At 32.3% G+C, this 72089-nt stretch overlaps 7 protein-coding genes and 1 pseudogene across 8 annotated transcripts in view; 3 read left to right on the top strand and 5 right to left on the bottom strand.

Annotated features, from left to right (window-relative positions):
- Positions 1–7632: 7632 nt before the first annotated feature.
- On the bottom strand, positions 7633–8908 carry LOC148550284 (uncharacterized; annotated as a pseudogene).
- Positions 8909–12344: 3436 nt separating this feature from the next.
- On the top strand, positions 12345–12920 carry LOC148550285 (uncharacterized). Its single transcript, XM_088494411.1, has one exon. The coding sequence runs from the start codon at positions 12345–12347 to the stop codon at positions 12918–12920; it is 576 nt and encodes a 191-aa protein (XP_088350537.1).
- A 5681-nt stretch (positions 12921–18601) lies between these two features.
- On the bottom strand, positions 18602–19927 carry LOC107609804 (MLP-like protein 43). Its single transcript, XM_021107242.2, has 2 exons — positions 19738–19927; positions 18602–18881 (listed from the first exon to the last, which is right to left on the bottom strand). The coding sequence occupies exons 1-2, from the start codon at positions 19922–19924 to the stop codon at positions 18610–18612; spliced, it is 459 nt and encodes a 152-aa protein (XP_020962901.2). The 5' UTR covers positions 19925–19927; the 3' UTR covers positions 18602–18609.
- A 2292-nt stretch (positions 19928–22219) lies between these two features.
- Positions 22220–25699, bottom strand: LOC107616646 (uncharacterized). 2 transcript variants are annotated; one of them, XM_088492748.1, is made up of 3 exons: positions 23906–25699; positions 22856–23812; positions 22220–22762 (listed from the first exon to the last, which is right to left on the bottom strand). In XM_088492748.1, the coding sequence occupies exons 1-3, from the start codon at positions 25697–25699 to the stop codon at positions 22463–22465; spliced, it is 3051 nt and encodes a 1016-aa protein (XP_088348874.1). In that variant the 3' UTR covers positions 22220–22462. The 2 variants fall into 2 exon arrangements, with proteins under 2 accessions (XP_088348874.1, XP_088348873.1); XM_088492747.1 differs by having other exon boundaries at positions 22220–22765.
- A 30043-nt stretch (positions 25700–55742) lies between these two features.
- Positions 55743–57293, top strand: LOC148550286 (uncharacterized). The gene has a single exon (XM_088492746.1). It carries the CDS (start codon positions 55743–55745, stop codon positions 57291–57293), a length of 1551 nt encoding a protein of 516 aa, XP_088348872.1.
- Positions 57294–57481: 188 nt separating this feature from the next.
- LOC148550287 (uncharacterized) lies at positions 57482–59261 on the top strand. The gene is made up of 3 exons (XM_088494412.1): positions 57482–58371; positions 58615–59110; positions 59211–59261. The coding sequence occupies exons 1-3, from the start codon at positions 57482–57484 to the stop codon at positions 59259–59261; spliced, it is 1437 nt and encodes a 478-aa protein (XP_088350538.1).
- Positions 59262–64858: 5597 nt separating this feature from the next.
- LOC107609860 (MLP-like protein 43) lies at positions 64859–66166 on the bottom strand. The gene is made up of 2 exons (XM_016311909.3): positions 65888–66166; positions 64859–65319 (listed from the first exon to the last, which is right to left on the bottom strand). The coding sequence occupies exons 1-2, from the start codon at positions 66078–66080 to the stop codon at positions 65048–65050; spliced, it is 465 nt and encodes a 154-aa protein (XP_016167395.1). The 5' UTR covers positions 66081–66166; the 3' UTR covers positions 64859–65047.
- A 2952-nt stretch (positions 66167–69118) lies between these two features.
- Positions 69119–72089, bottom strand: part of LOC110268444 (uncharacterized) — a 3477-nt gene continuing 506 nt past the window's right edge. Inside the window, exons 1-3 of the mRNA XM_088494413.1 lie at positions 70934–72089; positions 70726–70801; positions 69119–69393 (exon numbers count right to left, since the gene is read on the bottom strand). The exon at positions 70934–72089 is cut by the window's right edge and continues 506 nt beyond it. Coding sequence (XP_088350539.1) covers positions 69119–69393; positions 70726–70801; positions 70934–72089 — 1507 coding nt within the window. The remainder of the gene's footprint in view (positions 69394–70725; positions 70802–70933) is intronic.

Here is a 72089-nt window from a genome sequence, read left to right on the forward strand (position 1 = left end):
GGTTAATGTTCAAATTCGTTCCTGAAAGATCACGCGATCTTCATTTTCGTCCCCAAATAATTTTTTTAATTAAATTAGTCCCTGAAAGATAAGCTGTTAGTCATATTAGTTCTTCCGTCAATTGGATGATGACGTGTCACGTTAAGTGCCACGTGGCACGCCACGTGACAGGTCAGTGACACGTAGCCACTTGACACATAAAAAAAATTTTTATTAGTCAAAATAGTCCTTAAAAGTCCAAACATAAGTCATTTTCATCCCTCAAATTTTAAAAATTAGTCAAACTAGTCCTTATATAATTTTTTATAATATTAAATTTATAATATTTTTTTATACTATTAATTTTAATATTATTTTTTAATCCTTAATAAACAAAATTCTCTTTATATAAAATAATAAAAATAATTAAATTTTTATAAAGTTATTTTGTCATTTGTATTTTAAAATTTTATATTTTCAAATTGTAATTTTTTATGTGAATTTTTTTATTTAAATGAGTTTATCAAATTATTGTTGATTATATATTTAAAAATTTAATATTTTAAATTTTATTAAATAATATAGTAATTATTTTAAATTTTAAATTTTTTAAATTTTTTAAAATTATAACTTTTATTATTATTTAATTTATATAGTAAAACTCAATAATTGAAAAACTGGTTTATAGAATCACTTTTTGAATATTAATATTCTAATATAATTTTTTAAATATTTCATTTAAAAAAAAGAATTTTATTTTAATACGAAGCATATCTATTTATATAATGTACTAGTGCGAAGTAGCCTGTGTTATGCATAGGTATAATATTTCCTATTTTATTTTATCTAATTGATTTGTGAAATTAAAAAAAAAAATTATATAATCTATCTCAAACATATGAAACACACAAAAATTTATTATGATGTTTGCACGTATTACGCTTAAGAAGCAATTCGTTTATAATAATAATAATAATAATAATAATAATAATAATAATAATAATAATAATAATAATAATAATAATAATAATAATAATAATTAACCAACAAATTTTTAATATTTTGCAAAGTTTGAAATTGAAGCAAAATTTCTGGATCTTCTTGAATTTTGACTCTAAGTATCACTACCATTACATCCTATATATAAGTAATATCGTAATGAAAAAAAAAAGATGTAGTAGAAAAAAAATAGTGGTATAACTTTCTTTAGGTTAACATACATAAATTTTGATTTTGAGCATATAACTTTGTTTAGGTTAATAAATACATACATTTCAATTTTGAGTATATATATTTATATATATATTCCAGCGAAATGTAGTAATGTAAGAAAAATATTTTAGAATAAGAGAGATTTTGAGAAGAATTAAATGAGAGAGATAATTTTATGAAGAAAACATAAAAAAAATTATATAAAGACTGGTTTGACTAATTTTTAAAATTTGAGGGATGAAAATGACTTACGTCTGAACTTTCAAGGACTATTTTGACTAATAAAAAACTTTTTTATATGTCAAGTGACACGTGACATGCCACGTGTCACTGACCTGTCACGTGGCGTGTCACATCATCATGCCATGTGGCATTTAACGTGACACGTCATCATCCAATTGACGGAAGGACTAATTTGACTAACAGCTTATCTTTCAGGGACTAATTTGATTAAAAAAATCATTCGGGGACAAAAATGAAGATCGCATGATTTTTCAGGGACGAATTTGAACATTAACCTGTAAAAAAGGTAAGTCAAACTAGTAAAATCATATCTTATTATTTAAAAATGGGTTAATTTAGTTCTATTCAAATAACTAATAAATTAAATAAGTTCAAATCGAATAAGTACAAGTTAGCTCGTCTAACTATTTTTTGTTGTTTGGTATATTAAGTTTAAGGAATTTGTATTATGCACTTTGTTATAGATTTATTAACTATGTTTTAGGTTTTAGATAATTTATTATCAAAGCATATGAATGTATGGTATTTTTTATTTGTATGGATATTAATCGAAAAAATGACTAAAATTATGTAGTAATTAAAAAAAAAAAAGTGAGACAAAGGAATGTTCTTAACATACTCACTAGCCCTTTTTCATAAAATGATTTTCTGTTTAAACCATGTTAATCTTAACAAGCTAAGTGTTTTTAACACACCCATGAATAAGACTCTATCCATATAGACACATGAATTCAATGAAATACTCAGAATCAGGGACGGATATATTCACAAGTGAGTGGGGCAAATGTCTCCTGTAGAAATTGAAAAATTATTGAGGAGTACTCAATAAAAAAAATTAGTTGCCCTCACTCTCATTTCAATTTTGACCCCATCCTTCAAAATTAAAGTCCCCAAAGGACTAAGCCGTAACCCTTCTCCTTCTCCTCTTCTCAATTTTTGTCGCTTCTCAATTTTTGTCGTTGGACTAAGCCGTAACCCTTCTCCTTCTCCTCTTCTCAATTTTTGTCGCTTCTCAATTTTTGTCGTTGTTCTCCTTCTCCCCCTCGCGAAACTGCATAGCTCGCCGCCCTACCCACCTCTTAATCTATCCGTCACTACAATAAATATGGTCTTTAGCAACGCCAAATTTTGCAACGCCTTAAAATTGTTCTTTTAGATAGTTTTAAATAACCGTTTTTTGTAATGTTACTGTTGAATTCAATTTGTCATTATTTTATAGCAACAAATTAAAACTGTTCTCTTTAACTATTTTAAAGAACGGTTTTATAACCGTTACCATGAATTATTTTTAAGCAACGTTTTTTTTGTTGTTTAAATAATTGTACAAAGGACACGCATTAAAACCGTTGTCAAAATACTACACTTTAAAACCGTTCTACTAGATGGTCTTAGACAATGGTTTGTACAGTGTTGCAGTTAAAGTTCATTTTTTCATTACGCTATAATAACAAAATAAAATCGTTCTCTTTGACTATTTTAAAGAACGATTTTACAACCATTACAACAATTGTTTATGAAACAACTATTTTCTAATATTATTTAAATAATTATACAAATTAAACAATATTTTCAAAATATAATTTTTTTATTCTCATCTCTTTTAAAATTTATAAACCAAAACCAAAGAATATATATTTTTTGTAATTGTAGAAGCCTTTTGTTAAAATTATATTTTATTTAAATATTTAAAAAATTAAAATAAAATTTATGTTGATAGAGAGGTATAATTATTTTGATAGGTATTAATAATTTTTTTTAATTTATAAAAATAATTCATAAGAATATAAAATTGTATCAATTAATATGTATTTAAAAAATTATCTTTAAATCTTAGCCATATAACTCAAAAGGTCATTGCATTTATATTTTCTAAAATTTTAAAAAATAAAAACTATTTATATTTTATAGTTAATTGATTGGACAAATAATAGTGATATCATCATATATTTTAATGAATAAAATAAAAATATAAATATATGCATGTAATAAAAATTATTTGTATTTATTATTAAAATGAGTGAGTACTCACCCTTTTATTTGCTATTATTAAAAAGAGTGAGTACTCACTCTTTGATTTGCTATTTAATAATAAATACAAATAAAAAATTTATTATTTATGATATTATTTAAATAGTATATACCATTAATTATTTGTTTTGTAATTATTTTTTTAGATAAATATTAGTTTTACTATTTGTTTTCATATTTAATGTAAACCGTTATAGCCTCTAGCAGTTTACGCACGAAGCCCTATGCACATAAACCGTTACTGGTAGTAGCGGTTTATGACCAACCCCAAAGAAACATAAACCGCGACAGGCTCTAGCGGTTTCTGTGCTGCCACATTTGAACGTAATCCGCGATTGACAGCAGCTGATTATGTGTTTATGTAAACCCCTACTGGCAGTAACGGTTTCTATAGATATATAAAACAATGTATTTGTGTCTTCATTTTGAAAACAATGTAATTGCATAATTTTAAATGTGTAACAATTTATTTATGTAAATTGTCCTAATATAATTATAAAAATTATTATTATATTATGTATATTTTGCTTCACAGACAAAATTTTCTAAATTCATCATTGTTCAGAACAGAAGATGAGATTTAGCACTTGAATGCTGCTCCCTAGAGATGGTAATAGGACGGACGACCTGTCAGGAGCTTGCAGCCTGGTCTGTGTCTGGTCTGACCTGACCTGACCCGTTTAAAAGACACAGGCTCAAAACTTTATAAAAATCTTAATATATTAATATCTAGGATCATTAATTAATTTTATTGGCCTGTTAAAAGTTAAAACATAATTAAATATATAAATTATTTTTTATTATTAATACAATTATTAGATATTTTAAATTTATTATATTTTATTATAAATATTTTTATAAAAAAACTTTGTCAAATTTTTTTATAAACTATAAGCCAGATCAAACTAAATAACAGATCAGATTTAATATTTTTAAAAAAGTTTATAATAAATTACAGATCATCCAGACCAATTAACTATATAACAATATAACAAGACAAACCTATTAAAAGCGAAACTTGACATAGTCTGATCTGTTTCTATCCTTACGCACCGCCCTATGTACAAAAATATGATTGATGTGGCTTTCTTACGATGCAGAATCTAAAACAAATAAAATCACACGTGCTGGCCCCTCCTTGTTATGTATTATTATTATTATATTGCCATCTCAATTATAAATACCATAGAAAGATGATTAGATATGCATGTGTTGTGTACGACTATATATATATGAGGCTGTGGCTTTTCCCTTTTTTCAGTTTTTGTATACTATTTTCTTCGGAGTCAAATTACTGGGAAAAAAATTATGTGTTACTGTTTATTAATTTAAAATAACAAAATATAATTAAGTAAGATTATTAAATTAAATATGAGATCAAAATTAAATTTTAAATTTTTCAGTTTGAATTAGATCAATTCATTTGATTCTAAAATATTTTTTCAATGATATCAATCCTAAAATCAAAAACCTATTTAAACAAATTAAAAAAAATGCACACGTCCAACTTTCTTCATGAAATAATTGACATGACCACTTGGGCTCCTCAAAAATTAAGTCCTTTCAATCTTTTTTTCAAATAATATTATCAAGTACAATTATTTATCATATACTTTTAAATAAGATTAAAAAAATACTATTTACACACTAAAATCAGTCATTAAATTAGTCTATATATTTAGTTACAAATATATATGATTTAATTTATTTTTAATATTGTATTTTATATTTCAACGTATATTTTATCTTAATAATTGATTTTTATGACTAATTTTAGTATACACCTAGTATAATTGAAGAAAAAATATATAAGAAAAAATGTTGTATTATGAGAGATCATACTTGATAACAATTTTTTTAAGGATGTTACTGTTTGAATTTGATAAATTTCTTTGATTTTAAGTTTTTTAATAATATTGATCCTTAAAACAAAACAAAAAACATAAAACAAAAAACAAAAAAATGCAAACCCAAAACATGTCCAACTTTCTTCGTGAAAACTGACATGGCCACTTAGAGGGAATTGATGCTGGGGGTATGCAATGCGGCAGCCGGCAATGCCCAGAGGGATTTTTACTTATTAGGTCTCTTCTTTAATTCTTTTTGTGTGACGAGGATGATATGTAATTGCATTATTTTGTAAAAAAAAAAATATCCTATTTATTATAGAGACAAAGACAAAAGAAAAAGAAAATTCGCTTATTTTGGTAAATATTAAATATTAGCAAAAGAAAAACTAACAGAAAAGATTGGAAATTCATAAAAAACATTATTTTATAATTTGAGTCATTTTTTGTTGGAATTTTCTTGTTGTTTTTATAATTACTGTTGTCGCAAGCTTCTCACCTTCAAAGACTTCCAAATTTTTCGCATTCTATAAAGATACAAGAAAGACCATAGAAGATTGTCCTCTTTCAATACCTTTACTTGTCGTCGTAGCAAAAGTCTAAAGATACTTATAAGAAAAAATATTAAATTTAAATTAAAAAAATAAAATATTTATTATATTAAATTATGTGGTGAAAATAAATACAAGTTTGATTAAAAAAATCTTAACTAATATAAATATAGACTTTTACGAGCTCTGTTATTAGTTCTTAAATCTACATAGAATGTGATCGTATAATTTTTTTCTCTTCTCTCACTAAATTTAAGTAATTTCTTTATTTATAAGTATTTTCATACAAAAAAAGCTCATTTAATATATCTTCTTTTTAGATATGAAAGATCTATATCTTTATACTTAAATCTTTTATAAAGAGAAAAAAAAATACCCAAAAAAAATTCACAACAAAAAAATTATTGAATTTGAAAATCTAAAAATTAAAAGATTCAAAACAACAATGATGAAAAAAAAAAGGGAGATAGAAAGAGAGAGAAAATAAAAAAGAAAAGAGAAAGTGGGTAAAAGAAAGGAGAATGCAAAGTTTGAATGAAAAAAAGGAAAAATAGGGTTGAAGAAGAAGATAGAAAAGGAGATATGTTTTCAAGATTTTTTTCGGTATTCAGAGGTTTTGTTATAGGGGATTGTGAGTTTTGAGGTGGGTTACAGTGGATCTGAAATTTTTAATGGCGGAGAGAATTATTTCAGTGGGAGTTGGAATTAGTAAATCAGCTTTATGAGGTTCTACAATCAGTAAAACCAACAACTGAGAATGAGAATAGGGTGATATGAAAAATTGATAAACAAGGTATTTATTCAACTAACTCATTTGTACAGGTGTTGCAGACAGAAGTACTTCCAGAGAATATAACAAGTTATAGTTTCACTAATACAATTTGGAGAGGATTTTGTCCCACCAAAGGTTGAGCTATTTACATGGTTTGTGCTGGTTGGCAGAGTGAATACAAAAGAAAGATTGTAGATTATGTGTTATTAACGAAGATGATCAGGTTCAGATGTGTGTTTTATGTAATAAATCTGTTGAGACTAACTTTCACTTGTTCATTGGATGTAAGTTTACTTGACAAGTGTGGAATGCTTGGTTGTTCGCTCTGCGAAGGATGTGAGCTATCCCAGGTACTCTCAGGCAACACTTTGAAAGTTGGATGACTTTACCAGCGACCAAGGTAGAGAGAAAAAGATGGTTCATTGGCTTTTTTGCTGTCATTTAGACAATTTAGCTAGAAAGAAATGCGAGAATCTTCAACAATCAGGAATTAAGTGTGGTGGAAATTATTAACAGATCCTTTACAAACTCTGACGAGTGATTTGGTGGTGAATCATTTGGTTGTTGATGGTAATGCCGGAGATGACTCGAATTAATTTGTGCTATTGTAGAGTTTGTAACTAATTGCTTCTTTTTCTTGCTCCATCTTATTGTGTTGAGCTCATTTTACTTCAACAAAAAAAAATGCAGGTATATTGAACTTGATACGAAGCTAATAGATTTAATTAATTCCACACAACATTGATTTTGCATCTTCTCTAAAGCTTCAATGCCAATAATGAAGTTAAAAAGTATTTAAAAAGAAAATATGTGATCAGTTTGCTTCACTTTTACTCGATCGTTACAGTAAAAAAAATTACTTTAATTTAGTTTATCTTCTTTTGGGTAAATTCTTATATATCCATGTGCCATAAATATATAATTATGATGTGTATATTATTTATAAATCTTAATCAAATTATTAATAATTCTAAACAATATTTATTACTATAAACACATTACATCAATTTCGTAAATTACTAGTTATACATTTACAACTCGGTATACTCATTACTCAACAAGAAACCATAAACATACATCAAGAAGTTAATACCATTCCAATAAAGGACGAATGAGAAGATGATGAAGCAAAAATTAATGCATATCCATGATTGAACTAATTCAATTCACTATTTAAATAAACACACTTAATCTCAAGCCAAGCACAACATAAATGATTACTTAGAAGTAGATGATTTTTTTTTTCTTTAATTATATAATGGTTGGAGAGTTATACTACTAAGCCTTGAGAAGATGATCATTAACCTCTTTAGTACCCTTCTCGTAAAATTCTAAGTAGCCGTATGGAGTTTTAACATGCTCATTGATCTTCTCTTATATTATTAGTTACCTATGTGACAAGTCCAATGTTTGACCGAATCAGTGCAGTGCCAGTCATCACCTTCATGCAAGTTGGCTCCATGCACTCTTTCACAAATGTTTTGGATATTGTGGAATTCCTTTGCCAAAATGTGGAACAACTTTGAAGCTGGTACTTGGATCACAACTTCTACACTAATATTACCTGATATTGCCATGTTTGAAGCAAGAGATAATGTAGAGATAGAAATCACTAGATCTAGAATGAGAGGTTGTAAAACAAGTTCAAGCCTTATGGAGATTTATATAGAAAAATACTATATTGCCATATCAATCATTGATTGAAAAAATATTTTTAGCTATACGTAATTATTTATGTCATCTAGTTTAGTTTGTGATTCATAAATCAACTCAGTTTATCTGTAAAAATGGGTAAGTCAAGTTAGTAAAATTATATCTTATTATTTAAAAATAGGTCAATTTAATTCTGTTCAAATAACTAATAAATTAAATAAATTCAAATCGAATAAGTACGAGTTAACTCGTCTAACCATTTTTTGATGTTTGGTATATTAAGTTTAAGGAATTTATATTATGCGCTTTATTATAGATTTATTAACTATTTTTAGATTTTAGATAATTTATTATCAAAATAGAATGTATGATATTTTTTATTTGTATGGATATTAAGTAAAAAAATTGCTAAAATTATGTAATAATTAAAAAATAAAAAGAAACAAAAGTGAGACAAAGGAATGTTCTTAACATACTCACTAACCCTTTTTCATAAAATGATTTTCTGTTAAACCATGTTAATCTTAACAAGCTAAGTGTTCTTAACACACCCATTAATAAGACTCTATCCATATAAACACATGAATTCAATGAGATATTGAGAACAGAAGATGAGATTTAGCACTTACTGAATGCTGCTCCCCCACCCCTATCTACAAAAATATGATTGAAGACTTTCTTACGATGCAGAATCAAAAACAAATAAAATCACGCGTGCTGGTCCCTTGTTATGTATTATTATATGCCATCTCAATTATTGAATACATATCGTAGAAGGATTATTAGCTATATATGCATGTGTTGTGTACGACTATATATATGAGGCTGTGGCTTTTCCCGTTTTTCAGTTTTTGTATTACTATTTTCTTCAGAGTAAAATTACTGGAAAAAAAACGTGTTACTGTTTATTAATTTAAAATAACAAAATATAACTAAGTAATAAGATTATTAAATTAAATATGAGATCAAAATTAAATTTTAAATTTTTCAGTTTGAATTAGATCAATTCATTTGATTCTAAAATATTTTTTCAATGATATCAATCCTAAAATCAATAACCTATTTAAACAAATTAAAAAAAATGCACACTCAACATGTCCAATGCAACTTTCTTCATGAAATAATTGACATGGCCACTTGGGCTTCTCAGAAATTAAATCCTTTCAATCTTTTTTTCAAATAATATTATCAAGTGCAATTATTTATCATATACTTTTTAAATAAGATTAAAAAAAATACTATTTGCACATCACAATCAACTATTGAATTAGTTACCATGTATTTGGTATGATTTAATTTATTTTTATTGTAAATTTTATATTTTAACATGTATTTTATTGTAATAACTAATTTTTGTGGCTAATTTTAGTATACACCTAGTATAATTGAAAAAAAAAATATAAAAAAAGGTTGTATTGTGAGAGATCATACTTGATAACAAATTTTTTTTAAGGATGTTACTGTTTGAATTAGATAAATTTCTTTGATTTTAAGTTTTTTAATAATATTGATCCTTAAAACCAAAAATAAAAAGAAAAATGAAATAATAAAAACGCAAACTCAAAACATGTCCAACTTTCTTCGTGAAAACTGACATGGCCACTTAGAGGGAACTGATGTTGGGGCTATGCAATGCGGCAATGCCCAGAGGGATTATTAGGTCTCTTCATTTTGTGTTTTATTTTGGGCTTCGGTTCTCTTATGTGCCCAAAAATACATGCGAGGAAAAATACACGGTAAGATTATTATTATTATTATTATTATTATTATTATTTAATCTTTAGAGTTTATAGTTTATGGTTTTTTTTATTTCATTAGAAAAAATCTAAAAATACTTATAAGAGAAAATATTAAATCTAAATTTAAAAAAATAAGATATTTATTACATTAAAGTATGTATTAAAAATGAATACAAAGTTTGATTACAAAAAATCTTAACTAATAGAAATATAGACATTTGCGAGTTTTGTTAGTTCTTAAATCTACATAGAATGTGATTGTAAAATTTTTTCTCTTCTCTCACTAAACTCAAGTAGTTTCCTTATCTATAAGTATTTTCATAAAAAAAAAAGCTCCTTTAATGTTAGAGTTAGGCAACCTTTTCATCTAAAAGATCCGAGTTTGGAATTGGGAAGAGTACCAACATTTGGAGGGTGAATCTTTCACTATTTTTATGGATAATTTACTAGAAGATGTCTCGAAGAAAGAATTGTTTAATCTGTTTAAGTGGGCAGAGCGAATAAATGACATATATCTGTCTCGTAAAGAGAGGTATGAGAAAATTCATTTGTTTGCTTTCATATGGTATATTACGAAAGGAGGTTCATTGAAAGCAATAAATGAAATGAACCGAATGCGGCTGCAGACTAAAGAGATTTATGTGGGAGAGTCTAAGTATAAGAGGAATGTCGATCTCAAGGCGAAGCAGGATAAGAAGGATGCAGATAACAATAGCTCTTTCGCGGAAGGGCTCTTTGATGATCGTGGGAAAAATCATGTGCCCAGGTAGGATTGCTTGCAAAGCGTGCAGACAATAGGACCAGTAACAAAAGGAATATCTATTATTGAACACGACTACACCAAGGATGTTGAAGCACGTAATGAACCGATGAAGCTACATTGGGACATGGGCGGCGGAGATGATGACCCAGGGTTCATGGGAGGAAGATCAAGAGGAGGGCAGAATGGTCATTACCATTGCGGATTTAGATGAATAGCAGCACAGATTATTGAAATAGAAAATGAATAATTATAATTCGAAACGTAGTTCTAGTTTGTGCAGATTCTATGGGATCTCATTCAGGTAGTGATGAAGGAGTACGCTTACCCAGACGACACCAAGAGGAGCTTAATACGGGTAGGGGAGGATCGTCATTTTTTGTGGGAGAGGGGCATGGTTTCGGATGCAATGACGGTGCTGTTGCAGTGACATGCGACGGTGAGTACTTAGTCTTGCATCTCCATAAGGCTGTGTTGGTGGTCGTCGCAGGGGCATGTGACAGAGATACTTCCATATTGAGGAGGAGGAAGGTCGAAGGGTCTGACCTTTGTGCAGGGGATGTGGAGGGCGCGACTCAATATAGGGCCAATGGGACTGGTGGGGGAGAGGCAGTGAAGGGGCGAGAAGACCGACAAGCAGTGACGATGACTGTGTGGAGTTCCGGAGTACACTGGTGTGGTATGTAGTGAAGAACAAGAACCTCATGGAGTCACCGTTGAACCAATCTGCGCTGGGTTGGGGTCTGTCGGAGGTGCGGAAAATAATATAGCAACAAAAGAAACTGCGGTACGGATGCGGGCACATTTTAATGAGAAGATGACCATAATGCTCGTTGATGCTGGTACAGATGCTCACACAAATAGTGACTTGGAAGACTCTAGAAGTTCTGGAAAGGATGTAGGCAGTGAGCCGGATCTAAAAAAGCAAGGAGGAAGCTGGAAAGACGATTTGGTTGAAAACAGAGTGGCTTGGGATTTGGCAGTGGAATCAAGAGTTGTTCTTTATGACAAAGAAGAAGACATTATGGCTATTCTTCAAGCTCAGAATGAAGCGAATGCATAGAAAAGGAGTCAAGCAAAACAAAAGGAGAAAGCAAAAAGGAGTCGTCCTAAAAATCGAAATAGGGTGTGTAATACCGTGCTTAAATGATTTACAGTTGTTGGAATATGAGGGGTTTAAGGGGTTTCGGAAAGTTGGGAATGGTGAAAAATTTTCAGAGAAAAAATAAGGTAAACATGTTAGGATTGATAGAAACGAAGAAACAGGTAGTGACTAAGTTTAATGTAGTGCAAATTTGGAGAAATGATGCGGTGGGTTGGGAATTCGTGGGATCGGATAGTGCTTCTGGGAGTTTATTATTGATGTGGGATGACATGATGTTTATGTCAAGTAATTGTTATAAAGGAGAGAGATGGTTGTGTGTGGAAGGGGTGTTGACGAATAATAGTTTCAATTGTGCGTTTTGCTTGGTGTACGGTGCGCATGCCAGAGAGGACAAGCTGACTGTGTAGGAAGAGTTTAGTTTTATCTCTGGGTTATGTCAAGTCCCAATTTGTTACATGGGTGACTTTAATGAGGTTGTAATAGTGGATGAGAGGAAAGGAGCCAGTACATTAACAGCAGTAGTGGAAGATTTTAGAAGCTGGATACAGGATATGGAGCTGGTGGATTTAGAGTTGAATGACTATAAGTTTACTTGGTTCAGGGGCCAATCATGCAATCGCATTGATCGGGTGTTGGTTAGCGTGGAATGGGTTGAAGAGTTTCCTGAGACGCAACTTAAAGGTGGGCAAAGAGGTTTATCGGATTATTGTCCGTTGATTGTGGAGGATAGTAGAGTGCAATGGGGGCCAAGGCCGTTCCGAAGTTTGGATTCTTGGTTCACGCATGATGGTTTTCTCAGAATGGTAAAGGAGGACTGGAGAGGGCTAAGAGAGGTTTATTTTACTGAAAAGCTGAAGGCTTTAACGATACCTTTGAGAAGATGGCATAAGGAGAAGTTTGGTGATATTGAATTGAGGATAAACAAGCTGGAGGATGAAATCTGGAAAGTAGATGAGTTGGCTAGTGATGGATGCTATGATGCAACTATGGAGGCAAGGAGGAGGGCCCTTGTTAGCGTTTGCGAGAAATAGTATGTCAAGAAAGTAATTCATTAGAAGCAGATGTCAAGGTCTCGACATGCTAAGCACATGGATAAGAATACTAGATATTTCCATAATTTAGCCTCAACTAGAAGACGGAGCAATCGAATCGATGCCTTAGTGATAAATGGAAGGCTGGTGAGGAATCAAGCCAAGATCATCAAGCTTGCCATAAGAGATTTCTACAAGAACTTGTATCATCAGGAAGCGTCACTTTTGATAGGCTTCTGTGATGGGCTAGTTAATAAGATACAGGAAGAGGAGTCTGCAGAATTAGAAAGGATGCCTTCGGTTGAAGAAATAAAAGATGCAGCGTGGGATTGCGAGTCGTCTAAGGCGCCTTGGTGTGATGGCTACAATATGAACTTCATTAAGAAGTGTTGCGGAGAAATTGGGTTTGACTTCACTAAGGCTGTCATGGATTTCTTTCAGTCAACAGAGCTACAAAGAGATTCTAATATTACTTGGGTGGCGCTGGCTCCGAAGTTTGTTAGAGCTAGGGAGATCAAAGATCATCGGCCGATTAGCATGGTAGGATGTGTGTATTAGGTCATATCGAAGGTGCTAGTTCGGAGAATACGGAGGGTAATGCCAGGATTAGTAGGAGAGACGTAGAGTGCTTTTGTGAAGGGTAGGAAGATACATGATGTGGATTTGATTGCGTGTGAGACGGTGCAGTGGTTGAAGAAGAGTAAGAAGAGGTCAGAAATAATCAAGCTGGATTTCCAAAAAGCTTATGATAAAGTGAAGTGGACTTTTGTGGATATTGTACTTCAAAAGATGAGATTTGGGCAAAGATGGAGATGGTAGATTAAGGAATGTGTTTGCACAGCGTCGATGTCGGTTCTGATAAATGGGTTGCATTCTAAATCCTTTAAGATAGAACGAGGCTTAAGACAAGGTGGTCCTCTTTCTCCATTCCTATTTGTTCTTGTTGTTGATGTCCTTCATAGGATGGTAGGAGAGACAGTAAGGAATGGAAGGATTACTCCTCTGTTGATTGGTAAGAACAATATTGAGTTGTTCCACCTGCAATTTACGGATGATACCATACTGTTTTGCCCACAGGAAGAGGAGACTTTCAGGAACAACAAGCGGCTTCTGTAGTGTTTTGAGATGATGTCCGGTCTGAGTATTAACTTTGATAAATCTAACTTGATTCCGGTTAATTGTGAGTAAGAGTGGGTACAAAGGATGTGTAGAGTGTTGGGGTGCAAAGAAGCTTCGCTGCCAGTCAAACATCTTGCTATTTCTCTGGGAGCGAATCTGAGATTGGTCAAGACTTGGAAGCCAATAATTAACAAAGTAGAAGAGAAGCTCAGTTTGTAGAAAGCCAAAACGCTCAATAAAGCTGGTAAGCTAATCCTTATCAAATCTGTGCTGAACAGTCTTCCAGTTTGCTACCTCAGCTTATATATGATACCCAGAACAGTAGCAAAAAAGTTGATCTCCTTGTAGAGGAAGTTCCTGTGGAGTAGAGAGGATGACAAGCACGGGGTACCTTTGGTGAAGTGGGAAATTGTGCAAGCTCTAAAACGGCTAGGAGGGTTGGGAGTGGGTGATGCAGTTGTTCGAAATGTAGCATTATTATTTAAGTGGTGGTGGCAGTTCTCGAAAAAAGATTGTCCATTATGGAAGAAAATTGTGTGCTCTTGCAATGAGATGAACCCAAATATTTCACTCTCTGGTCAGCCTGTACCGAAAAGAGGAGGTCCATGGAGGGATGTTTGTCAGCTACAGATAAAAGATCAGCAGGTAAGGAATAAGATGGTCAGAGAGTTGTCTTTCGAGGTAAGGGATGGAAAAAGAATTCGATTATGGGAGGATAATTGGCTAGCCTGTGGTGTGCTGAAGGACATCTTTCCACGACTGGTCTCAGTTTCAAACCAAAGCGGATATGTAATTAGGGATTGTGAGTTTTGAGATGGGTTAGAGTGGATATGGAATTTTCAATGGGGAAGGAAACTATTCCAATGGGGGTTGGAATTAATTAGTGAATCAGCTTTATGGGGTGCTACAATCTGTCAATTTAGCATTTGAGAGAGAGGACAAGATAGTATGAAAATTTGATAGATCAGGTATTTATTCTACTAACTCCTTTGTGCAGGTTTTACAGGCTGAAACACTCCCAAAGAACATTTCCAATTATCGCTTCACTTGTTCCATTTGGAGGGGGTTGGTTCCACCAAGAGTGGAGATGTTCACCTAGTTTGTGTTAGTTGGCAGAGTCAATACTAAGGACAGATTAAGCAAATTTGGCATTGTTGGTCAAAATGATACTGATTGTGTGTTGTGTAAAAAAGATTTAGAGAATGTTTACCATTTATTCCTGGGTTGTGAGTTTACTTGGCAAGTGTGATGTGCTTGGTTGTTCGCTTATAAGAAACTATGGTCTGTTCCAAGAACAATTAAGCAACATTTTGAGAGTTGGACAAAGGCTCCTACTAAGAAGGATGAACGCAATAGATGGTTGATTGGTTTTTGTGCTATCATCTGGAATATTTGGCTGGAAAGAAATGACAGAATATTCAGGAATCAAGAAGCAAGTGTTGCGGAGGTTATCAACAAGTCAATTAGGAGCTATAAAGAGTGGATTGATTTTTATCTTTCTAATTGTTAATGATAATGCCTGAAATAACTACAGTTTAATTTTTTGCTTATTACCTAATAAGTTTGTACTTTTTAGCAGCTCCATCTTATTATGTTGAGTTTTTTGTTTCAAAAAAATAAAAACTCCTTGTATCTCTTTTTAGACGTGAAAGATTTTAGGTCTTTATACTTAAATCTTTTGTAAAGAAAAAATAAAATAAAACTCTACATCCAAACAAAATACTTAATTAAATCTAACCAAATTATTATAACAACTTTTCAAATCTGGTGCTTCTTTCTCCTTTTCCTCTACATATAATACCCAACCAACAATCATCATCATTCTTCAGATCTGTGTTTATTTTGTTCTTATACCTTGGTTTTAGATGCTTTATTCTCTTCTATAAAACTGATGGTGGAGTTTATGATTAACAGCACTACTAAACCCAGAAAATCTTGCCAATCCGGTGGCTCATTCTGCATATTCGTGGAGGAAATTAAACATGATTAGACAAGGCCAAATTAGGATATGTACGTTACGGAATGTAGTAGAGTACGCAAAACGTACCCTTCCAATTGCTAATGCAATGGCGGCCATGATGACAGCTAGTTCCATCACCCATAAAAGAGGGTTCCACCTTGAATGAGTTTGATGGATTGCCTTCTTTTCTTTCAATCTCTTTTGGCCTTCTTCATTGGTGAGTCCATCCTTGGTACAATTCAATTCTCGGAACACTTCTTCAACAGGAATCCGCTCCTGCACACACACACATTAATGATATAAATATCTAGAGAAACAAGAATGTTAGAGGAAGAAAGGAAAAGAACTAACAAGATCAACAGTCTCCTTCTTGATGTCTTCGAGGCTCGTCATCTAATTGTTTATTGCTTATTGCTTATTGGTTATTAAATTGAAAGTGAAAAGCAAAGAGGAGAGCAGAGAGTGAAGTTTTATTAGTGATCAAGAAAAAGACGAGCACATGAGATTATATATATAATAAGGGAAAACAAGTGAAAAATTATAATTAGCAGCTGAGAGTGATGATTGGATTAGTCACACACTTGGTGTCAATTGGTGCATGCATGATTTCAATTCTCTCTCCACAATCACACTAAAATCACTCATTCCCACTCATTCACTAACAAACTCCTCTGTCTCACTTTAATTAAAGAGCGAAGCAGCGGGATTCGACTAAATTTCCCCTCTCAAATTTTAGATTAAATTAAATTTTAAAAAAGTCTAGAGCCAACAACTTTATTAATTTTGGCTAGCATGTAACCAACAAAAAAAATAAATTATTGGATAAAATCTCATACTATTAAAATCATCTGATGGCTATTTGATGACTACAAATCACAAAAGTTGCTGCCCCTAATACTTTTCTTAAACTTTTATGTCAACCTAACTAATTGAGATTCACATCATGTACGAGATGGTATATAATAAATATTATATTGTTTAAAAGATAATTAAAATATATATAAATTAATATTAAATTTAATGTATTTTTATTTAAATTATTTTATAATACAAAAATTTTTAATATTATATAGAATTATACAAAATTACATTTATTTTTTTTTGTATTTATTTTAGTCAATAGACTAAGTTTTTGTCTATAACAAATATTTAAATTTGTTCATCATATTTTTAGAAGAAGAAAGAAGAAAAAAAAAAGAAGAAAAAGAATTTACGTGCGCAAATTTAAAAGAAGGAGGAGGAGGAGAAGGAACATCGTAAAAAAATTCATCACAAAAAAATTATTGAATTTGAAAATCTAAAAATTAGAAAAAAAAGAGATAGGAGGAGAGAGAAAATTGAAAAGAAAAGAGAAAGTGGGTATGAGAAAGGAAAATGCAAAGTTTGAAGGAAAAAAAAAAGAAAAAACAGGGCTGAAGAAGAAGATAGAAAAGGAAAAAGTATAAAAATAGAATTTATAGTTTAAAAAATATAGATTGTTGCATGTATAAGGTGGGATTTGAATTCTCAATATTAATTTAAATAAGTTAATGAACTAACCACTAAATCAACCTAATTTAATTTGTATAAAGTGAGATTTGAATTCTCAATATTTATTTAAATAAGTTAGTGAACTAACTACTAAACCAACCTAATTTAGTTAAAAGAAAGTGTTCTTTAACATATATATCTTTTCTCCAATTCATATGAGACATTTAGTTTTTTCTTGGCAAAAAATAAATGATTCTTATGTTATTTTCATTTGCTTTGTCTATGGGGTTTGTTAAAAAAATTTTTTTTCCCTTGTTGAGAGTAATAATGAACGTTCAAGTTCTTTAACACATCACTAAGTTGGGAATTTTTTTTTATTTTTGGAAATGCATGTATATTGAACTTGATACGAAGCGAACAGATTTAATTCCACACAACATTGATTTCCAATCTTCTAAAGCTTCAATGCCAATAATGAAGTTAAAAAGTATTAACAAGAAAATATGTGATCAGTTTGCTTCACTTTTACTCTATCGTTACAGTAAAATATATATATATATATACTTTAATTTAGTTTATTTTTTGGATAAATTCTTATATATCCATGCCATAAATATATAATTATGATGTGCATATTTATAAATCTTAATCAAATAATTAATAATTTTAAAGACACCACATCTAACTCAAAATCTTAATGTAATAAATTAATGAATTTCTCATCTTATAAACTTTTCATTCTTTTTGTTTTCTTTAATAAGAACTAACTTCGTGCACTCCTCACACTTGTAATATTAACAATTACTATAAACACATTACATCATTTACTAGTTCAAAAATGTTTGGTAATCAAAGAAAATCAGCCAAAAACAGCCATAATTTATCTTATTTAGCATTTATTAATTGTTGCGATAATTAATTAATGCTAAATAAGACAAATTCTGACTGTTTTTTTTTTTTTTTTTTTTTTTGTCTACCTAGCATTACCCATCATTTCAATAAAAATGAATGCATATCCATGATTGAACTAATTCAATTCATTATTTAGATAAACACACTTAACCTCAAGCCAAGCACAACATAAATGATTATTTAGAGGTAGATGTTTTTTTTTTTTTTTTTTTTGGTTGGAGAGCTATACTATGCCTTGAGAAGATGATCATTAACCTCTTTAGTACCCTTCTCGTAAAATTCTAAGTAGCCGTATGGAGTTTTAACATGCTCATTGATCTTCTCGAATTCAATGGTCCATTTAACACAAGCACACTCATTGTTTGTCTCAGTCACTTGAACATTGGTCTTAAAGAGTTTGTAGTTCTGACTGATATCTCCATCAAAGATAATGTATGAAATTGACTTCTTCTCCTCATCCATGGCTTCAATTTTCTCTTTACATGTAATTACCTTACCATCTATTATTTTACACAATCAATTAATTAATTAACATAAATAACCAAAGATAAAGGAATATCTTACTTCAAATATAAAATGGAATGATTAATGATATTCTTTTAGGATGTTTCATTATACTTAAAATAAATTATTTTTTTCTTTTTTAAGTTAAAAAAAAGATTTTTTTTAAAAAATAACAAAACTGAAAAAATGAAATTACACCCTGCGATTTCTATATTAAAAAAAAATTAAAAAAGCTGAAATCGGACCACCAATCTCTGTATTTCTTAAAAAATATACAAAACTCTTCTTTTATTTTCACTTTTTGTAAAATAGTCTCTATATTTTTGAAAAAAAAAAACACAAAAAGTGACAATATTTTTGAAAATAACATATTTTGGTCCCATATCAAAAAAAATTTTTCCTGAAAAAAGTGTGCTAGGTACTGAACTTAAATAAGATTGTAACCAAACTTTATCATTTTGGGTTGAAAAAAATTGTTTATATTTATAAGTATAGTTTGATTATTTTAAAATTATACAAATTTTATAAAATTGACTTTCTAAGTATCAAAATATTAAATAACATAATCAATAATATTTCATACAATTTTTAGTAATTTTACCGTACCAAATAAAATTATTGTCTTTATGGAATCTAAACAAGGAACTCATATTAAAATCACTTTTCAACTAAAAAAACTAGATATACATAATCTCACATATCAATTATATAAAAATATTATTATAAATATTCAGTTCATCAATCTTTTAGCATTCCTAAAGGATTTTTTTCATTTACAAGCTAACATATATATATATATATATATTACAAAAAAATATAATAATTTTTGTTAATCTAAAGCTTATTAGTTACCTATGTGACAAGTCCAATGTTTGACCGAATCAGTGCAGTGCCAGTCGTCACCTTCGTGCAAGTTGGCTCCATGCACTCTTTCACAAATGTTTTGGATATTGTGGAATTCCTTTGCCAAAATGTGGAAGAACTTTGAAGTTGGTATTTGGATCGCAAATTCAACACTAATTTTACCACATATTGCCATCTTTCAAGAAAAGCAAGTAATTAATATGAAGCAAGAGATGTAGATAGAGAGATCACTAGATCTAGAATAAGAGGATGGAGAATAAGTTGAAGACTTATGGAGACTTATATAGGAAAAGACGACTATATTGCAATATCAATGGTTGATTCCATGTGATAGAGTAAATCAATTAAACAGAATTCGTTAGCTTCAGTTAAGTGTGAATAGTTAGTTTGTGAGTATTGGCATTGCTGTTAGTTAGAGCTAGCACGTGGTTAGTTTTGTGATAACTAAATTAGTTAGCTGACAGCTGTAGCTCTCTCTGATTTAAATAGCTAGAGATGAGTACTGTTCATTACTTTTCCAATTTACCAATTCACAACACAAGAATCAGCTTCTCACTCTCTCTGTTCTCTCTACTTTCACATTCTCCTTTCTCTTTGTTCTTCTCGTGTATGGGCCTGATCCTTCACCATGGATAGAAAGATTATTATTAGTTATACGTCTTTTTAGGTATATAACTACTATGTGTATCTATTATTTTAATAATTTGATTTTTTAGAATAAGTAAATATTTATCCTAAAAATTTAAGCAATTAGGTAAAAATACTAAATAATGGTACATCTAACACGTGATACACTACAAGAAAATAAGCTTTCTGCCACATTTTAAAAGCATGTCGAAAAGTGCAAAAAAATGTGTCAATAGCTTTTTGCCACGTTTTTTGAGCTATCGACACGCTTTTGAAAGGGTCACATCTGCCAACGTGTCGGTTGCTCTATCGCCACGCTTTTGAAAGGGTCACATCTGCCAACGTGTCGGTTGCTCTATCGCCACGCTTTTGTGGATCTATCAGCACGTTTTTTCTCTTGGCATGCTTTTTTCTGTTGACACACTTTCATCTCTTGCCACTCTTACAAAAGCGTGCCCATAGACCACTTTTAGGCACGCTTTAAAAGCGTGACAAGAAAAAAGGATACCGACATGCCTTTTTTCTTGTAGTGATAATAATTTTTTTTTTGAATTTAGCTAGATATCATATATTTTTAGAACACATGATAAAATCATTATTAATAAAAATTAAAAAAAAAACTTTTAATAAATGTAAAACAAACTCATTAAAATTTTAAATTTTATATATTTTGAATAAAAAATTTAAATGTATGATCTTAATACATATTTTTAAGAGATACACAAAATAGCTAAATCTTTTTTTAGAGTCAACTTTTTTTCAAATATAAAAAAAAGGGTAAACTATTATTTTGGTCCCCTACGTTTGGGGTGAATTCTATTTTAGTCCCCAACGTTTAAACTGTTCTATTTAAATCCTAAAAAGATTTGATTTACATCAATCAAGTCCTTCCGTTAAATGGGTGTCAAATTATTGACGCCGTGTCCGACGTGGCAAAGTTGGCAGTTTGCCTGTAGTTAACAGTTGGAATTGGAAGCAGGAAAAAAAAAAGAAAAATGAAATGCTGCCCAGTCCAATAAGTAAACCCTAATCCCCAAAGTTGAATCAAAATCGTCTGCTGAGAATGAGAATGGCTACCCAGTCGTCCTCCCAAGGTTCGCGTAGCAGCACCAAGAGTCGTGGGAGAAGGAGGACTTGCTTCTGTGGAGAGAGACCGGTATTGCGCACGTCATCTACAGCGGAGAACCCAGGAAGAAGATTCTGGGGCTGCGTCAACTTTCAGGTGAGTCTCATCTTTTCTGTCTCCTGTTTGAAAATAGCATTGGGTGTTAGTGTTTGAAGGATCTGAAGTGTTTGGTGTGTTCGTGCTGGTGTGTTCGTGTTGGTTTGGTTGAGAACAGATAGGAGATGGATGCGATTATTTTGCTTGGGCAGAGCCTGAAGGACAAGATCCACAAATTCAAAGACTGAAGAACAAAGCAAGTTCGTTGAAAGAAGAACTGCAGGAAGCTGAAAGGAAGTTTGCATTGGCACTTGGTGTTGGAATTGTTGGATGGATACTGGCTGGGCTGCTGCTATGTGATCGACTCAATTGATGTTTAGGGGGTTAGCATTTTGTTTATTTTTGCCATTCTGTTGTTGTCCCCTGGTTTGTAGGGAATGTCAATTGTTTAGGGATTGAAAAAATTGACATACAGTTGGGTGATAACAGTAATGTAAAGAGAATGAAATTTTTTTGTGGCTGTGTCTGTAAAGCCATTTGCTGTAAACATTGTAAGGTTTTTGATTGAAATGAATAGCAATGAGTTCCTGTATTGTGACATACATTATTTGGCTATGTACAAGTTTATTTCAGTTTTATCTACTAATAAAAACAAGGCTTAATTTGCCAATTCACATAACCTTTGCTGCTGAAAATTCATGTAATTCATTAGATAATGGAGAAGTCTTAAAGTAGCTTCTCTTAACCATAACAATATCCAAACAAGCCTTACATATAACCATGAAAAGGTAACAACACAAAAGAGATCAACATAACAGTAGTAGTCTTAAAGTAGGGTGTCTAAAGTATCACAGGGACATTAGTCCTTGGTCATTGACAGATTCATTACAAAACAGATGGAATCACTAAAATCTACTATGTTCTTCATCCCAATGCCTTCCAGGCCCTAGGTGGTGTTTTTGCCATGAACCTCAGGGACCTCCTTGATGGGCTAGTGACTGTTGCTATTGATGGTTGTGGTTGACTGGCACTGCTGCTGCATCTAGCTCTCTTGGATGATGTCTGTGACTCCTGGCTTCCTCCAACTTGTGTACTGCTCTTCCTCTTTGGCTGAAGTCTTGTTGCTGGCTGTGTTGTTGTCTTGGCAGGGATCTTGTTGGGTTTTGGAGTCCTAGTTGTGCCAGCCCCTTTCTTGGCCCCTTTCTTGGCTTGTGCAGTTGCATTCTGCTATAAACAGTAACAACAAATTGGGTTAATGGGATAGTATAAACATTCACATGTAAGGAATTGAAATCAAATTGACAACAACAACTTTACCTTTTTTGCTGCAGCCTCCATCTTACGTTTTCTAGGGCAGGTTCTTTTGTTGTGAGCAAGTGCAAAACAATATGAACATTTTTGTTGTTGTCCAGTCCTTGCTAACTTAGACAGTGGTCCATTGTTGCGTGGCTCATCACCAGTCTTGTTCCTCCTCAGTTTTGGGCGCCCTATTGATTTCCTAAACACTGGTGGCAGCACATCATCATTCTCAGTCCGGGACCAGAGATTTGGTCCATTCAGTGGGTAGATTACATGTTGGTAGCAGTCCACGTAGGTCTGTTTCCTATAACACTTGTTGACATAGTTCTTAACATCTAGACACATTTTCCTAATGCAGCTCATGGCATGCTCACAAGGGTAACCTGTTAGTTGAAATTTTCTACAGGAGCACTCATGTAAGTTTAAGTCCACAACAAACTTGGCTCTATTACCCTGACTGCTAGACACTTCATATTTGTCCCTACCAGCATATATGGCCAGCCACTCCCCACCCTTATCAAACTCCCTTTCAATTTTCTTGTTTATTTTTGGCAATATTTCTCCGGCATATGTTACTATACTTTGCCTGTTATCAGACCACCTATTCATTAGATAAACCCTAATGTCTTCTAGCATGGAAACAATCGGTTTCTCTCTAGCCTCTACAATAACAGAGTTAAAACACTCACACATGTTGTTAACAAGTGTATCCACTCTAGGAAAATAATTAAACCTGGACTTGCTCCAATACTTGGCAGGGATCTCCATGAGATGATTATAAGCTCCTTGATCAACCTGCTGAATCTCCTTCATCCTCCTCTCCCATTCCTGGACATATGTTGCCTTTGCAGCCTTCCACATCATAATCTTTAGCTGAACACCTGGGAACCTTTTTCTGAAGTTGCTATATAAGTGCCTGACACAAAAACGGTGGTCTATGCCAGGCAGCAACTCATCAAAGGTTGGGATCAATCCCTTTGAAGCAGAATTTAAAAACATCACCAGTCAATAACAGCAAGACATGAATTAAAGAAAGAATTAATTACACAAGTTTAGGTTGAGAGTTACCTTTTGTTGGTCGCTCATGAATGTACACCATCTGATCTTATCAACTCCCAAATCATCACACAGATTCAACAAAAACCATCTCCACGAATCTTTCGTCTCTGCTTCAACAACAGCATAGGCAATTGGCAGAATCTGATCATTGGGGTCCCATCCAATTGCTGTTAGCAGTTGACCCCCATATGGAGTCTTGATGAAGCATCCATCAAGGCCAATCATGGGTCTGCACACCATGAAACTCCGTTTACAAGCTTCCAAGCAGATATAGATCCTCTGAAATCGTGGTCTCAGGTCCGTACCAGGAGGTGGTGTCTCTAGCTCAAATTCAGGAGGTCTCTCCACTTGTATCTGAACAGTGGACCCTGGATTAGACCTCAATAACTCCGCAGCATAGTCATAAATCCTCCTATATTGCTCTCCATAGGTACCATTTATTTCATCCAGGGCTTGCTGCTTCACTCTGGTAGCTTTGGTCATTGTGAGATCCACATTCCACTTGCTATGAGCCTTCTTTATCAAACTTCTCAACTTGATTTTCGGGTTTTCACAGATCTTCTTCATAAAAGCCTTACTTAGCCACTGAGAACTCATTATACCAATCTTGGTGGCCTTAGAGCATGTGTGTTTCTTGTAACAGCTTGTCAGTTGCCATGAATCCTCTCGCTTCATCTTATGGCAGTAAGCAAACCACTTGCAACCTTCTTTGCAAACAGCTTTGCACCGGTGGCTATCACACTTCGAGAACCATATTCCTCTGCCACTGTGCACGGCATAGCTCGTTACACATTCCTTAAAAGCATTCCTATCTACGTACATTGTCCCAACCTCCCATTTATACTCCTTCATATTCTTCAATCCCTTATACACCGGGTACCTCCTGAACAAGGGATCCCCTTCATCATCACTTACAGGGACATCCCACAACCCCTCACTGTCATATCCATCATCCTCATCCCTTAATCCAGCAGCCACCACTTGCTCTTTACCCTTATTAACACTGCCACTTTGCTCTCCTTGTTCTCTCTCAGTTGGAACACTCTGTTTCGGCCTTTGAGGATCTTTTGTATTTGTGACTTCAACATCATACAAACCCCCATCAGCATTCCAATCATCATCGCTGTCATCAAATGCAACATGCAGATCAGTATCTCCAGAGCTATTTTCACTCCATTGTTCATCACTGTCCCCCTCATCATCAATTCCTGGCTGGTAGTCATCATCCTCAGATTCTTCATCACCTGAGAAATCTGACCCCTCTGACCTCTCTTCATCACCATCCTCCAGCACATCATTCTGGGCTTTTGTCACCACATTGGGCTTCTCACCCACCTTGGCCTGAGCAACAGATTGGGCCTTGTGCAACTGGGCCTTGTGCAACACAATTGGACCAGGCCCAATAGTGTCTGCAGTGGGTGCAGCAGCCTTATCACCATCTATCTCTTCAATTTCCTCAATAGTGCAGCCTTTCCTAGTAGTAGCAGCAGCATCTTTGTGAACAACAAAAAGCTCCACCATGTTGTCCCTCATTCCAATTCTAGCCATGTCCATGGCATCCTTGTCTGTGTGAAGCATCCTCAACCCTACATCTGTTTCATCGTTCAGAGACTTATACCACATTGCAGCGATATTCTCTACCACATATCCCTGTTCGAGCACTATCTCCATAGCCTCGAACTTGCTCCACCTATCTTCATCACAGTAGTCCACTATCGAAGTCTCACCCCCCACATAGTGTAAAGGTTCACCATCAAACCCGAACTTCCCCCCATGGTGTATCTTGACACTAAAATAGCTCATCTCTCGACCAAACTGTTACACAAACACAATACACTTCATAAAATTCTCACATTGACCAACAACAACAGAAATGCATAAATAAAATCACTAGGGCAAAATAAAGACTTCCAAAACAGAACAAGAAACGAATATGAAACTACAAAACAAAACAATCACACATCAACATACATCATTACATATAAACCCGCATTAAGATGAAAACCAAATGGGTTCATAAGATTTGACAATGGAATACCTGACACGATCTTCTCCCGGAAAGCAACGGTTTCAAACTCACTGCTGCTGTGGAGCTTAAACGTAACTGAACGACAATGTCACTTCTCTGGCTGCGAATCGCAATCTTTCAGTGACTAGTGGTAGGGTTTCTGGCTTTTCCTCTGCGTTTCGTGCTTCACAAGAAGAAGAAGAAGTAGAAGAAGAAGAGTCAGGGTAAGCACCATGCGTTATGTCCAAGGGCGGGAAGGCTTACACGTTTACTAACCACTATCAACTCTTCCTTGCCACGTCGGACACGGCGTCAATCAGGCACGGACCTACATGGAACCATGGGGGGGCACTTGCCCCCACTCTCATTTAATTTTTTTAAACAAAAAAAAATATATACATATATAATATGCCCCCATTTTAAATTTTAAATGATCCCATTACAAATAAATTAAACTAATTATTTAAAACCTTGAATCCATTTTATCTTGCTATCATTTTGATTATGAGTTAACCTAATTAAATTTAGTCTTCTCTCATTCTCAAATCCTAGTCGTCACTCATTTATTCTCTTAAACTCTCTTCTTAGTTTCATATTTTCAACATTTTTTTTCTATTCCTTGTTTAGTGGTCATCTTGTCTTCATCAACAGGTAAATTTTAAATTCTCTATTTTGTTTTATACAGCTCTCTATGATTTTATGTTTTTTTTCAATTTTATTGTTTCTCTTTTCATATTTTCGATTGCAAATTTTAATTCAAACAATTATAGTTTAGGTATTAATCTATTTTTATATTCTCTTCATGAATTTATATATTTTATTTTATTTTTGATTTAGTGATCCTTATTATTTATTTGTTTATCTTTTATTCTATTCTATTATATATAATTATGTTGCATATAAATTTCTAAAGTGAATCGATCAATTTACTAATTTAGAATATATATTTTTTATTTTTAGAAATAATAATGGAAAAATATTTTAAAAGAAAGCTACCACTAGAATCTGAAGTCACTTCATTAGTCTCTTCTAATAAAAAAAAGTTTTTAAAATTCAATGTAAAAAGTTTCATAGTTGATCCTGAACAACGACCCAAAATTTTAAATTATGATATAAATGACAGAGATGAAATTAGACAAATTTATTTGTGAAAAGATCATTGTCAACCAAGAGAATATAATTTTCTACAAACATATTTTGGGACTTTTTTTGGTAAATTTAATGCTGATTGGTTTGATGAATTTAGCAATTAATTGGAATATAGTATTTCATAAGATGCTGTTTTTTATCTCTATTATTATCTTATGAAATCTGATAGTGCGAGTAGTAATGCTTTTATAAAAGAGCTCTTTTTAAATTTAAATTAATATATCTTTTGATAATAATGTGAATTATTTTTGCCCCCTTACCATAAATTTTCTGGGTCCGTCACTGGCGTCAATAATTTGACACCCATTTAACGGAAGGACTTGATTGATGCAAATCAAATCTTTTTAGGATTTAAATAGAACAGTTTAAACGTTGGGGACTAAAATAGAATTCACCCCAAACGTAGGGGACCAAAATAATAGTTTACCCTAAAAAAAAATATTAGTGTTCTACAATTGTTGAGTGCAATAATATACAGTTAAATATTAAAATAATTAATATTTATGCGAGCTTTGTTTGTAGAATGTTTTGACAATTTCGACTTTTTTTTTTTATTGAATCCATATTGTTATATATAATATCATTTATTAGTTTCTAATTAATTTTTTTACCTTTGAAATAAAAGGTTTTACGATATATTTTCAGAACTTTAAAAAGTTCGATTTTTATTAGCCAAAAATTTCAGTAGACAAAAGTGCACCACATAGCTAGTACTTTAAGCCAAAAAATGTTGGACTCGGCACTAAATTGCCTAAGAACTTAAACTTTGGGAGAGAGTGATTTATGGTATATATGCACAAAAATTATTAGTTATGAAATATATATTAAGTGCGATTAGCCGATTATCATAGTAATCTTTTATGGAATAATGTTATATGAATAATAAAATTTATTTTTTTTAATACTTAGTTAATAAATATATTTTTACATCAACTTTTAAATTTTAGATTTTAATAGTATAAAAATAAAGTATTAATTTAAAGTGTTGACTTATATTAAGGTAATTTGTCTTAATAAAATAATTAAAATTTAAAATTATATAAATGTCTTGATTAGAGTTTAGTTACACGTCTATCCTATTTTAATTTATCTAAATCGAATCAGTCAAATTTAATTTATACTCAAAAACTTGAATTCATGTAAATAGAATCAAGTCAATTCAATTATTTTATGAATTCAGGGTTTAGTAACATAGTAAATCGATGCTGCAAAATTCGCTTTACATATAGAGAAAGATATAGGTAAATCAAATCATTATAATTCAATTTTTGTCTTAATGTGTTACGTAATAAGGTAATTCGATTTAATAAATGATAAGTCTTATAAATACATTTAAAATGTTTGCGTCTAAAATGACATTCACAATAGTTAATGATGATAATTTTTTAATTCTTCTGTATTACATAAGAAAGATTAAGAAAAAAATACAAAAATAAATAAAATTTACTAATAAAAATTTACTTAGTGTCTTTATTTAACAGTTAATTAATTTTGATGAATTACAAAGTACTATAATATAGAAACTAAGAGTCCATGACATATTAATCGTAGTGTGAAAAAATTATTTTGTAGGATTTTCGATTCTCTTGCATGAGATTTTGTGAAGTTCGACTCTTTTACTGTATTCAAGCATTATTCATTGAATTGAAGCATTATTGTAGGATCTAATTCTTATTACTACTCTCAGTTATTCATTGAATTGAAGATACCGCTGTAACACTCTATTAACTTGACAACACCAATACCATTTTTAGTACTTTATGCTTTCACATGAACAGAATTGATAGCTCTTTGTGCCTCTTCAATAATTTCAACAATGATATTAAAATCAGAAATTATAATAAAGTCATTTTCATCAATAATTTTAGAATTTATTTTTTTTGTCAAGTAGATGGGATAGTCTCTAATCTTAAACATTACATCCATGTATTACACATTCACTCAACACATTCACACACACTGCATAGGTACACACAATTAATATGATTCTATATGAGGCAAACAAAGTTGTTATTTGATCCAGATCTCGGTTGCAATTTTAGAATTGTTAAAATGGACTAACTTTATCGGGTTAACTTGTTTATCCATTTAAATGGGCAGATTTTGTCTCTAAAATTAAGTCCGTTTAAATTTCGAGTTAAACGGGCTGAGTTCGATTAACCTAAAAAAATGATGGGTTAAACGGGTTAATCTACGGGCTAAACGGGTGGCTCGTTTATTTTTGTTTACATTTTAAAAAAAAATAGCACTTTCAGCCGATATTTCTCCCAATTTGACCGAAAATGCGGCCCATAAAAAAATACATTTTTAAAGATTTTTTACCTAAAAGTTGTATTTTTTGTCAAAATATTTTTTAAATAATAAAATAAAAAGATAAATGGCCTGACCCGTTTAATAACCTATCGGACTGACTATAAACAGTCCAAACCAAAAAATTATGACTTGCGAATAAAACGAATTTAAATGATCTAATTCATTTAATCTATAGACTTAACGGACCAAATTTAAATAGACTGAGCTAACCTGTTTGATCGCTCTAAATAATTTTAACAATAATATTAAAAGCAAAAATCATAAATCATAAATCATAAATTTCGAAAAAACAAAAGTACTACCACCAAGAAAATAAAATAAGACATTTTAAAACCTTAATATAAAATAGCACTTCCTAGGAAAGAAGAATAACTAAAAGGAGATACTGCCACCATTTGTCGAAATAAATAATAGGGAAGAGAGAGTAACGCAAAAAGTGTGCCATATTTTTCAATTCACATCTAGTTTATCACCGCAGTATTCAAAACAAATTTATAAATAAATTGCTCATCATTATGATAACAATAAAAGAACCAGCTAGCAAAATCTGTATAAACACGTAGAAGCAATGAAAGATTAATTAATAATTATTTAATAATTATTTAACTCATAATAAGTTTATAGATTATTCAATAATTATTATAAAAAAATTAGCTAAAAAATAAAAGCATATATAGGATAAAGCAGAGCAGATTCTGAACAAGAGGTGAAACAGCGCTAATTAGTGGAAGAGAGCTGACACCGATGATGGTATAAGTAGTTGCACTCGAAGTAGCATTAATGCTGGTATCTTCATTCTTTGTAGTTAATTTAAACTGCGTTAATATTGGTGAAATTGGTGATAATTATTCTTTTAGTGAGCTTGGAATTACAATGGCTACTTCTCCTGCAATGATATCAGTTCCAGCAAGGGGTGAAGAGCCAAATCCCATGAAAGATACACTGTGAAATGATGAGGATATAGAGCTCATTATGATAGTTGAGGATAGCAATGAGGATTTAGGGAGGAGCATTTCAGTTGAACAGGATGGCTCCTTGTGTTCTGAAACGCAACAATATCTGCATGTGTGAACTTTTCAACTTTAAACGAGGTCATGGCGCAATAGAATTTTTCAGACATAAAATTTGAATTTGAGGGCAGAGATTCGCATGATACATCAGCTCCAACTGAGTTTTAAGTTGGATGACAGTTTTAGAATAAAGAAAAAGTTGTGTTTAGTGTCAAGATTTGTAACATCTAATTTAAACCAGTGGTTGTGAGGCTAACAAGATAATATAGTATGGCAGTCTCCAGATATGATATGATCCAATCGTCCAGAGATATACTATGTTGCCTCCTCGTACTGCTAATACATTAGATCGGCTATAGAATAGAAAAACATATTAAAAAGAACAATGCTAAGGGGCCAGCAACTTTTGTGATTTGTAGCCATCAAATAGCCATCAATGATGGTTTTAATGGTGTGAGATTGGTGTGAGATTTCATCCAATGGCTCACTTTTCTTTGCTGGTTACATGCTGGCCAGAATTTAACAAAGTTGCTGGCCCTTAGATTTTTTCTATTAAAAATTCATAACAAATTTTACACAATCAACAAATAACTTGAATAAAAAAATTAATATAATTCATAACCTGTTAAAAAAATTATATAATAAATTAATAATCATATATTAACTACTTCTTATCAAAGTGATGACAATCTTATCTTTAAAAGTTAAAATCTCATCATGTCATTATATGCAAATCTAATCTTATGTCTAGTGCTGACAATTCATACCCTACCCGCGGGTATCCAATCCGGTCCAACCCGCTCGGGTAGGGTAGGCTACCAGACCCGCTGTGGGTAGGATAGGGTACGGTCCGGGTATGCTGCGGGTAGGTTAGGGTACGGGTTTAGGGTGTACTCTATCCTATCCTACCCGCACCTCATATATAACATATATTTTATTAAAAATGGGTATATAGTGAAGGAAGTGAGAGTTGAATCCACAACCTCCCTTATGTAATGACTTACAATAAGTGATCAACCATTAAATTAGTTAGTTAATTTAGTAATTTAGAGCATTAGTTTTTTATTTTTTATGTTATTAATATGTATAAAATTTGAAATGATTTAATTTTATATTTACTTTAAAAAAAATTGATATTTCTGCGGGTAGGATAGGGTAGGGTAGGGTAGGGTTTAGAACTTTAGGGTGCGGGTAGGGTTAGGGTTGAGAGATTCTCAACTCGCGGATAGAATAGGGTAGAGTTTTAATAAAATTTTCAACCCGCATATAGGATTAGAGTAGAGTCCAAACCCTACCCTACCCTACTCATTGCCAGTCCTACTTATATCTCCACCACATATACTATTCTAGCCATATCTATAAAAATTAAATTTCAACAATTTTAATTTAACTACCACTGTTACTATCACTACCCATATAAATTTAATACTATAATCACTACTCATCTAAATTTAATTATAATCAACAATTTTAAATCACCACTGTCATTAACATTTTTAATTTAAAAATTCTAATCAATAATTTCAAATCATTATTCTAATTAACATTTCTAATCTAATAATTCTATGTTACTTAGGATTGCTAACACTTCTAATCTAACATAATTAAACAAAAGAAATTTCGCGTACTCACCTATTTATTCATGTTACTAGTAACGAGCAACTCCATCTAGTTGTTAGAGACGATTCGGGTCGTCCTCCATGACAACAGTTTTAAAGTTTGTCGCTTTCTACCTTCTAAATTCTCTTTTGTGTGTATGTGAGAGTGGAGGAGTGAATATAAATCATATGAGGGAAGTCAAATCTTAAATATGCAAAACAAGACTAAATTAAATTAACCTTATTCAATTTATGGTATATACTACTCTTAATAAATCGAATTGGTTTCATTCGATTTACCTTTATCTGACTCTCACTATGTATATGTCAAATTTGACCTCTTTCGATTTACCTTTATCAAAATCCTATATTCTAAAAAACGAAACACTTTTTCTCTTGCACTATTAAATTGAATTGGCTTAATTTAATTTACATAAATTCAAATTTTTGAACATAAATTAAATTTGTGTGATTTGATTTATGTGTAAATATACAAATCAAATTTATCTTATTCGACTTAAGTAAATTTAAATAGGACAAACATATAATTAAACTAGAATCAATACATATGTATACTTTTGTTAGCCAATTATTTTATTAAAGTAAATTAACTTTGATATTAATAGGTGAGATGCTAGGGGGACAATGACTTTAGTGAACAATATGAACAACGGCTCTTAATGATTAGCCCAATTAGATTCATAACATAGGTATACTCATAAACACCCTCTTTCTTAAATCCTAATTTTAATTATCTTAATTAATACCATTGTAATCATCCCATCCACTCCCCCTTTCTTTGACCCAACAGTCAAAACTTTTCCCCTTCCCTAACTTTCGAATACCCTTCAGGAAAGGAAACGTTAGCCTTCCCTCACCGCTATTTCGAACGGCATTGACGAAGGAGGACCTTCCCCCATTAGCCGCTCCTTTTTTGCTGCTACCCGTAGTTCATCCTGCCAATCGCCGTACCGAGCATCCGCCAGCGCCTCCATTGCAAAGACCACCAGCAGCAGAGGAGAATCCCTGACCCCGTCGAGTGGAAGTCGCCCAGAAACCACCGGCGTTGGCCTTTAACCGCAATCTCCCTAGGTTGTTGCCGTTGCATGTTCGCATTGGTTGGAGTCATTACCGGGTGCAACAAGAGAAGTCGTGGGGTGTGTTTCTCTTCCCAAATTGAAGGTTAGAAAACCGATAACCGTATATTGAATGTTTAGATGTTCATAGTAACTTTTATGTTCTGGCTGCTTAGAAGGGTTTTATTGCTTTCGGAAATTTTTGGGTCTGTTTGACTTATCCATTTGTTTATGAACATAATGTAGTTGGAAGAAATAATGATACGTACATGTTTATGAGCATCCGGGTTTCTGCGTCTTTCCGGTTATTAATAAGTCAGCAATTCGTCTTAGGCACGTGCTATGAATATGTTGCTTTGTGAGTTGTTTAATGAATCTAGATCGGATGGTCAATTTATTCATTAACGTATGGTTGAAAATTTTTCTCAGGTGTTTGCAAGTTGGTTGATGATGTTTAAATTTTTTTTTTCATTCCAAAACCTAACCTAAGAGGTTGTCAAAATTTAGAAACTGTTAAATACTCTGATTATGAATGTTTGATAAAGAAGAGATAGGCTTGAATTGGAATCCTGTTGGTTTATTTTACAAAAAAATTGTAAGTATGATTTGGGATAAATTTACATTTTTCTAGTCTTAGCTAAAAGTGTATTTTACTTCATTCTCACATGTCCACTTGCATTTGATCCATTTGATTGGAATGGATATAAGTAAAAGTACTTTTGGCATTGAATCTAACCGTGCAAAGACTATATTTACATGTTGATCATCATATTTGATAACCATCGCAATTAATATTAGGACTTGTTTTGGTGACTTACGTAATTAGAACTTCAATTTTTAATAGCTATGCTTACAAGGACCTTGTTTAATATTTAATTTTTTTTAAACTGGCTATGTACTCTTACTCCACACGACTGTGGGGTGTTATACTGTTGATTTTGATATGTTTATTTTTTTAAATTATAGCATGAATAGTAATATCAAATGGTTCATGGTTCCTTGGATTAAGGCAAAGATGTTTGAAATTTGTTGGAGCTTGAAATTTTAGTATTGTTTTCTTTGTCTGTTTCTAGTACATATGATGGACCGTTAATTTTTATAAATAACGGGTGTTCAATTTTATAAGAAATGATGGATTGAAAAAATGTGACATGATCTACATCATTTAGGTAGTACTTTCTGATGTTGCGAAAGCTGGTTATATTAGGACTTGTTTTGGTGATTTAGGTACTTAGAAGTTCAATTTTTTAAGCAGTTACGCTTCCAAGGACCTTTTTTAACTTGATTTTTTTTAAACTGCCTATGTACTCTTACTGCACACGACTGTGGGTATTATGCCTATGTACTCTAACTACATTTTAATTCTCATTTTATTCATTAACGTATGGTTGAAAATTTTTACCAGGTGTTTGCAAGTTGGTTGACAATGTTAAAAAAAATTTTCATTCCAAAACCTAACCTAAGAGGCTGTCAAAATTTAAAAACTGTTAAATACTCTGATTATGAATATTTGATATAGTAGAGATAGGCTTGAATTATAATCCTGTTGGTTTATTTTAAGAAAAAATTGTAAGTATAATTTGGGATCTATTGACAATGTTCTAGTATTAGCTAAAAGTGTATTTTACTTAATCCTCACATGTCCACTTGCATTTGATCCATTTGATTGGAATGGATATAAGTGAAAGTACTATTGGCGTTGAGTCTAATCGTGCAAATAAAGACTCTATTTAAATGTTGATCAGCATATTTGATAACCATCGCAATCAATATTAGGTGTTGTTTTGGTGACTTACGTAATTAGAACTTCAAATTTAATAGCTATGCTTCCAAGGACCTTGTTTAACATTTAATTTTTTTTTAAATTGCTATGTACTCTTACTGCATACGACTGTGGGGTGTTATGCTGTTGATTTTGATATGTTTCTTTTTTAAATTATAGCATGGATAGTAATATCAGATGGTTCATGGATCTTTGGATTAAGGCAAACATTTTGATATTTTAGTATTGTTTTCGTTGTCTGTTTCTGGTTCATTTGATTGATTGTTAATTTCTATAAATTACGGGTGTTCAATTTTGTAAGAAAGGATGGATGAAAAAATGTGCCATGATCTACATCATTTAGGTAGTAATTTCTGATATTGTGAATCATTGGAGCCTAGCAAGCTGGCAATATTAGGACTTATTTTGGTGAACATATATGCTTCCTAGGACCTTATTTTACTTAATTTTTTTTAAACTGCCTATGTACTCTTACCGCACACGGCTGTGGGTGTTATGATGGTGATTTTCATATTTTGTTTTTTTAATTAACAGCATGGATAGTAATAGCACGTGGTTCATGGATCCTTGGATTAAAGCAAACATGTTTAAAATTTGATGGAGCTTGTGCTTGATATTTTAGTATTCTTTTCTTTATATCTTTCCTGGTTCATTTGATGGACCTTTTTCTCAATAAGTTACGGATGTTCAATTTTTACGAAAAGATTGATGTAAAAAATGAGATGGATTTTAGCGGTGGCTTAAGTAGATATGAGTAAGATTGGTTGTAAAAACTATAGTTGCATCATGTATCATGTCTAGGTATGTATGAATATATAATTATCAATCTTGGATGTTGTAGAGAATCGTTTTAAAATTTAGATAATAATACATAGTTAGACAGAAACAATTTTTGTTTCTTTTTAAAATTTTGCTAAATAATGCGAGCAGACTAATATAATTATGAAGGTGAAAAAATTTACGTTTTTGAGTTGACCTACAGCAGTTATGAAGGATTTGTTTTTTGTTAATAATTTATAGTGTTAATAATACTAAGTAATTGTTATCAGAAATTGGGTGGGTTCATTTTGTAATCGAAAGGCCAATTTTTTAACTCATTATTTTATATGGAGCATGTTATGACCAATGTCAGGCTCTTTGCTGTTTACTTGAATTGCGCAGGACGTTTTGTTGGGCTGCCAGTGATTTCTTTTTTTTTTGTTGGCTGTTTTTTCAATTATAGTCAAATGATAATGTGTGTTTTGTATCAAGACTTATGGTTGAATGTTTCCTGACAGGCAAGAACCTGCTTTGATTTTCACCTGCTGAACATCATTTTAATGGGGAAAAAGGTAAGCAGTACTTTGTGTGAACAAATGTTTGATTCTTTTTATTTCTAATAACTTGTATTGTGTTGCTTAACAGAAATTAGTGGAGACGCGATGTTCTCCATGCTACATCAACGGGATGATAACCCACTTGCAAGAAATGAATGCCGATGCGAAGCTAGCTGAGATTGATTCTATTGGGTTTGGCTTTGTGAAGCAGATTTCTCGCTGGGCAGTCAAGCAGACGATAATGATTCAACTGGCCAGGGCTTATGATGTGGAGACAGACACACTTATAGTGGATGTCGGCGACATTCCAGTTAGTTATGAGTTAATAGGAAGGGCATTAGGGATACCTTCCAATGGTCAGCTCCTTATATTAAATTGTGAATTTGTTGTCATATATTTTGCTGTGGGTTTTGCTCTTATGTATGGTTAAATTTATTCTATTTGCTTGTTTCAATATGAAATGTAAGGGTTGACATTCCGAAAATAAAAAAAAAATCCGGCTCACCGGAAAATCAAAGAGCAATTTAAAAAGAAGACAACCACTCAGCTGCGCGACTTTGTTTATGCCTGTCCTATGGAAATAGAAGCGGATAGGATTAATTTTAGAAGGTACTTCATATTGGTGGTCTTAAAGATGTTCCTGTGTCCAACCAGCCAACAAACAATTTTTTCATGGCACATTCCTCCAATTTTGGATGTCTCAGATCCAAGCAAATTTAACTAGGCACAGAAGACATTCAAATGACTAGGGAAGGCGATTGAAACACACCAAAATAAGAAGCTTGAAACCTGTGGCGGCTGCATGTTTGCCCTAATAGTAAGTTTAATTGTTTATTTAGTTATTTAGCCCACTTGCGGTAATGATGAACTAAGAAACCGTACAATCTTTCCATCCAGCTCTTGTACTTTCAGCGGCTAAGGCATGGGCCACTAGAGCGCTGTCGAGAACCGGAGCCATAGTTGACTGCATGGACTGCATCAGAACTTGAATAATAATGTTTTATGGAATAATGTTATATGAATAATAAAATTTATTTTTTTTAATACTTAGTTAATAAATATATTTTTACATCAACTTTTAAATTTTAGATTTTAATAGTATAAAAATAAAGTATTAATTTAAAGTGTTGACTTATATTAAGGTAATTTGTCTTAATAAAATAATTAAAATTTAAAATTATATAAATGTCTTGATTAGAGTTTAGTTACACGTCTATCCTATTTTAATTTATCTAAATCGAATCAGTCAAATTTAATTTATACTCAAAAACTTGAATTCATGTAAATAGAATCAAGTCAATTCAATTATTTTATGAATTCAGGGTTTAGTAACATAGTAAATCGATGCTGCAAAATTCGCTTTACATATAGAGAAAGATATAGGTAAATCAAATCATTATAATTCAATTTTTGTCTTAATGTGTTACGTAATAAGGTAATTCGATTTAATAAATGATAAGTCTTATAAATACATTTAAAATGTTTGCGTCTAAAATGACATTCACAATAGTTAATGATGATAATTTTTTAATTCTTCTGTATTACATAAGAAAGATTAAGAAAAAAATACAAAAATAAATAAAATTTACTAATAAAAATTTACTTAGTGTCTTTATTTAACAGTTAATTAATTTTGATGAATTACAAAGTACTATAATATAGAAACTAAGAGTCCATGACATATTAATCGTAGTGTGAAAAAATTATTTTGTAGGATTTTCGATTCTCTTGCATGAGATTTTGTGAAGTTCGACTCTTTTACTGTATTCAAGCATTATTCATTGAATTGAAGCATTATTGTAGGATCTAATTCTTATTACTACTCTCAGTTATTCATTGAATTGAAGATACCGCTGTAACACTCTATTAACTTGACAACACCAATACCATTTTTAGTACTTTATGCTTTCACATGAACAGAATTGATAGCTCTTTGTGCCTCTTCAATAATTTCAACAATGATATTAAAATCAGAAATTATAATAAAGTCATTTTCATCAATAATTTTAGAATTTATTTTTTTTGTCAAGTAGATGGGATAGTCTCTAATCTTAAACATTACATCCATGTATTACACATTCACTCAACACATTCACACACACTGCATAGGTACACACAATTAATATGATTCTATATTCTTTCATGAGGATTTGAACCCCGTGCAGCTCTATGTGAGGCAAACAAAGTTGTCATTTGACCCTCGGCTGCAATTTTAGTATTGTTAAAATGGACTAAATTTATCGGGTCAACTTGTTTATCCATTTAAATGGGCAGCTTTTGCCTCTAAAATTAAGTCCGTTTAAATTTCGGGTTAAACGGGCTGAGTTCGATTAACCTTAAAAAATGATGGGTTAAATGGGTTAGTCTGCGGGTCAAATGGGTGACTCGTTTATTTTTGTTTACATTTTTTCAAAAAAATAGCACTTTCAGCCGATATTTTTTCCAATTCAATCCGAAAATTCGGCCCATAAAAAAATACATTTTTAAAGGTTTTTGACCTAAAAGTGGTATTTTTGTCAAAATATTTTTTCAAATAATAAAATAAAAGGATAAATGGCCTGACCCGTTTAATAACCCATCGGACTGACTATAAACGGTCCGGACTGAAAAATTATGACTTGCGAATAAAACAAGTTTAAATGGTCCAATTCATTTAACCTACAGACTTAACGGACCGAGTTTAAATGGACTGGACTAGCTCGTTTGACCGCTCTAAATAATTTTAACAATAATATTAAAAGCAAAAATCATAAATCATAAATCATAAATTTCGAAAAAATAAAAGTACTGCCACCAAGAAAATAAAATAAGACATTTTAAAACCTTAATAGAAAATAGCAGTTCCTACGAAAGAAGAATAACTAAAAGGAGATACTGCCACCATTTGTCGAAATAAATAAGAGGGAAGAGAGAGTAACGCAGAAAGTGTACCATATTTCTCAATTCACATCTAGTTTATCACCGCAGTATTCAAAAGAAATTTATAAATAAATCGCTCATCATTACGATAACAATAAAAGAACTAGCAAACACATAGAAGCAATGAAAGATTAATTAATAATTATTCAATAATTATTTAACTCATAACAAGTTTATAAATTATTCAATAATTATTATAAAAAAAATTACCTAAAAAATAAAAGCATATATAAAATAAAACAGGGCAGATTTTGAACAAGAGGTGAAATAGCGCTAATCGGTAGAAGAGAGATGACACCGACGATGGTAAAAAATAGTTGCACCCGAAGTAGCATTAATGTTGGTATCTTCATTCTTTGTAGTTAATTTAAACTGTATTAATATTGGTGAAATTGGTGATAATTGTTCTTTTAGTGAGCTTGGAATTACAATGGCTATTTCTCCTACAATGATATCAGTTCCAGCAAGGGGTGAAGAGTCAAATCCCATAAAAGATTCACTGTGAGATGACGAGGATACAGAACTCATTATGATAGTTGAGGATAGTAATGAGGATTTAGGGAGGAGCATTTCAGTCGAACAGGATGGCCCCTTGTATTCTAAAATGCAGCAATATCTGCATGTGTGAACTTTTCAACTTTAAACGAGGTCATGGCACAATAGGATTTTCCAGACATAAAATTTGAATTTGAGGGCAGAGATTTACATGATACATCAGCTCCAACTGAGTTTTAAGTTGGATGACAGTTTTAGAATAAAAAAAAGTTGTGTTTAGTATCAAGATTTATAGCATCTAGTAAATCAGTGGTTGCGAGGCTAACAAGATAATATAGTATGGCAGTCTTCAGATATGATATGATCCAATCGTCCAAAGACATACTATGTTGCCTCCTTATACTGCTAATACATTAGATCGACTATAGAATAGAAAAAAATATTAAAATTCATAACAAACTTTACACAATCAACAAATAACTTGAATAAAAAAATTAATATAATTCATAATCTATTAAAAAAATTATATAATAAATTAATAATCATATATTAACTACTTCTTATCAAAGTGATGACAATCTTATTTTTAAAAGTTAAAATCTCATCATGTCATTATATGTAAATCTAATCTTATGTCTCCACCACATATGCTATTCTAGTCATATCTATAGAAATTAAATTTCAACAATTCTAATTTAACTACCACTGTTATTATCACTACCCATATAAATTTAATACTATAATCACTACCCATCTAAATTTAATTATAATCAACAATTTTAAATCACCACTGTCATTAACATTTTTAATTTAAAAATTTTAATCAATAATTTTAAATCACTATTCTAATTAACATTTTTAATCTAATAATTCTATATTACTTAGGATTGCTAACACTTCTAATTTAACATAATTAAACAAAAGAAATTTCGCATACTCACCTATTTATTCATGTTACTAGTAACATGAGCAACTCCATCTAGTTGTTAGAGACAATTCAGGTCGCCCTCCATGACAACAATTTTGAAGTTTGTCGCTTTCTACCTTTTGAATTCTCTTTTGTGTGTATGTGAGAGTGGAGGAGTGAATATAAATCATATGAGAGAAGTTAAATCTTAAATATGCAAAACAAGACTAAACTGAATTAACCTTCTTATTCAATTTATGGTGTATACTACTCTTAATAAATCGAATTGATTTCGTTCGATTTACCTTTATCTGACTCTCACTATGTATATGTCGAATTTGACCTCTTTCGATTTACCCTTATCAAAATCCTATATTCTAAAAGACGAAACACTTTTTCTCTTGCACTATTAAATTAAATTGGCTTAATTTAATTTACATAAATTCAAATTTTTTAGCATAAATTAAATTTGTGTGATTTGATTTATGTGTAAATATACGAATCAAATTTATCTAATCCGACTTAACGTAACTTTAAATAGGACAAACATATAATTAAACTAGAATCAATACATATGTATACTTTTGTTAGCCAATTATTTTATTAAAGTAGACTAACTTTGATATTAATAAAAAGTGTTAGCACCTAACATTTCTCATCTTTTATATATTTGGTCTATAATTATTAAGTGCAATATATATAGTAATCTTTATAACATTACTAATATGAGTTTTGTTAGTAGAAATTTTTAATTTTTTAATAAATACATTAAAAATGTTAATAATTTAGCTTTTTTTTTAATTCTTTTAAATGCCTAAATAATTGTTCCTACCACACTCATTAACAACAAGACTCTATTCATATAAGCAAGTAAAAGTTCAATGAAATATTCTGTATTCTTTTGCATATATATAAACACGTGAATTCAATGAAAATTTCAAAACAGATGAGATTTAGAAATTGAATGATGCTCCATCACTCCTATCTACCAAAGATGTGGTTAGTTGAAGGCTTTCAAACGATGCAAACCTTAAAATTAAACGAATAAAAATATTGCCATCTCAATTATTGAATCGATATCATAGAAAGATTATTATTAGCTATGTAATGTGTTCGATTATAAGGATGTGACTTTTCCCCGGCTTTATTTTACTATTTCATTTAAACTAATAAAATATAACTAGGTATAATTATTAAACTAAAAATATAGGGATAAGTATTGTTTTAGTCCCTAACGTTGAGGGTTAGAATTAAAATCGTCTCTAACGTAATTTTTTATTTAGAATCATCTTTAACATTTTTTTCGTATTAAAATCGTCCTTTTAACATTTTTCGGACAAAATTACCCTCTATCACCACCAGCACCTTTACCTCCACCACAAAAAATAGCACCATCAATGAAATCAACACAAATTCAACAAATTAACATAAATTCAACAAATTCAACAACCAAATCAACACACAACAATAATAAAATCAAAAAATAACAAATCAAAATCAAAATTAAAAATAAAAGCAGAAGCTGTCACAAAAATAGAAGCAGCAGAAGCAGAAACTCAAGCAGAAGCTCAAGCAGAAGCAAAAAGCAGAGGCCAAAACAAAGAGGAGAAGCCGAAGCAAGAGAAGCAAATTCAGAAGAAGAAGCAGATGCAGAAGCCGAAGTAGAACCACCGGCGCTTCCCCGACGGCAGCTCGTGGGCGAATCGGCAGCGACAGCTCAGCGGCGTGCTCTCCCGAAGACGACGCGACGACGGCGGTGAGCCCTAGCAGCAGCGGCGCATCTCCTTTCCCTCTTCTCTTCTCCCCCGTAGCAACCCCTCTCTCCTTTTTTCTTTCTTTCGGCGACGGCGACGGCAGCTCCAAGCTCCGCCGGCGCCATCCCGCCTCCCCCCTCCCCCCTCTTCCTTTCCCCTTTCCTTCCCCTCCCCCCTTCGTGTACCATTTTTCTCCCTCCTCCCACCGCGTTCTTTTCTTTTATTTTTTTTAAATTTTATATTTTTTTATTAAAGTAGAGATAGTTTAGGAATAAAATTAAAAATTTTATTAAAAATAACAATTTTAATACGAAAAAAATGTTAAGGATAATTTTAAATTAAAAATTACGTTAGAGACGGTTTCGATTCTGATACTCAACGTTAGGGACCAAAACAATGCTTATATTTTTAAATTAGATTCCTACATTGTTTTTAATATTGCAATTAAGTTATTTTTACGTCAAAACTATTAAAAATTAATAAAATATTTATCCAAAAAAATATGTGATCAAATATCTAATTAGATTCTTAATTATGATTACCTTTTAATTTGCAAAAAAAATATTTTTTTAATTCTAATTTTTTTATATTAGAAAAAATTTAATTACAAAATTAAAAATAGTATAAAAATTTAATTAAAAAAATATAAAATTTAATTATAAATTTGATAAAATTATAAAGAATAATTAAATAATTTAACTTTTTATTTTATTTTAAAATTTTTAATGTTAATCTTAAAAACAAAAAATATTAAAAAAATAATAAAAAAATGCATACCAAACACGTTTCTTAACTTTCTTCGTGAAACTGAGATGGCCACTTAGGCCTCTCCAAGAGGGAATTGATGTTACGGGTGCAATGCAATGCTAAGAGTTAGGAACACTTCTTTTTTGTTATTTTTGTGATTTCTTTTGGGCTTCGGTTCCTTAACTATATATGTACCCAAAAAGTGTGTGACGAAGAAACAACGGAACTCTTTTTTTTATGACTAATGTTTTAGGTGAATTCTATGATGTAGAAAGAGAGATTTTTCTACATGTGTATGTTTGTGTGGTCAAAAGAGTAGTGTGATAAGTATTTAGAAAAAGAATAATTGAAGAGATAAGATTTGACATGTTGCAAGTAAAATGTAATATATTTTGTCTTATGTAATATGTAAATAATGTATTGATTAAATTGGCTAATTATATTTATGTTAATTAATTATTAAAGATAATATTGGATCTTGTACGATTTTTTTTTTATTTTTGGACTTTTTGAATGTACGTTCTCTCTCTCCAAAAATATTAATTTTCTTTTTTCAAGTAACATGAGTTGGAAGAAAAATAATTAATTGAATTTTTCTTTTTTATTAATTTTTCATCTAAGTTAATAATTTTTTTTCAATTCATGTTACTTGAAAAAGAAAATTCAATTAATTATTTTTATTTACATAATAAATATCATCTGAAAAATTAATTTTTACACACAAAAATTTATTAATATTTATTTTAAATTAAATTAATGAATGTATAATATATATTAAAAAAATCATCATCTTTCTTCAACACACTTTTATATTCTCAAAAAGAAACTAATCATATAATTTTGTTAAATCTGTTCAAACATACTTTTTTCATTTAATAAAATAATAAATATTAAATATTCACTCAATAACATAGTTTATTCATTGTAAAAAATTAATAATTTAATTATAAATAATATGTTGCGTATAAAATATTCCAATAATAACTTGAAGAATTTAATTTTTTAGACAATTTTTTTTAAAATATTAATTATTAAAAGATTTTTCTTTTTTTAGTATTTGAATTTTTCTTTTAATTATTTTTTATAAACAACTGTAAATAGATATTTTAATGCAAACAAAATAATAAGATATTGTCTACATAATATCGAAAAATAACTATGTTTTCTTATATTTTTTTGGTGTCTACCATGTTTTTCTATATGTCTGGTGTTATACAAATTTTGGGTGCACATATTTTTAGTGAGTTTAAATTTGATGTATTGATAGTGTAAAATGTGTTTTACATAGTTATGTAATTATATTTGGTCTTTTGAATGACAATTCACACCGTCTATAAAAAGTAATTATTTTTGTTAATGTAGTGTTACGTCAGTCATTAGATGTAAATATAAAATTATTTCATACTAACACTACATTAAAATTAAATTTATTTTTAATTTTCCTTTATAACAAAAAGCAAAATTTCTTATTACAATTTTCATTCTTAAAAAAAATCAACTCTTCCAAAATATATATTCTCTCTTTCTACACCATAAAAATAGCAGTATTACAAATGCTATTTTGACATCAATATTTTTTAAACAATTAAATATAATTTTTTTTGTTTTATTAATTAAAAAAATTAAATATATAAATAATTAATAACAAACTATTTTTATAAGATGTCAAGATGTTTTAATAATATTTTTTTATAAATATCTATATGTACCTAGAGTAATATTGACAGATATATTGATATAATATTCAAATTAATTATATATAAATATTACCGTTAATTTAAATGTATGTAAATACATAAAGTTATATGTTTTTTTTGTTGGTTAAAATATGTAAATACATTTTTATATTTGTGAAACTGAATATATCTAAGTCATAAAAAAAAGGAATATATTAAAATAAATAAATATTAATAAATTTTTGTGTGTAAAGTTAATATTTTTGGAGAGAGAAAACATACATTCAAAAAGTTCAAAAATAAAAAAATCATACAAAGTCCAATATTATCTTTAATAATTAATTAACATAAATATAATTAACCTATTTAATCAATACATCATTTATTCAAAGAATAATACTAGATAATTAATATTTTTCAGGTAATCTCAATCAATACTTTAAAATTATTTTATTTATCTTAAATTTTAGACTTTAAATCATAAATTTTTAATCTTAAATTTTAAATTATAAATCCAAATTTTAAAAGTAACTAATATCGGCTAAAATTTGATTCGCAATACTTTCTCTCATTCAAATAAGATGAAAAAAATAATGAATAAGAGGTCCACATCAACAAAGATGTCAAGACCTTGCTTCTTTGCATGATATCAATGTTCGCCAACAACTAGAAGCTTTTTTCAATTTTTATACACACGTGTTGTGGCAGTGCTAAATAAAGATGGTCTATCTGATCTATCTAAATTTGTGAATTATACAAGTTAGTCTATTTATTTTTATGTTCTTTTTTAAAAATAATTTAAAAAATCTTATTTTTGTAGAAAAAAAAAATTTAGTTGGTGAATCAGGATCTACTTAGAAGAGAAATTAGAATTATACTAATTTTATTGTTAAAAATGGATCGGAAAATAATTAAATAGATTATCCGTTTAGTTGCATGTGTCAGAATATATATATATTAAAATAAATTAACATTCATTAGAATTATTTAGCATATCTAAATATTTATTATATTTATTATAAAATATTACGTTTTTATTATTTCAATTCTCTTATCACCTATAAATACACTTCTATATTATATTATTTCAGACAATTTAAACACACTTAATAATACACAAATCCTTTCTCCAGTTTAGTCTCTTATTTCTAGCATAGTATCAGAGTCATGGTATCCTCCTTGAAGATAATAGGTTGTTTTTCCTCTGATGAATCACTGTATTTTTCATATTTTTCTTCCGTACTATTTTTTTTCTTTTTCTTTTATCAATACTTTGATGCTTTCTCACATAACCGATTAACTCATTCACTACTTACTTATTCTCATAGAGAAATCATATATTTTTCGTCACCTTTCGATAGTCTACCATCTCTTTACACTTTGTCACTTTTTCAGTAGCTCATCATTTTTTCAGCAGTTTTTCGATAATTGGCCACTCTTCCGACAATTCCGTTTATATTTTCTTATGGAAATTCCGTTTGCAGTTTCGTCTGTATCCAGTTTAGTCTCTTATTTCTAACTGCATGTTAGCCCCTCTAACTCATTTTTTTACAGCTTAATCGACTAAGGTCATTTAATATTTAGTTTTTACAGATCTACTTTTAATGACAAAGATCTATCCGTTTAAACAAAAATAAATGGACCAATAGATTTTGTCTATTTTGACAAACTCAGTGCTAGATATGCAACAAAGACAAATATGATGAGGGAGAGAGAGAAAGGAGCTTCATAGTGTCGACAACTCAACAGATTTAGAGTGTAGGGTGATGGAGCAACCGTGAAGCAGATTTAGGGGATGAGCAAGAGGCGGTAGCAATGGTGGAGAAGATAAAAAAATTAAAGAGGCTAACAAGTTTAAAATTATTTTAAAATTTTGAAAAAATATTAAAGTAATGCATACATAAGAATAATAGAAGATTACAACTGTAAATCACCAAGGATGATGAAAATTAAAGATGAACCAACCATCCTTATTTATTTGTTCATGTCCAAGATAAATTATATTATTGTAATTATTATTTAATAGAGAAAAGTTCATAATAACCACCAGCCATTTTTAATTTAGTTGACGAGATTCTTCATAATAAAGAGCTGTTGCATGGACCTCTATGCCTTGAGAAGATGAACATCAAGATCTTTAGCAGTCTTGCCAAAGATTTCCAAGAAACCATATGGAGTTTCAATATTCTCATTGATTTTCTCGTACTCGAGTAAATTTAACTGAGGAGGCAGCATGACCATCATGCTTTTTCAATCACATGAAAAAAGAGCTTTTGAAACTTTATTAGAGATATAATTATTCATATTACATGTTTTTATTAATTTAAATTTTTAGGACAAATAATTTCATGACATCTTCCATCACAAATAATTTTATATGGATCGGAGCTTCAAGATCCTCCTGATTTTCTCATATTCAATGGTGCATTTAACATAAGCACCGCCATCAACTTTGTGACTCACTTGAAGGATGAGCTTAAAGACCTTCTTCTAGTCTTTACCGCGATATCTCCATCCTAGAGCTTCTATGTGGCTGTTATTATCTCCTCATCAATGGCTTCAACACTTTCCTTACGTGTAATTATCTCTTACCATTTGTCGTTTGATTTCATACCATCAATTAAGATAGATAAATATAGGCATAACAAAGACTATATATTAATTAACAAAATTATTAATCATTAATCTTTTATTTCTTACAAGTTCGTTCATGCATGTCTCTATTTTTTTTTTCGGGTTTAGTATTATAGAAAAGATGTATAAAGTTTAGTTTCTAATGTAATTGTCGTGTATTTATTAAAATAAAAAGATTGAAATTTTTATTAATAACAATTTTAATTTATATTCTGATCTTATAAAATATATGTTACCTAAATTTTTTTATTTGTAAACAATTTCATTATAAACATGTAATATACGATAAGATTCAATAATGTCGTTAGACCTATGTAACCAATTTCAAATAATAGGATAATATTTTATTGTTGTTTTTTCAATTATTTTTTTGTTCTTTTTATATGTATCTTAGGTCAACATATTACATCATGTTTCTATTAGTCTTTAAAAGATGCATATAAATTTCTTTTTTTTTGGAAAGAAGGTATATATATTATTAATAGTGACTAAAAAAATTCAAGACATCTAAGTAGGCCAAATTAAAAATATCGTGTGGAGCCTCTTTATATCCAAACCTCTTTGGAGATAGAGAAATACAATAGTGCCAACCTATGGGTCACTAAGTTACCTTTTTTTTTTACATGTGAAATATAATGAGATCTGAAATTTCTCAAAATAGTTTTACAATTAGAAATAATGAGTCCAAACTAATTGTTTGGGAGGTCAGTATGCATTAGGACCTGCACTATTTAAAGATTATCCCCCTCTATCACAATATTAGAAAAATCACGGTCTAATATTAATTTGAGTGCAAGGAAACACGCAAAAGCCTCTGCCTCCTTAGCCGATGTCACTTTTTGGAGGAACATGTTGTTGCGATCATGATGTTATCGTTATCATTGCGAATCACCGCCGCTGCCCCGGTATTACCTCCCACCAACCCCGTTCTTGCATTTTCGTCCGTAAAAAAAAAGGCATCGAAATTAATTTTGTATATATGCGGTGGAGGTGATTCCCAGGTAGTGTCATTGTTGCTACCAGATGCAGGTACTACAGAAGAAGGTTGTTGAGCAGTGACGTAATCCGTAACCCTACGCACCGCATTACGTACCAAATACATAAGATCGAAGGTACGATTTTTAAAAATTGTTTGATTTCTATTTCACCACAAAGCATGAAGGTATTAGTGTACACAATACAGAACCTTCCACAACCTTCCACACCCAGCCTCAGCTGTAAAATCAGTTATGACAGCTAAGCACAATTCAGTTACACCCTGGGCTTAATGCCTAACTAATCTGTAATTACACACCTAATCCCAATCCCTAGCTAGCTATGTATAAAACCCATTGTAACAAACCAAGATATTTTTTCACTTTTTCACTACTCAAGCTATGAAACCCTGATTTCAATGTCTCTACTCTCTCTAATCTCAATCTTCCTGTAAAATCTTCCTTTCTCAAAGCTTCTGGTACTTTTCATGGTATCAGAGCTTCGGTTCTGATCCATGGATCACCACACTCCTTCCGCTTCATCAGCTCAGGCAACACAGCAAGCTTCAATGGCGTCAATCAGGAACTTCCCAGCCACAATCAAACTGGATGAAGATAATTTCAAAGCGTGGAAGCGACAGGCTCTTGCATGTGTCAAAGCAAACAAGTTACAAAGTCACATCACTGCACAGGCAATTCCCAAAAAATTCAACTCAGAACAAGATCGAGCTGAAGGAAAGGTCTCACAAGAATTTGAAGCATAGGAACAACGTGATGAGTGCTTGGTCGTGTGGATGCTCTCTGCCATGAACGAAGTCTTCGTGAATAGAGTTGTTGAATATGACTATGTGCACGAAATTTAGGCATCACTGAAAGAATACTTCACAGCCAGGCAAAAATCAAAGATAAGAATGTTAAAGGCACAGTTAAAGATGATCAAGAAACAAGGTGCAACGGTAATCGAATACATAGCCAAAGTCAACAAGGTAGTCAATTCTCTATCTGCGCTTGGTGCTCCACTTTCAAAAGAAGAACATTTTGATTTCGTGCTAGGAGGATTAGATGAAGAATTTAGTGCGTTTATCACCATGGTAAATTCAAGAATAGACTCAATGACTGTCAGTGAGCTTGAATCGCAGCTTCTTACACAAGAAGAGGTAAATGAGAGATTCAGAAAACCAGATCTCACTATGGTTCATGCAAATCTAGCTGAAAAAGAATCACGATCAAGCAAGGCAAGCTGTGAATTTTTAGCAGAAGAATCCTATGAAGGCTACTATGCCAGAGGCCAATCTGAAAGGCGAGGCAGAGAAAGAAACTTCAGAGGAGGAAGATCTTGGTGGTCAGGAAGCAAACCCCAATGTCAGCTATGTGGAAGAATTGGCCACATAGTTTGGCAATGCTTTCACCTATGCAACCAACATTACCAAAATCCTCACCTCCACAACCCCAGTGGTGGCCCTCCACCACCAAACAACACATTCCATCAACAACCCTCACATGCTTCTTACCAACAGCCACAACAACCCTACCAAGAGAATCAACAACAAGCAACCACAAGCAATCGAAATACTCCTCAAGCACTGCTCGCCACAAACAACTTTGACAATGGCTGGTACCCTGACTCTGGAGCCTCTCACCATCTCACATTTGACCAGATGAATCTACTCCACAGCTCAGAATACCAAGGACCTGAACAAGTGTTTGGAGGTAATGAAAAAGGTATGAGTATTGCTAATATTGGGAGGTCTATCATGCATGCATCTATGTCAAACAAGTTTTTTAAACTCCAGAATTTGCTTCATGTACCTATCATTTCAAAAAACTTAGTCAGTGTCTCCAAATTTGCATTAGATAATGGTGTGTTCTTCAAGTTTTGGCCTTATATATGTGCTGTTGAATGCCAGGAGTCCAAGAGGATTCTGCTCCAAGGCAAACTTAAGAATGGTCTATATAGGTTCACTGACATTCAGATACCAAACCAAATAAAGCACTTGCTTCACAGCCAAATAAAGCGCTAGCTACACAAGCTCTTGGTGCTGAACAGAAAAAGAAAATAAATGCAAACACTGTTACTATGGATAGGAAAGCACAAAATAAAAATGAAAAAGCAGCAAGCAACAACAATATGACAAGAGAAAGTGAAAAAGAGAAAGGAACAAACAACAACACACACCAAGTTGAAAACACAAGTGACTGGTGTAATACAATCAGCAATGCTGATGATATAAACACTAATGCATACCATTTGTATAATAAAGTAGAAAATTATGATGTACCTATACCATTTAATGTAGTACATCTTAAGAAAAATATATCATTCACCCCCATTTCTTCAAACAAATCTGCTGCTATTATTGAATGTTATAGTCCTGCTTACTCCAACATTTCTTCTGCTTGTGTTCCCTCTAACAAATATGCTGCTATCACTGTAATTACACTTCCTAATGTCAATCCTATCACAAATAAACCTGCTCTCTCTAATTGTGCAACTGAAAGTAGGTCTGCAGCATTACTCACAATCTTCACTGCCAATAATGACACCAATAGCCCTCCTCTCAACCTGCTGCATCCTAACACCACAGCCCATTCCCATCATCTTAATACACAAACTCCAACAAATAACCTTAACACAATCTCCACTGCCAATAATGACACCAATAGCCCTCCTTCCAACCTACTACATCCCAACACCACAGCCCATTCCTATCACCTTAACACACAAACTCCAACAAATACCCTTAACTCCTTTGACCTATGGTACAGAAGACTTGGACACCCCTCCCAAAGAATCACCAAAACCATACTAACTAAATACAACATTCCATTTTCTCCCACCAGCTGCACCCTGCCTTTTGTGAACCATGCACTACCAACAAAATCCACCAACTCCCCTTTTCACCATCTCATTCCCAATACACTAAACCCGTTGAGCTAGTTTTCTCTGACCTTTGGGGACCTTCTCCTCACTCAAGCAAATCCGGGTTCAAATATTATGCCTGTTTTATTGATGCCTTTAGCAGATACACATGCATCTTCCTTCTACAAACCAAAGCTCAAACATTCACAGCCTTTCATCAGTATAAATCCCTTATTGAAAATAAAACCGGCCATAAAATCAAAGCGTTCCAAACTGAGAATGGAGGAGAATACTTGTCAAACACTTTCACCAAATACCTCAAAGACCAAGGCATACAACATAGACTTACCTGCCCTCACACACATCAACAAAATGGTTGTGCAGAGAGGAAAGACAGACATTTGACAGAAACCTCCCTCACTCTCTTGTCACAAGCTTCCCTACCTCTCTCTTTTCGGGATGAAGCTATCCTCACTGCGACCTATCTCATAAACAGATTACCAACCCTAACCCTAAACCTCAAATCCCCTTTGGAAATCCTGTTTAACACCACACCAGATTACCAATCCCTAAAAACCTTTGGCTGTGCCTGCTACCCTTGGCTTAGACCATACAACAAACATAAACTAGATCATAGGTCCACCAAGTGCATATTCATAGGTTATAGCCCTGATCACAAAGGGTACAAATGCCTATCCCCATCAGGAAGAATCTATATGGCCAGGAATGTTATCTTCAATGAGCTCGAATTCCCCTTCCCATCACTATTCAACACACAGCACTCTCCCAACAAACCAGCAACACTGAGAAGTATACCACCAAGTACCCACATTTTTCAAGCACCCTACATAGACATTCATGATGCATCTCCCACTAATACCAATATTCTATCTGATTCATTATAACCTACACAAATTCATGTCATTGACTCTGAGTCTGAAACTAACCTTGCTGAAAGTGCAGATTCCTTTGAAACTGTCCCTGTGCAGGTGAAAATTGGCCCTTGTGTGCAACCTGCAGTCGACACCACTGCACCGGTTCATCAACTGAGACCAATAGCACTGTGCAGAATACACACCACATGCAAACCAGGAGCAAAAGTGGTATCACCAAGCCAAGACTACTGACTGCCACACTCTCAATCACAGACCTCACCTGCAACCTACCGAAGTCCATCACTCAGGCCCTTGCCACCCCACATTGGAGAAAAGCCATGGAAGAAGAACATTCAGCCCTGATAAAAAATAACACATGGAGACTTGTTGATCCACCTCCCCATTCGACACCCATAGGCTGCAAATGGTTTTTTCGAGTCAAAAAGAACCCTGATGGCACAATCCAAAAATATAAGGTGAGGCTTGTAGCAAAGGGATTTCACCAAAAGCAAGGAGTTGATTATGAACATATCTTTAGTCCCGTGGTCAGACCTGCAACTGTTCGAGTCATGCTGAGCATTGCCCTTGCAAAAGGCTGGATAATACACCAATTCGACTTCAACAATGCATTCCTCAACGGTGACCTTAGTGAAGATGTATACATGCAACAATACGAAGGCTTTGCCTCTCCAAACTCGCATCAAGTATGCAAATTGCAACGTTCTCTTTATGGCCTCAAACAAGCTCCAAGGGCCTGGTTCACTAAGCTCAGCTCTACCCTCCTCAAATTTGGTTTTGTGAGCACCAAATCAGATGTGTCACTATTTATCAGATTCACCTCCTCCTCCACAACTTACATCCTAGTTTATGTGGATGACATTTTAGTAACTGGCAACTCAGAGTCAGAGATCAAGTCTGTCATGTCTCAGTTACACAGCACTTTCTCTCTCAAAGCCCTAGGTGAAATGAATTACTTTCTTAGAATTGAAGTCAAACACAGCAGCAATGGGACAGTCACCTTAAAACAAAGCAAATACATTCAGGATCTCCTAGACAGAGCTGAAATGAGCAATGCCAAACCTGTACCCACTCCTATGACCTCTTCTCTTAAGCTGTCAGCCTTTAATGATGGTAACTTTCACAATCCCACACTTTACAGATCAATAGTTTGGGGCTTGCAGTATGCAACAATTACAAGACCAGAAATTTTCTTTTCAGTCAACAAAGTTGCACAATTTCTTCACAACCCGCTTGACTCTCACTGGAAGGCAGTAAAACGGATCCTTCGTTATCTCTCAGGCACAACTCAGTATGGTCTGAGGTTCAGAAAGTGCACAAATTTTAGAGTCTATGATTTTTGTGATTCAGACTGGGCCAACAAAATTGATGACCGAAAGTCCACCAATGAGAATGGAATCTACCTAGGTCCCAACCTGGTATTGTGGGCAAGCAGAAAACAGTCTACAGTCTCAAGGAGCAGCACTGAAGCAGAGTTCAGGGGTATTGCAGATGCAGTAACTGAGATAGTCTGGTTGCAAAATCTGCTCACTGAGGTCAGAATGTCATACTCTGCCAAGCCTGTAGTATACTGCGACAATCAAAGTGTTGTACTTATGTCTGCTAATCCTGTTCTACACAACAAATCAAAGCACTTCGCTCTCAATCAATCCTTTGTAAGAGACTTTGTCACCAATAAGGAGCTCTTCATTCAGCATATCCCAGCACAAGACCAACTCGCAGATACTCTAACCAAACCCCTCTCAGCAGCAGCATTCCTCAAGTTTTGGGACTTGCTCAGAGTGTTTAAAGCAGATCCTTAGAAGGCCCTTGGTTTGAGGAGGCATGTTAGTGTACACAATGCAGAACCTTCCACAACCTTCCACACCCAGCCTCAGCTGTAAAATCAGTTATGACAGCTAAGAACAATTCAGTTACACCCTGGGCTTAATGCCTAACTAATCTGTAATCATACACCTAATCCCAATCCCTAGCTAGCTATGTATAAAACCCATTGTAACAAACCAAGATATTTTTTCACTTTTTCACTACTCAAGCTATAAAACCTTGATTTCAATGTCTCTGCTCTCTTTAATCTCAATCTTCCTGTAAAATCTTCCTTTCTCAAAGCGGCACTCCAAAAAAATTCCCTTTTATTATTATTATCAAAATGATAAAACAGTGAAATAATTCATTCTTCTATTGTTTGATCTACAGAGTGTGCTATTCGGAGAGTAAAAGGAGAGAGACACCAAAATTAACGAGACCATTCACAGCTTTTGAAAATGTGAGTTTCAGTTTCCTCTTCAAGATAACATTTGGGACATAAGGTGGAATCACTAATATCTCTTTTTGTAGATTTTTTTTAGTAGATAGGCCTTGTAAGAGTAATTGTCAAACAAAAGTAAGTGTGCGTCTTGGAGCTTGTATCTTCCATAACATTTTTCATTAGAACTGAGGCCTAAAATGGTGTTCACTAGATTCTGTAGCATATTGTGGTTATGATCGTACGTATAAGATGGTAAGCATTCTTTACTACATATAACCTGGAGTTTGTGTTTTTCCATACAAAATTATCTTGTTGCTGATTGATGTCAATGGATAGACTTAGGATTTGTGTTGCTTCAAAGTCATAGAATATCTGTCTGATTAGGCTCTCTTTCCACACAAGGTATGGTTGTCAATAAAATTGTCGACTGTTGTTTCCTGATCAAAATAAGAACACCGTACTCCAAATTTTAAAACCGTTATGGTTAGAAAGCTACAGATCACCCCAAATATGAGTAGTTGTATCGGATTCTATCCTCCAAAAATCTCCTAAATTTAGTATCCATCTTGAAGACCATATGTTGCGCCATGTATAACTTGAATGGTATCTAGCCAATAGCTGATCTTAGAAAAGTTATCCGATTATAATATTTTACTTTGAGTGCTTTAATAGCTAGTGATCCTGGTGTTTGGATGAGCCGTCAGCCCTGCTTAGTCCAATAAAACTTGATTAAAAGTCTCAAAATTTCGAAATTCTAAATTGCCTTTTTCTTTAGCTTTACAGAACTTTGTTCAGCCGACCCAGTAAATTTTTTTTCTCCCTTATTACTGTTTTAATGAAAACTACTTATTAAGCTCTCAAGCTGTTGGCATAGAAACTCCTAAGTAGTTGAAAACATCTCCTTATATGTATGATGGGATTGTTTGAGCTACAACCTTAATTAAAACTTATTTTTCAACCTTTGAAAGATTCTTCTTCTTTCATCTCTTTAGATTTTTTTCAGACACATTCTTGGACAAAATAAAAAATTTACGTCTTAGATCTGCCCACGAAAGTGTGTAAACCTAAAGCCAATTTTGTATAAACATTTGTTTGATAAGTGGGATATTTTTGGCTAAATATAATTTTCGATTTGTCCAAATTGATCTTTTTGTCCAAATCCTAATTGGTAGAGTTGGCGGCACATATAAAAAAATTTAGTGTTCGAAAAATTTAACAATTTAATTTTATTCTAAAAGATATTAATATAGGTTAAATTAGACTTTCTAATCATTTTCTGCTGATATATTACCCCCAACTTGTTATGCGACAAATTTCATCTTACACGTCAGCAATTACCAGTGACATGCCAAAAAACTAACTTAACATGTTATACATTAACTTGTTAATATATTTAAGTGTACTTGCATATAATTTAAACATACATCTAAAGAAAGAAAAAAAAATCTCTAGCAGAGAAAGAGTACGTACTCCGTACTCAGAGAGAATGAGAGAAGGAGAGAGCGGGAGAGAGCGTTTGAGGGTGAAACACGGTGAAGAAGATGGCCATGCCATCGAAAGAGATAAGGGGGAGAGTGTGGGAGGGTTTGCATCAGGTGTGAAGGAGGGATCAAGTAAGGGCGACCTTAGTTCCAGGGTGACTTCCAAGATTTCGTTCCGTGACAAGGTTATTGGTTCTACGGTAGCCACAGGGATAAATCGGGCTGAAGCTCTAGATGAGGATTCCATGGCAGTGGTCACTGGAAAACAAGGAGATCCTATGCCTCCAAGAGTTTGCTTCTCCGAAGAGGCTAGGAACATCCTTTCTGAACCATACAAGGAAGCAATTGTGATTAAGGTTCTTGGAAAAAACCTTAGTTACACGGCCATGTTTCACAAATTGAAAGGGGTATGGAGGATCACCGGTGGATATGAAATCTTGGATGTGGGTTTTGGGTACTTCCTCGTTAAATTTGATCGCATGGACGATCGAGAGAAGGTTTTACTAGGGGGGCCATGGATGATCTTCGGTCACTATATTGCGGTCAAGCCATGGACACCGGATTTTAAACCTTGTGAGGACACTTTCGGGGAGACTATGGTTTGGATTCGAATCTCTGGTTTGAGCATATGGTACTATCAGGATAAAGCCATGATGAGAATCGCTTCTGCTGTGGGAAGACCAGTCAAGGTGGATCTGGCTACAAAGTTGGCGGAAAGGGGAAAATTTGCTCGGGCTTGCGTGCAAATTAATCTTGGTTTGCCGGTGGTCCGGAGTGTGATTGTCGATGAGTTTGAATATAAGGTGGAGTATGAATGCTTACACCTTATTTGTGACAAGTGCAATTGTTTCGGGCATCCAGCAACTGACTGCAGAATGACCCCAATAGATTCGGAAAGGGTGGATCGAAAGGAAACATCAGTGACCGAGACGGCGGCCCGGGTGGTGCAGCCACAGGAAGCTTCAAAAGAGAAAATTTTTGAATTTGGATGCAATCCCAAAGAGTCAGTGATAGTTGCAGAAATTAGGGAGGAATTAGATGATACGTTGCATGGGAAGGAAGTGGGGTCCCAACATTTGGAAAATGAGGCTGGCTGGACCAAAGTCAGCGGCAAAAGGAGAGAAAAATTGAGTCAATCAAACAAAGCCCAACAAACATCTAAAGATAAAATGCCGGTGCGCTCAAATCAGAAATTGGACCAGAACCGTGACTTTGGGCTACGTATGAGAGGAGCCGAATCAGGGGTGAAGACCGGGTCGGTTAGCGGATCTAAGGCACGCATGGCATCTTCCAAACAGCAAGGGGTGAAGGGCAAATCTGTCTCCGTTGCGGTGCCGACTTTCACTGCCATTATCAAAAACGGACACAAGAGGTTGCGCCCTTCTTCTTTGCAGAATTCGCCGTCGACTCCGGACTGCCTTGGCGACACCAGCAAGCAGCAAATCGGCAAATTGGAAGGGTTGTCAGTGGAGGGACACAGACAGACTGGGCAACAACCGGACAAGGACAAGCAAGGCTCAGGGGGATATGATGGTAGATCTTCATCATCTCGTTAGGGACTTCAGCTGAGGTTGGTCCTTTTTACAATACAAATTGTTTTATGGATTATTTAGATTTAAGCTTTCTATTTTGGAATATTAGAGGTGCCTCTAATAAATTGGCCCGGGTTCATAGTAAGGAGTTAGCGAATAAATTTCATCCTACTTTTTTCATTCTGTTTGAAACCCATATTGCTTTCGAGAGGATGAAATCTTTTTGGAATAATCTAGGTTACCAGGATGTTGGTATTGTTGAGGCTAATGGCCATAGTGGGGGTATCTGGGTTCTATGTTCTAATTCAAATATTTCTGTGAGAGTATTGGATGTAGTTGATCAATGTATCAGTTTTGAAATCACTATGGGCAATACATCTAGTTACTGCAGTGCGGTGTATGCTAATCCGCATATACATCGGCGTAAAGAACTGTGGGGTGACTTGACAAGGATTGCTAATATGATCCACGGACCTTGGATTGTGTTAGGGGACTTTAATGATGTTTTGTTGCAGAGTGAAGTTAGAGGGGGGCAATTTAGACTTGCCAGAGCAGAACAATTTGCGGAAACATTGGAGGATTGTGGGCTGTTTGATATGGGGGCTATTGGGAGAAGATTCACTTGGTACAGGAAGGTGAAAGGTGGGGTGCAGGTGGCCAAGAAGCTTGATAGAGCAGTCATCAACCAGGACTGGCGACTAATGTTTCCAGAGGCTTATACTGAGGTGCTGGCGCGCCTTCACTCTGATCATTGCCCATTATTCACTAGGTGCAAGATGGCAAAGAGGGCTACCAAGGGCCATCGTCCGTTCAGATTCCAGGCTGCGTGGATGACTCATCCTCTTTTTAGGAATGTTGTTGATACAGCTTGGAATAGAGGAGCTCCGGATGTAGTTAAATGTTTGTTGGAGGTTCAAAAAGATGCAACTAGCTTCAATAAAAAGGTTTTTGGCAATATTTTTGTTAAGAAAAGGGAGTTGGAGAGGCTTTTGAATGACGTTCAGATTACTCTGGAAAGTCGGGAGGATCAACAGCTTAGGATCAAAGAGCAAGTTTTGCATCAGGAACTGAATGCTGTCCTTCTTCAAGAAGAGTTGTTGTGGTATCAAAAATCTAGAGAACAATGGGTGAGATGTGGAGACAGAAATACAAAATTTTTTCATCTGCAGACAGTTATCAGGAGAAAGAGGAACAAAATTCATGGGTTATTTTTGGAGGATGGGTCTTGGACCACGGAGACTACGACTCTAGAACTGGCGGCAAATTCTTTCTTTCAAAAGCTCTTTTCTACAAGGGAGGATATTGACCTGGACGCCATGGGGCCTTTTCCTTGCCCGTCTCTTAGTACTGAGGCTTGTCAAAAGTTAGTGGAACCGGTGACGTCTGAAGAGGTTAAAAGAGCTGTGATGACCATGAGTTCATTTAAAGCCCCAGGGCCAGATGGATTTCAAGCAATTTTCTACAAAGAGTTCTGGGACTCTCTTAGCAACGATGTGTGTAGACTGGTCAAGCGAGCCTTTGAGGGTGAGCCATTGAATGCGGCTATTTTCGATACTCTCATTGTTCTAATTCCTAAAGTGGAAGTTCCCTCTTCCTTACGGGAGTTTCGGCCTATTAGCTTATGTAATGTAATTTATAAAATTGTCACAAAGGTTCTAGTTAACAGGTTCAGACCTTTCCTATCGGAGATCATTGGTCCTTTGCAAGGAGGGTTCATTCCAGGAAGAGGAACCACAGAGAATATTATCATTGCTCAAGAGATTATGCACTTCATGAGGAACACCAAGTCTCGAAAAGGGACCATGGCATTCAAGATTGATTTGGAAAAAGCTTATGACAGGGTAGACTGGCGTTTTCTGGAAGCTACTTTGGTCCGGTTTGGGTTTCCAAAGGCTACCATTAATCTTATATTGAATTGTGTGACTTCCTCTTCGTTGGCAGTTTTGTGGAATGGGAACAGGCTCCAAAATTTCAATCCGAAGAGAGGGTTGAGGCAAGGAGATCCTATGTCTCCTTATCTATTTGTACTCTGTATGGAAATGCTTGCCTGCTTTATCTCTCATAGAGTTTCCCAAGGTTTGTGGAACCCAGTTGCGGTTTCTAGGAATGGACCACGACTCTCTCATTTGATGTTTGCAGATGATCTTTTGCTTTTCTGTAAGGCATCAAAAGCTCAAATAATAGAGGTCATGCATTGTTTGGACTTGTTTTCTAGAGCGTCAGGTTTAAAGGTAAATCTTCATAAGTCAAAGGCCCAGTGTTCCAAGAGGGTGTCGGAGAGGAGAAAAGAGGTTCTCTCAGGGGTCTCTAACATCCGGTTCTGCAATGATTTGGGTAAATACCTGGGAATTAACATCGGTCATGCCAGAGCTTCCAGGAAGATGGCTAAGGAGATTATTGAAAAAATTTCGAGAAAGCTCTCCAGTTGGAAAGGACGCCTACTGAATAAGGCAGGGAGGCTTTGTCTTGTTAAATCGGTTATGGCCTCTATCCCAGTTTATGAAATGCAAATTTCTCTTCTCCCGAAGTATGCATGTAATAAAATTGATTCCTTGATGAGACAATTCTTTTGGAAAGGCCAAGCGACTGGAAAAGGACTGCCTCTGGTCAGGTGGGAGGTCGCCATAACTCCTAAAAAGGCAGGAGGATTGGGTATTAGGGATACTTCCTGTGCTAACATGGCGCTTCTGGGAAAGTTGGTATGGGATTGTCTAAATAATAGTGAGAAGTTATGGGTGCAGGTTCTGAAGCATAAATATCTCAGGAATCAATCTGGTATGAACGGAAACAGTAGAAATTCTTCATCGGCTACCTGGAAGAACATTGTTAGTGCCTATGAGCATCTCAAGGAAGGGCTTCATTGGAATATTGGAGATGTCCACAAATCAGTTTGGTATGATGAGTGGACTCCTTTTGGTAAGCTTTGCAACCTTGTTCCTTATGTACATATTTCTGAATCAGATTTCATGGTGGCTGACTTGTGGAAAGGGGTGTCTTGGGAGGTTGATAGTCTTACCACGCCTATTCCGCATGAGATTAAGCAGTTTATTTGTGGTCTGAGATATCCTAGTTTGACTGAGTTGGAGCCACAGTGGGAGTGGTGGCCTGCAGCAACAAAAAAGTATAGTGCAAGGGAGGGTTACAGATGGTTATTAAAGAAAACATTAAATTGGAATGCCAACAGTAATTGGAACTGGTTGTGGAACACAAACATTCCAGAGAAGTTCAAATTTACTATGTGGCTTAGCTTACATGATGCTCTACCAACTGAGACCTTTCGATTCAAGCGGCATTTAGCTTCTTCAGATATGTGTAAGAGATGTAACAAGGCGCAGGAGACTATGGAGCATTGCCTTAGAGACTGTGAACGATCAAAGGCAATCTGGTATATGTTGGATCCTAGTATCCTGGACTCGACGGCTGGTACTGCTCTTGAAGAGTGGTTTCGGAAGGCCTTGGCTAACAATGAGGCGTCCTTTGGTGCAGGGCTTTGGTGGGTATGGAGACATAGGTGCAATGACATATTCAACACTGACAACCCTTGGACAGACCATAAGGTTGTTGCCTTGGCCAGAATTACCGCCAAGGACTTACAGGTTTACAGGAATCGAAGCAATGCCTTTAGGTCTCTCCGAAATTGCCTGTGTTGGGAACCACCGGTAGGCAATAGTTTTAAAGTTAATTGTGATGCAAGCTTGTATATGGATTCAAATTTAGCGGGATTTGGGTGTATTATTAGAGATTCTAAGGGAGATTGGATCTCGGGCTGCTCTGGAAGCATTCCCCCTTGGTCTATAATCAGATGTGAATTATTTGCTGCTTGGAGGGGGCTGGTTTTAGCTTGGGATTGCGGTTTGAGGGATATTATATGTGAAACAGATTGCCTTGACATTCTGCCCATCATGCATGAGCTTACAAGTGGGTATCCATCTGAAGTAACAGATTTGGTTCACAAGATTCAGGAGCTTTTATCTCGTCCTTGGCTTGTTCACGTTGAATGGGTGTCCCGAGAAGCAAATAGAGCTGCGGATTGGATGGCTAAATATGGTGCCAAGAGTAACTCTAATCATGTTATTTGGTCTGAGCCTAGTGTTGATCTCCAACGAATCATCCGCTCGGATTTAGAATAGTTTTTGCTTTGTTTCTTTCCTTGTTTAGTCACCAAAAAAAAAAAAGCATACATCTGAAAGTGACAATGAGAACTTTACACCCAGGGACGGATATAAGAGGACCGAATAGAGGTCTCGGCCTTCAACATTTTTTAAAAAAATTAATAGTAATAAATTATTATATATAGGGTAAATCATAAACTAAGGGGATCAAAAAATTATACGAATAAGTTAAATCAAAATTTTTTTTATGAATTGACCAGTTCATATTTTTATATAGTTCAAATCAGCCTAATTCGAATTTTATCTACATGTAATTCGAATCATACTGATTTGAATTACCTACACACGCACACACCCACTAATTCGAATCAGGTATACACACTAATTCGAATTAGGTTGATTCGAATTATACACAAATACGTGAATATAATAATTCGAATTGGGTAGATTCGAATTACTCAATTTAAAAAAAATTTTAAAAAAATTTAAAAATATATATTTCTCTAGTAATAATTTAAAAATTAAAAAATATATATTTTATTTCATGCATTAAAAAAAACTAACAAAACATTTAATTACGAGACTTCTTTAAAATATTAATGAGCTATCAATTTGAATTTCATATAATACAATACTCTGTTGTCTATTTTTAATAGCTCATGAATATTTTTTAATAAATTTATTTCAATTATACTACAAAAAATATTTTATTCTATGCAAAATAATTTTTAAAAATGGCTTAAAAAATGTTAGGAGTACTATAAAAATTTGTAATGTTCTAATGACTTAGGTAAATACATGCATGTACTCAAATTTAAAAAAAAAAAATACTCTACATAGTCAATAATAATTTAGAAATTAAAGAAAATATTTTATTCCATACAAAATAATTAAAAAATATATGCTATTCCATACAAAATAATTTTAAAAAAATGGCTTAAAAAATGTATTGTATAGAAAAATATTAAATAAATTTATTAAAAAATATTAATGAGCTATCAAGAATGAGTAGAAGAGTATTGTATAAAAGTCGAATTGCTCATCATATAATTCGAATCAGAGTGATTCGAACTTCCACATGCGTAATTCGAATCATGTAATATCTTACCATATAATTCAAATGAATTTATTAAAAAAATTTATTAAAAAATATTCATGAGCTATTAAAAATGGGTAATAGAGTATTATATGGAATTCGAATTGATAACTCATTAATATTTTAAAGAAGTCTCGTAATTAAATATTTTGTTTGGTTTTTTTTTAATGTATGAAATAAAATATACATTTTTTAATTTTTAAAATTATTAATTTTTTTTAAGTTATTTTTAAATTTTTTTAAAAAAAATTTTAAATTGAGTAATTCAAATCTACCCAATTCGAATTACTATGTTCATGTCTGTGTGTAATTCGAATCAACCTGATTCGAATTAGTGGGTGTGTTCGTGTGTAGGTAATTCGAATCAGTATGATTCGAATTACATGTAGATGAAGTTCGAATTAGACTGATTCGAACTATATAAAAATGTGAACTGGTTGATTCATGAAAAAATTTTTAATTTGGCTTATTCGTGTAATTTTTTTATCCCCTTAGCTTAAATAAGTGATTTGTCCTTATATATACTTTAATTTAAAAAAATTATTTAATATTTAGTTTAATATAAATAAAAATTTAATTCAATTTAAATATTAATGATATCTAAACAAATAAGTAACAACATTAAAAAATATAAAAAAATATTATTATTAATATTTTTTAATTAAATAAAAATTTTCAAATTTCATATAGTGAATTTTTTTGTAACCATTTTTTTATTCATTTGGTATTAATTCTCTTTGTTTTAATTGTTATAACTAAGAGATCTTTTTTAATTATGAATATTGTAAAAAATAACTCAAAAATAAAATAAAAGATGAATTTCTTACTAATTGTCTTTTAATTATATTAAAAAAATTACAAAAAAATTTGACACAAATTCTATTATCGATAAATTTTATGATACGATAATACAAACATATTTTTTATACTCTAAAATATATTCTCTATCAATATATTTTTATAATATATCTTATATTATATAATTTTTTATATAATTTTTAATATTATATATGTTATTGTTCTCTCGCTTTTGGCATCAGCGGAAGGCCCACGTATAGAAATAAAGAGCTAGCCACAATCATTGCCATCTCAATTATTGAAATGATGATATATCATAATATATGGTTATTATTAGTTGGCTGCTTCAATTTTGTTTCTTCAATTTTGCATCATGCTCCTCACAAACAGCTGCATGCACTGCCTTGCTTCCCACGAGGTATGTGTAAAATTAAATCAAATTTTTAAAATTCTTTTTAGAAACATTTATTATCTTTATACATGATTTAATTTAAATTTTTGATAAAAAATATTTTGATAAAATTATCAACTTTGAAAAAAAAAACCAAGAATTTTGTTGACACTTATAACACAGAGAAATTAAAAATAAAATTATATTTAAAAATATTTCTATTGGTTTTAATTCAATAACAAATACAATAGATAAATTATTTTATCATAATTTATTATGTACAACTACTTCTTATATTTAATAAAATAGAATTACATAATATATATTGTAAAGCATTTATATTTTCATTATTCGTTGTTAGATTTTGTTTTATGTCTGAAAGTTAATAATATTACATATATTTTTTAGTGATTGACTCCTCATTCATATTATTTTTCTTTTGGTTAATTTATTATTTAAAATTTTAATCAATTTTGTGGAAAAAGCTAAGATATACATAAAATTTTAACAATAATGGAGTGGAGGATCTGAAAAGTAGTTAAATTCAGAAAAATTAATATTCAGATTGTCAAAAACATGATATATAAGAGAAAAATTATTTTTAAATTTGAGAAAAATGGGACACTCCCCCACTCCAATATGAAAAATAACAATGAAAATGAAAGTATAGAGATAGACATCACAATTCAGTAATAAATCTAGCTGAAAGTGATTCAGTGATATGATCATTTTATTTGAAATACGAACTAAGATAATATTAAAAAATATTTAAAATAATATTTAAGAAGGATTATCTAAAAATTAATTAAATGAAAATTTAGTTATTATTTTAAGTTGAATGATAATTTAAAATAAAAATGAAAGAATTTGCTATAATTTCGTGTTTTCAACATATCTATTTAATTTTGGCTAAATTAAATAACCTTGAGTAATGCTACATGTACACTAAAATCAGTTATTAAAGTTAACTACCAGTATAAAATACATGTTATAATAAAAATATACATTGAAAATAAATTAAACCACATATGTATTTATATACAAATACATTATTGGTGGCTGATTTTAGTGAAATTTTAATGTATAAATAGCATTTCTGAATAAATCTTATATTTAAAGAAATATAATTTTACCATAATCTTTTAAAATTTCTATGCGATTTTCGGATCTAATCTCTCCACTGTTTAAGAAATAAAATCAAATTTAAGGGATATCTAGATAATATAATCTGGTAATACAATAGAGAAATTCACTGCTTATTAAGTTATTACATTCAACAGGAAATCATCAAATAACATAAAGCACATTCATAAGAAGAATGAGAACATCCTTATCGTTCAAATATTTAATTATTAAAAATTCGATAAATAGATTGTTGGAGCTATGCCTTGAGAACATGATCAGCAATATCCTTAGTAATCTTCTCCTCGAAGTCCAAGTATGCATATGGAGTTTCAACATTCTCATTGATCTTCTCATATTCAATACTCCATTTGACACAAGCACATTCATCATTCTTCTCATTCACTTGAAGGATGAACTTAAAGACCTTATAGTGCTCACTGATATCGTCATCAAAGACTTGGTAAATGATTGATTTGTTCTCTTCATCAATGGCTTCAATTCTCTCCTTTAATGTTTTCACTTTTCCATCTGCTTATACATACATAGAGAAAAAGAAAGAATAATAAACAAGAAAAAGAGTAAGTAGGAATAAACAAAAAGGTTAGTTGGTTAACTTCTTCTTGCGAGTTCAAAAATTGTCTCTCTTAATTAACCTAAATAGGCAAATTTTAAAAAATATATATATTCAAATTGGTCTCAATAAATTCTAAATCAACCATGAATTTTTGTTTCTAATAAATTTTTATTACTTTAGAAGTTTTTGAAAATCCTTACAGATATTATTATTATTATTATTATTATTATTATTATTATTATTATTATTATATGAAGTTTAAATCTCAATAAATATTAAGACAAATTAGTCATTTTTATAAAAGAATCAATTCATCTCAAGAATCTCTAAAATAATAAAAATTTATTGAAGATTAAAGTGTCCAATTTACAATTTTTTAGAGACTAATTTGAATATTTACTCTTAAAATAAATTGATAATTCTTAAATTACGGAAAAAAAAAGAAAATAATTAATTGGTGGTCCTTCGTTTTTTCATTAATGAATAATTTATTTAGAGTTTATAAATCAAAAGGTTAATTACCTATGAGAAGAGTCCATTGTTTAACTGAATCAGTGCTGTGCCAGTCATCACCTTCATGCAACTTGGATCCATGAATTCTTTCACAAATGTTTGGAACATTGTGGAATTGCTTTGCCAAAACATTAAAGAACTTTGAAGCCGCTACTTGAATCACAACTTCAATACTAATTTTACCACTTAGTAGTGCTACCATGTCTCCTGACAGGAAAAAAAATTTTATATGAAGCAAGGAAGGTATCAAAAACTATGATGATGAGAGATGGTGGAACTTATTCAACATATATAGAAACCATTACCATGTATTTATTAAGAATTGATATCCAACTGTTCAATAAAAAAAATCTAATTACAAAATTAAAAATAGTGTAAAATTAAATTAAAAAATATAAAAATTTAATTATAAATTTAATAAAATAATAAAATAATTAAAATTTTTATTTTATTTTAAAATTTTTAATTATGTTAATCTTAAAAACAAAAAAAATTATAAAATAAAATAATAAAAATGCATGCCAAACACGTTCCTAATTCTCTTCGTGAAAGTGTGAAACTGACATGACCACTTAGGCCTCTACAAGAGGGAATTGATGTTAGGGGTGCAATGCAATGCTAGGAGTTAGGAACACTTCTTTTTTGTTATTTTGTGACTTCGTTTGGGCTTCGCTTCCTTATTAACTATATGTAAGTGGCGACGAAGCAACAGAACCCTTTTTTTCATGACTTTAATGTTAATTTTTTAATTTATTTGTGGGTAATATATATATAGATTATAATTATAAATTATACTATTTTAAATTAAATGACTTATATAATAGTGATTTTATTATTGTTATAAATATTAAATTGAATAAATTATAATTATTTTTTATTTGGAGTTAAATAAGAATAAAATCAGATATTATGAATTTTAGATATATTATCTTTTAAACTTTAGATATTATTTTTAGAGCAATGCTAGGGGGCCAGCAATATTTGTGATTGGTAGCCATCAATGATGATTTGATGGTGTGAGATTGGTGTGAGATTTCATCCAATGGCTCACCTTTCTCTGCTGGTTACATGCTGGCCAAAATGCAATAAAATTGCTGGCCCTCTAGACTTTTCCTTATTTTTATTTGGGTTTTAAGGTTTATTGAGTGACATACTCAAATATAAATAGTGATTTTAGGGTTTTGATCTCCTATACACCAAAGCTGTCTTTGTCGCCCTTTCCCTATTACAAGTGTCACAATTCAGTCCTATTAGGATACAGAAGGTTTTGGTTGAAGAAGATCGAAAGAACCACAAGATTCAAACTCTTTCAACCGTGATTCATGTTTATAAATTCAAATACGTTTCCGCATTCAAGTTTTTATTTCTTAATGATTTAACATAGATAATCTTTGGGTTAAGGAATTCTGAAAAAATTCTAACAAGTCATTAAATTCAGTAAGAAATTATAAATTTATTTTATTTAAATTTGAACCTTAATTTGAGTTTGTGAACAATTTCACTATAAATATAATATATGATAAGACTCAATAATATCGTTTAATTTATGTAGTCGATCTTAAATAATAGAATAATATTTTGTTGTTTTTTCAATTGTTTTTGTTGTTGTTCTTTCTATATGTATCTTTAGTCAATATATGAGATAATGTTTCCATCAATCTTTAAAAGATCACATATAAATCAATTTAGTCTTTGAAAAGTTTAACAATTCAATTTTATTCCAAAAGATATTAATATAAATTAAATTAGACTTTCTAATAATTTTTTGCTGATATATCACCCTTGACTAGGGGTGTTCATGGATCGGATCTGATCCGCATATCCGTGGTGTTTATTCGAATCTAATTCGAAAATTGCGGATCCGCACACTAATCGAATTGAATTGTAGATTTTGTATTGGTATCCGCATATCCGCAAAAATAAAGAAGTAAATAAGTAAACATTATTTTTATATTTTATTTCAACTAATAATGATCATATATGTTGTATTATTTTAATTTATTATTTAAGAAAAGTATATTTAATATTATTTTAAGAGTAAACATATTTAAAAAAATAGAAAAAATAAATTTTATTAATATTTTTTTAATAAAAATAAATTTTTAAAAATATTTTTGTATTTTGCGAATATATTCGATCTTATTCGCAAATCGGATCGAATCTAAATTTAAAAATCGCAGATATCGAATCTGATCCAATTCGCGTTCACCTCTGCCTATGACCCAACTTGTTGTGCGACAAATTTTATCTCGCAGCTCAGCAATTATCATTGACATGCCAAAAAACTAACTAAACATGAATATCGTTTTAATTTGAGAGACAAATTGATTTGTGGAATTTTTCAGAATTAAATGGACTTATGCGTATTCTTTTCGAGACCATGTTATACATTAACTTGTTAATATATTTAAGTGTACTTGAAGATAATTTAAACATACATCAGAAAGTGACAGTGACATGTAAAAAATAAAATAAAACAGGGGAGTAAAATAATTATTAATAATTACCTAAATGCATGACAAAAGTCCAGTGTTTAAGAGAATCAGTGGTGTGGCAGTCAGGCAGTCAGGCAGTCATCACCTTCATGCAACTTGGCTTCATGAATTCTTTCATTAATATTTTGAACATGGTGGAGTTGCATTGTGAAGAGGTCAAAGAACTTTACACCTGGCACTTGGACAGGAATCTCACTACTGTTTTACCGGTAAATGCCATGTCTCAAGAAAGGAAGCAACTTAATTAAGCAAGTTAATTAGGATAACAAAGAGGTGTAGGACTATATACACAGATATATACGAATAATATCAGGAGATAATAACATAAAATTATTTTATTTAATTTAATATCTATAATTTTATAAATATAATATTTATTATTATATCTAAAATTATTTATTTATTTTTAATAATTATTAAATACAAAATAAAAAATAAAAAAAATATTTATTCCTGTGACTATTATATTAGAGAGAGCGCGCGCGCCACAATCATTGCCATCTCAATTATTAAATGGGTTATAATAGGTAACTAATGACTTTCTTGAACAACATGAATAATGGGTCTTAAAACTAGCCCAATTCAACTAAAACACACTACACCCTAATTTTGCCACCAAATTTCAATTTTAACCATTCTAATTTTTTATAATCCTAATCATCTACCTCCTTTTTGACCTAACAGTCAAAGCGTTTTCCTTTATCTCTAAAATTGATCGAGGAGTGCACTCACCACCGGAGCTCTATTACCAACCCCCACCAAGCCTGTTGCAACGTGAGCAGCCACCGGAGCCGAACAGCTTCTCGCCACCAGCTTCCATCCATCCATCCGGTCTCTCCGCTGCTGCCATCATTCGGAGCGCCTCCCTAGTGTAGCCGTCGAGCGTCTGTCGCGAGAATCCCGTCGTCATTCCCTGGTCGTCGCACATCCGCCACCCTGCGTCGCACGCAGTCGGCCCGGTCTTGTTTGCGCCGCATGTTCTTCTTCCGCCAACAACCCAGACGCCAGTGTTTAGTGTCCCTATTCGCAACCTTCAAAGGTCAGTTCAAGGCTAGCTTTTTTTTTTTTACAGATTAGATGTTCATAAAAGTCTTTAGGTGATGTTTTTTTTTGAACGGTTGTGCTGCTTGTGCTCATTGCTGAATCTGTTTGACTTTCGGAAGTGTTGATAAACATAGTGACAGGTTGATGTTGTTGAATAGCCTATTTTTTCGTATTGTTTTCTAATGGTTGATGAATTCAAATATGTTCTGTCCCTGGGTAGTAGGAAGTCATCGATTGGTTTCAAGCACGTTTTTTAAATTTGTTGCAGTATGAGTTGTTTATGCATTGTAAAAGGGATGGTTATTTCACTATGTGAAAGGATGGTTGAAATTTTTAACAAAAATGTGAAATTTGTTTGAATCTTGTGACCAAATTTTTGCTTCTGTTAGTTCACCTGCCTTTGTATCACATGTGAATTGTCATTCAATTTACCCATTAGGTATGCTTGATATTGAAAAAATATGGTTTAAGTGGTTTCATTTGTTTAGTTTCAGAATAATCTGCAAGCCAAATTATAATGTGGCAACACCTATCTGTATATACAATTTTTGAGCTGGGTTGGGGTTGGTTGTTAGATTTTTAATCACAGTTGAAAGTGTAATATGCTTTCTCTACACATTATTACTTGCTTATTTTGTTACCTTTTGACATTTGATGGTCACTTTTGACTGCTTCCTTTGCAGGAAGATTATTATACCTGATTTTTGGTTGTTTGCCTAATTACTCACATTACTCACTATTCTTGTTTTACTGTTGTTGAGTTCCAATTTTTTTTCCTTAGAACATGTATGGTAATATTACATGGTGCATGGATGCTTGTATTAAAGCCAACAGTATGAAATCTGTTTGAGTTTAGGGACTATTTTTTAGCATTCTTTAATTCATGTGTTTGTGTTTCATGTGATTTACTTTGAAATTCTATTCTTTTGGGATGTTTGATTATCTAAGCCACTGTGAGAGAAACATGAGAAGGCCTTTTGTGGTTTTTTTATCTCGTGACGTATTATTTCGGTTATGAATGCTATGGAAGTATAATTATAATTTCAACAAAAATTATGCGTATAAGATTATGGAATTTGGTTTGTAATATTTATTTTTGTTTTTAATAAAAAATAAAACTGTATTATGCTAATAATTCACACCTTTACGTTCAGGGACGGATCCAGAAATGTTATTGTGGGGGGCCAATAACATATATAATATTAAAAAAAATATGTAAATAAATTATAATGTAAGATGCATTACAAAAATATAACGACAGAGACTATATATTTAAAGTACAAAAAAACATGTGTACTTGTTACTAACGAAGTGGTACACGTCGATTCTTCATATCATAAAATTCGTCGATAATAGAATCGGTGTCAAATCTTTCAGCAATCTTCTTCTCAATATAAATCAAAAGACAATTAGCAAGAAATTCATCTTCCATTTTGTTTCTGAGTCTATTCTTCACAATATTCATAGCTGAAAAAGATCTCTCAGTTGTAGCAGTTGAAACAGGGAGAGTTAATACCAAGCGAATCAAACGATCAATCAAAGGATATGTTAAAGACTTTCCTGTCTTCGTTAATCCTTGACATAACTCCGAAATTGTGCACAAGTTAGTTAACTCAACATGATTAGGAACATCAAGTTCATAATGTTGAGCTTGCATTCTAATGTGAAATTTCTCTTGGTCAGTGAAGTTGCCTGGATAAAACCGTTCTACTAATTCACATACTTTGTTGACACTGAAGAGCTTATAATTTTCTCTGGGATCTAAAGTTGAACTTAAAGTAAGCAATTCCACCATATTATCATTGAATCTTCCATTAATCTCTTGCAACTGTGTATCAATTACAGCCAAAAATAAATTAACACGGTAATGATGCTCCACTGAAATTTGGTCAACAATTTTGCGAGTTCGGCCTCTTCTAGAAATATGCATTGCATTCAAATCAGGAACTTCAACTTCATGTTTCTCACAAAATAATATAACTTCTTTTATGAAAGCCTCCCAACTTGATTCTCTCATTCGTTGGATTAAAGTCTTGGTAGTAGAAACCAGAGTTAAAGCATTCAATATGTCTTGATTTTTTCGTTGCAAAGCTTGACAAAGATCATGACTAACTTCCAAAATATTTCTCATCAAATGCAAAACAAAGACAAATTCAAAGGATGTGATAGCATCATAAGCAGCACTAGCATCACCACGAGTGGAGAAATTACCTTCTTCAGTGCTTTTTTCAAGAACTTCACAAGTAGCATCAAACATGCATAGCAAGCTACGTACAGAATTCAAATGAGACCCCCATCTAGTATCTCCAGCTCTTTGCAAAGTACCAATTTGATTAAGTCCACTACCTGTCACAATTTGATCATTGGCAATTAAGTTTGCAACATTATTTGCTTGAGCAACCCTTAACTGATCATGACGTTTAGGAGAAACAGTCACAACATTCACAATTAGGGTAAGTTTTGAAAAGAATTGATGAACATAACAAACTTCTTTGGCTGCAGAAACAAGTGCTAATTGTAATCGATGAGCAAGACAATGAATGTAATAAGCAAAAGGGCAATCTTTCAAAAATAGAGCTTGCAATCCATTCCATTCACCACGCATATTACTAGCTCCATCATACCCTTGTCCCCTAAGATTTTGAACATCAAGATTATGACGAGAAAGAACT

This window comes from Arachis ipaensis, chromosome B7 (assembly GCF_059453495.1).
Source record: "Arachis ipaensis isolate K30076 ecotype BB chromosome B7, ASM5945349v1, whole genome shotgun sequence".
NCBI lineage: Eukaryota > Viridiplantae > Streptophyta > Magnoliopsida > Fabales > Fabaceae > Arachis > Arachis ipaensis.

What these genes read in the sequence shown, in the direction of transcription:
- LOC107609804 (XM_021107242.2), bottom strand. Translation starts at nt 19,924, where the DNA reads ATGGCAATATGTGGTAAAATTAGTGTTGAATTTGCGATCCAAATACCA. An exon ending in ACATTGGACTTGTCACATAG is followed by an intron (nt 18,882 to 19,737) that starts GTAACTAATAAG and finishes GTAAAATAATAG; the next exon opens with ATGGTAAGGTAATTACATGT.
- LOC148550287 (XM_088494412.1), top strand. Translation starts at nt 57,482, where the DNA reads ATGAAATCTTTTTGGAATAATCTAGGTTACCAGGATGTTGGTATTGTT. An exon ending in CTTCAAGAAGAGTTGTTGTG is followed by an intron (nt 58,372 to 58,614) that starts GTATCAAAAATC and finishes CCCGTCTCTTAG; the next exon opens with TACTGAGGCTTGTCAAAAGT. An exon ending in TGGAAAAAGCTTATGACAGG is followed by an intron (nt 59,111 to 59,210) that starts GTAGACTGGCGT and finishes CTTCGTTGGCAG; the next exon opens with TTTTGTGGAATGGGAACAGG.
- LOC107616646 (XM_088492747.1), bottom strand. Translation starts at nt 25,699, where the DNA reads ATGAGCTATTTTAGTGTCAAGATACACCATGGGGGGAAGTTCGGGTTT. An exon ending in TCATGAGCGACCAACAAAAG is followed by an intron (nt 23,813 to 23,905) that starts GTAACTCTCAAC and finishes TCTGCTTCAAAG; the next exon opens with GGATTGATCCCAACCTTTGA. An exon ending in TGGAGGCTGCAGCAAAAAAG is followed by an intron (nt 22,766 to 22,855) that starts GTAAAGTTGTTG and finishes TACTGTTTATAG; the next exon opens with CAGAATGCAACTGCACAAGC.
- LOC148550285 (XM_088494411.1), top strand. Translation starts at nt 12,345, where the DNA reads ATGGGTGACTTTAATGAGGTTGTAATAGTGGATGAGAGGAAAGGAGCC.
- LOC107609860 (XM_016311909.3), bottom strand. Translation starts at nt 66,080, where the DNA reads ATGGTAGCACTACTAAGTGGTAAAATTAGTATTGAAGTTGTGATTCAA. An exon ending in ACAATGGACTCTTCTCATAG is followed by an intron (nt 65,320 to 65,887) that starts GTAATTAACCTT and finishes ATGTATAAGCAG; the next exon opens with ATGGAAAAGTGAAAACATTA.
- LOC148550286 (XM_088492746.1), top strand. Translation starts at nt 55,743, where the DNA reads ATGAGAGAAGGAGAGAGCGGGAGAGAGCGTTTGAGGGTGAAACACGGT.